General features: G+C 33.1%; 1 protein-coding gene and 1 pseudogene across 2 annotated transcripts; both read right to left on the bottom strand.

Annotated features, from left to right (window-relative positions):
* Positions 1 to 13,541: 13,541 nt before the first annotated feature.
* On the bottom strand, positions 13,542 to 13,660 carry LOC118614142 (annotated as a pseudogene).
* An 8,421-nt stretch (positions 13,661 to 22,081) lies between these two features.
* On the bottom strand, positions 22,082 to 58,747 carry DCN (decorin). Of its 2 annotated transcripts, none has more exons than XM_016160515.2 (8): positions 58,546 to 58,747; positions 54,407 to 54,632; positions 42,353 to 42,465; positions 36,220 to 36,433; positions 35,352 to 35,465; positions 30,859 to 30,952; positions 27,479 to 27,617; positions 22,082 to 22,828 (listed from the first exon to the last, which is right to left on the bottom strand). In XM_016160515.2, exons 2-8 carry the CDS (start codon positions 54,597 to 54,599, stop codon positions 22,634 to 22,636), a joined length of 1,062 nt encoding a protein of 353 aa, XP_016016001.1. In that variant the 5' UTR covers positions 54,600 to 54,632; positions 58,546 to 58,747; the 3' UTR covers positions 22,082 to 22,633. The 2 variants fall into 2 exon arrangements, with proteins under 2 accessions (XP_016016001.1, XP_016016000.1); XM_016160514.2 differs by lacking the exon at positions 58,546 to 58,747 and adding an exon at positions 55,417 to 55,593.
* Positions 58,748 to 72,089: the final 13,342 nt, after the last annotated feature.

Raw genomic sequence — 72,089 nt, 5'->3', positions numbered from 1 at the left:
TAATATCATTTTGTCAATGAACATTATTAGGGTCCTTATCAATGCTGATTCCCATTCTCCCCCCTTTTTTGCCTACTTCCCAATTATATTTTCTTTTATCATTCCTTCGATCACCGTCCTTTAATCGCTTTGTGATAAATGTAAACACCTGTTATTTTTCTATGTACAAGTGTTTAGTACGATGTTGTCCACACAGATAGTGACTGAAAAGAATAAGGAAGTAAACAAAGGAAAGCAGTGTCATGTTACTTTTAGATTCCCTACTTCAAGTTTATCAGCCATTATACAAGGTTCTTACTTATATCCACTACGACATAAAGAATACCTAATAGTATACATATTTGGGGAACATTCCCTAGAAAAAGAAAAAAAAACAACAAAGTAAGTATTCCTTAAATGTAGTTAACATATGGTTTCATTTGAGCCCTCTGCCTCCCTCAAGTTCAAATATCGCTTTCTGTCTAAGAATATTTCAAAATGTGGAAAGGAAAATGTAATACTGGGAAAAGAGAAGGATTCAACCATAAATGAAATTTCCAGGTTTTCCTTTCCCACAATACACAAATCTTTCTCACTGAAGTGGTGAAAGATGTCTGAGATACTGTTATATGTTAAAAGTCTGTGAGTCTAATGTATCAGGTCTAATCGAATTTCTTTAAACATGTCTCATTTTATAAGCAGAGCTCAATCAGCAGTTAATTTTAATGTCTTATTTCTTAAGAAGGTCTTTCATGGCAATGATAGCTAGAAATTCACCAAATTACCATTCCTGACAAAGGCAATACTGATCATTAACATTTTAATGATTTATAATAGAGAAGCTCTTTCATGTACATTTTTTTCCTGATCCTTATTAAATCCCAGTGAAATATAAATTAATAAGCCTGTGTCAAAGATGAAGAAAATCAGGCCTCATAAACGAGACATCTCCCTCCAAATTTCATGATTTCTCAGCTCTAAAATAGGTGGCATCGTCTCTCATATTTTCCATATCCCTTTGGGTACTAGTTTCTTCACCAACCCTTTCCACCACCCACAAACTCAACTCAGATTCCTCTATCTTAGTAGTAGTACCTTTAAGCCTTTGGACTTTGCTCTCAGCATGTCGCCTACCAGTCCCGGTTACTCTTTTGTTTCTGTCATAACACCTATTACAATTTGCTTCTTATTTATTTTTCTGTTACATGTGTGCATGTGTGTGCACAATATATCTCTCTCAACAGAATCAGATCTTACTTGCTTTTTATGTTGTTGTTTTCACTGTAATGCTTCCAGCATCTATCACAATATTCTGCACACAGTAGGAGTTCACATATTTGTTGAATGAATATACACATTAATAAAGATTGTGGCTTAATCTACTCATACCTAAAATATTATATATACCAAAGGGCTTCAGATTCTATTAGGAGTATCTTATATATCTTATAAAAAGTAACCCATAATGGAGGTAGTCTAGGTATTATGTGAGGTCTTGCAAAAATTTGGGAGATCTCAGAATTTTCCAATATTTCTCAAACCATATCATGAAAGCATTTAAGTTTGGTCCTTTTACATCACAGTAGTCTCTTAAAACTTCTACTTCTTAACCGATTTGTGTTTCAAAAATATTTATGCTCTGAATCGCACAGATTTAACAGCCTCTTATGGGCAATTTAACACATACTATTAACACTTATGTTACATGTGCACAATAAAAAGAATATAGGACCCTAAGGCAGGTGGTAGTATTAGTTCTTTCACCAATTTGTTATTTGTTTTCTTTTTTCTTCGGGGCAGTCATTTAATTTCTTTGGGCTTTACAATCATTATCATATAATAAAGTTTGATAAGTTTAACTAGGTAAAAACATACCAACAAAAATAATAATGGTAAACAGAAAAAGAAGTTACCATTTTGAACCTGTAAAAAAGACACTAAGAAACATTTTTTTAATTGGCAAAATGTACTGATATGTTCATAGCTTTTAATCCAGTAATCCCCATATCTAGATATCGAAATATTAAGTAAATTATAACCAGGGTAATACTTTTTCCAACACTGTATAATAGGAAGTTGGAAGAAATTCTAAATACAGGAGTAAGAGCATAAGTGAATGTGATAAATTCACATAACAAAATTTAATGCAATATTAAATTTATACCCATAATATGTAATGAAATGGAAACTTTTCTATTCAAATAAATCAGTAAAAGTATAATACAAAAGTACATAATTTTTATTTGTGTTAATATAACAGTGTGCAGTTATATACACATATCAGTATATATAATTACAATAAAGCAAATTTGAGTGAAATAATTAAAATAATTATCTCCTTGAACTAAAGGTTCTTTTGAGCTTTAGTATCATAACTTTGCATAGCTTAGTATCAAAATAATTGTCATAGATATAACAATTCCTAATTCCAAATAATAAATAATTCCTAAATCCTTATGCAAGATTCATTAATTCTTTTTTTGTAATTATGCCCTAATTCTCTATCTTATTTTATGTATTCTTACCCTAACCAAAAATAAATTGAAGAATTTGCTCATTAAACTTATGTGAGCATTTTGGGTACAACCCAGAATTTTCATACTGTAGCAATTATGGTAGTTTTAGAAGATTAAATTATACTTTCTGATTCAAATTTTAGAAAAGATATAATAAAAATTAAAATGTTATATTCTAGAAGTTCCATTACTTTTCCAAATAATGGGATAAATATAAAATATATTTTTAAGAACCTCTCTTCATTTTTATGTTTAGATTTATTTTGAAAAAAAAAAAAAAACTTTGGGCACTCAGAAATTATTACCTCACCTCAAAAAAAAAAACAAAACAAAACTTTTTTCCAAAAGTCGTACCATCTGATATAACCAAATAGGACTTTTCAGACATTATGCCTAGTATAAACGTAGGCAGACCTCAAACAAACCCTGGCTCGGCTTGTGAAAAGGAATTTTTTAGGTAACTATTTTTAAACTTCATTAACTCTAATTTTCCATTTTACCAGTAACATTACTTTACAGTTTCTGAAGACTGTTCCCTAAGGTATCTAACTCACCAATATTTACAGAACCCAGTACTACAGATGTGATTTTCCCTTATTTGCTTGCTAAAAATAATGTGGTGTTTTACCACAACAGCAGTTTTTTGGGTTCAGAATCCAATCCAGAGAATTTCATTTGGTTTTCTAATTTGGTCCAGCTGTTGAAATGGAACAATATTTTTTTCTTTCTTTCTTTCTTTCTTTCTTCCTTCCTTCCTTCCTTCCTTCCTTCTTTCTTTCTTTCTTTCTTTCTTTCTTTCTTTCTTTCTTTCTTTCTTTCTTTCTTTCTTTCTTTCTCTCTCTCTCTCTCTCTTTCTCTCTCTCTCTCTCTCTCCCTCCCTCCCTCCCTCCCTCCCTCCCTTCCTTCCTTCCTTCCTTTCTTTCTTCTTTCTTTCATTCATAGCAAAATGGAAGTAACCATGTTGAAAAGAGTAAATTTTCAGTATCAGAAATGCTATTAGCACACACTCATTTAATAATACAGATATACGTTGGTATTTACAAGAATGATGAAGACTTTACAAAATGTATTTAAATTGTATTACCTTGAACTAACTCTTTTTCCCCTTCTGGGATCCAGATTACTCTCTCAGAGTCCTCTGACAGAACACAAGTTACAAATTGTCTCTATTAACTAGACTTTTCCTTCAAATACTCCAAATTAAGAAAAATTAGATAAATAAAAGCAGATAGTTTGCACAGTTTTGATAATTATTCAAAACCTTAGTAGTTAGTTGTAGGGTGAGTATAGAGACTAATCAACAAGTCTTCTTTGTTCGGATATTTATTCATTTTTAATCATTCATTCATTCAATCAAGATAGATAGAATGCCAATTATGTGTCCAGAATTATCCTGTGTTCTTGGGATATAGCAACAAACAAGACAGACAAGTTCTCTCTTCTTCAGGAGCTTATCTATTTGCTGGGGGGAGAGGGGCAATAAACAATAAAATAAAATAATCTTAAAAAATAGCTTAAGTACTACGAAAAATAAAACAAGATAAAAGGATGAAAAATGATGGAAATATATGTGGTTTTTATAAATGATGGTTATAGAAATGGCACTGGTGCAAAGATCAAATTGTCCTAGATGGAGGGAAGAGCACGTATAAATGTCCTGTTATGAGACAAGCTCGGCATGTTATTGTTGAATGCTGGACCAGGAATTGTACGCGTATAGCCTTATAGATTATGTTAGTGCAGATATGGGGTTGTATAGAAGTGGAGTAGAGAAAGCAAGAAAATGGAAGCAGAACTGTCGCTCAGTATGTGGTACAACCCAGGAGAAATATGATGGTGTTAAATTGGTTGCAGACAATGAAAAGGGGGCAGATTGAGGATCGTATGCTTTGGATATTATGCTAGTAGTACTTGCTGATGAATTATCAAAAATACTTCCCAGATTTTGGATGAACAAATTGATGACTGTATTGTATACTGACAAGAAACAACCTTTGTTCATTTCAATAACATGAAGGCAATGAAAAATCATATGATGCTCTTGTAGACAACAAAAGGGTAAGAATATTAATAATGATTATCAGTAAGTAGTTTGAAAAGCAAGTATATTAATTACTACTTAATGAGTAAAATTCATACTCCTTGCTTAAAATTCAGTGGGCTCATTACCAGTACATTATTCTGTTCCTGAGTAATTTTAAAAGGCTTTCTCTACTCATGTTTATTTTTTCTTAATTTAATTAACAATTATTTATTAACTACCTACTAAAACCCAGGTCTTAGGGAAATAACATAAATGAGTGCATATGCATAGTCACATTTTTTGTCAAAATTCAGACAATTTTGTTTCATTTTCTTTTGAAGTTTAATGCTATAGAGAAGTACGAGACAAGTATAATCATTTTCCTTCTGTAGATAGACTCTTTTATATGTTGTGTGTGTCACATTATGCTCATGTGATTTTTTTTTGTGTGTGTGGCTAGTATAATATTCATTTTTGAAATCCAAGTACTTTACTAGGTTTCATTAAGATTTTTTTTTCCATTCATTTTTGATACTTCATGAGCCCTCTTTTAAGCGGCAGATTCAAATCTTCAAAACACTCAGAAAATGTTTCTCTTGTTCTGCCTTTGATTATTCATTCTATACTGTTTGAATTAGTTTCTTTAAAAAACAAAACAAACAAAACAGCATCACCCATGGAATGGTTTCTAGTGAGGGCCCTCTCCCAGGTTACCGATGGTCGACTTTTCATGGTATCTATCTTCTTCATGTTGTGGAGAGCAGAGCAAAACAAGATCTCCGGAGACTCTTATAAGGGCACTAATTCTACTCAGGAAGACTCCATTCTCATGAACTCTAATGGTAATTACCTCCCCAAATCCTCATCTCTTAATGCCATCACATTGTGGGGGATAGGGTTTCAACATATGAATTTTTGGGTATCACAAACATTCAGCCCATAACAAGGATGGAATAGATAAATGAAAAAATAAAGGAGTTAAAAAGTGAAGAGAGGATACCAATAAAAATCTGGAGCAGGAAAAGAGACCTTTTTCTTTCTCAACTCTTGTTAGCAACTCAATTCCTTATCTGTTAGCTAATGGGTTAAGTTTATGTTTAATCTTATTTGTCTATCAAAGCCCTTTTAAATTACTTATTTTTTGTCTCTATCTTTTTTTTTATTTGAATATGAATCGGTTGCACTTAGTTGTAAAATAGCAAGGAGATCGTATTAGTGAGTATACTTGTCAACCAAAATCTGCCACATCAAAGTAAACTAGCATTGCTATCGTTATTATTACTGTTACTGAAAAAAAAATCTAGATAATGAATATAACTTGTAAATGTCAACTGAACTTATTGTGAACATCATTTGTATTTATACTTATATATATATATAAACACATACACATATATATCACACAAAATTATTATGTTGTGCACATTAAATTTATATGTTATATGTCAATTATATACCAATAAAAAATAAATATTTTCCTATTTGAAACAATGACTTCAAATCAGTTTGCTATTTTCAAAAGTAAGAAAGTACTAAACTTAATGAGTTTTAGCAACCAACAAAAAGACTATTTACATTATTACATTATTTTCAATGTTTGCCAACTAGGGTCTAAGACGTTGTTTCTGAGAAAGGAGTTAAAAAGTGGACACTGGGTATCAGGAGAAAATGTAGGTTTTGTGAATATGACAACTTTTAAACCTGGACTACATTTGTATAGCTCACTAACAAGTAATTGAAGTTTTTCAAACTAACTTTCCTTTTTAGAAATCTACTCGTTTCATTGTCATTCACGTTAGGAAAATTGATCTCTAATATATTTAACAATGAGAGTTTTGCCGCTAAGAATAAATACCTTAAAAAAGGATCTTAACTACAATAACAGCATGCAGAAACATCTGGTCCCATAGGCTTTGTTTATCATTTGCTAGACCTAAGTAAAAGCTTTGTGATTTGTAGGTGGCCTGGTATTTCTTACAATGTTCCAGATGTTTTTCCTAAAGTCAAAGATAGCCACAGGAAATTTGTCTAACATTATAATTTTTAATAATGAATGAGTACACAGTACTTTTGACTTTCATTTCCTCTCAGAACCTCCTCAGATATTATCTTTTTTTATTCAATTTTAAAGTATATCGAAATAATACCTCATTTTCACATCCTACAGTTTTTACTAAAAAAAGAAAATATGTATTTTTTTGTTTTACTTTTCTCCAGATCTAGCACAGTTCCTGTGATATTCTAAGTCCTCAACAAATGTGTAAATTAAAGAAATAAATTAATTAATAATTAAATTAATTAAAATTTATTTTGTCTCTTATGAGCATGTTAATATTGCAAGAGGACAATGATCCCCGCCCCCACAGACATGCATAACTGCTTTTATGAAAAGATGGGAAAAAGTAAATTATTTCAAAAAAGATATTTTATATTTTTCACATATTAATGCCAGATAAAGTGACCATATAGAGTTTTTATAAATTACTGATCAATGCATGTTATTACAGAATTGTCTATACTAGGATCCCATGAAATAATAACCTTAGCTATGGAATTTATACATATTTCTGTGGTTTTCTAGTTAAATGTTCTGGTACTATGCGTGACGCCCACTGAGACCTCCTACAGTTTTAGGAATATGCCTCCTTTATTATACAAGACTGCCTATTCATAACTGTCAAACCACCAGCAAGTTAGCAACCTACATTAAGGCAAGCTCCACTTTTGTTAATGTGAGCTCTTGTGGGAAACAGAAACTAGACTGTTTATATATAATTCTAAACTTGTAAGAGAAAACACAAGGATTTTTCAAAAACAATAAAATCCTTTCTCCTAAAGAAGGTTTTCTTTCTCAGTGTTGTTCAAGTAAGGACTGTTTTGGAAATGCTGACAGAATCTTAGCAAAGGAAACCAGTGGGAAACATGTAATATGTTTATTTACCTTAGAAACCACAAGAACATTGCAAAAGGCCCGAATTGGCCCTGTAAAATGTGTTGCTAACATGTGTGGTATGTGATTGTTTAGTTTGAATAAAGTCAGGTCATTTCTGCACTGATAAAAAAGGACAATCTATATTTTGGCATCTTCCAAATTCACATCTACAACCCAACCCTCTCCCATGAGCTCTAGACTCCTAGATCCAAAGCCTCTTTGATACATCCCTATGGAAAATGAATAAACATCTCAAAAAGAATACATTCAAAAATAAACCTTTGATTTCCATCCTCTACTTCAGCATCCTCACAGTCCTTCCCATCTCAGTTAGTGGTGACTTCATACTCTTAGTAATTAAGGCCAACATTTTTGGAAGACAAAATTCTGTCTTTACTGTTTTTCTCTCAGATCCCATTTGATCTCTCAGCCATTGTTGCCCTCTTTAGCTTCAAAAACTTTCATACTGTGACCTCTTCTCACCACCTTCTCTATTACAATCCAAGTAAAAACCATCATCATCTCTTGCTTGACTATTGCAGTGACATCCTAAATACCCTTCCTAGGTCATTCTTGCTCCTCTATAGTCTGTGCAGCCAGAAGAATCCTTTCACAAAGTTGAATTAAGTCATTCCTCTGCCAAGAACCATTCAGTAGCTTCCTCTCTTATTCAGAGGAAAAAGTAGTCTTTAAAATGGCCTGAAAAGTCTTGTAAGATTTGGGTCCCCACTACCTCTCTTACCACATGTCATATTTTCCCGCTACTTCCTCACTTTATTCATATTTGCTTGCTCTTTCTGTTGTTACTAGAATGTGCAGTTTCTAATTTAGGGCTCTTTCTTTTTACCTTGCTTCCTTCCCTACCTAACATCTCTGCTCAAATGTCCCTTTATCTGAAGGTCTTTCTCTGACCATCCTATATAAAATAGCAGGTCCCACTCTCTCACATTCCTTACTTCCCTGTCCTACTTTACTTTCCTCTATTTTATTCGTCATGTCTCGGAATGTCTCCTCCACTGTAACATCTGCTGCATGAGGGCAGCACATTGTTCATTGGTCTGTCTCAGCCTCTAGAATGGTATGAAGCACGCAGGTCTTTAATAAATGTATATTGAATAAACAAAATAATTCGTACTAGTAGATACATCAGGCCTGGGCAGAAGGGTTATATTATTTTGTTAGTTTGAGTATATTTTTAAATTGATTTATGTCTCCATGCTTGCTCAAGAAAGATCAGAAACATTACTTTATTCCTCACAGTCCCCATTAAAATAAGGCACATGAGGAGAAAGTCTCCTAATCAATGGCTAACACATTGCTGGGAGTTATCTACTTAAGTGACATCTTGCCCAGTCTTTTTTTAATTATCTTACATTGGGGGGACAAATAGAATTTGTCTTACTTGAAAACAGTTTAACTTCATTTTCAGATTGTTTTACATTCCGAATGTTAATATTTGTATTTGATTTTAATAAGTTTAGCGTTTTTCCTCTCTTGATTTTTCTTTGTTTTCCACTGTTATACTTTGTAGTGTGAAATTGATAGTCTGTCACAGACCTGTGACTCGAAGTAACTGTGTCAGATAGTTGGCTAGAATATGTAAACAGATCCACTAAAAAGTATTCTTTAACAATGAGTGTGAGAATTAAAAATGAGCAGCAAAGTCAAGAGTGAAATGGCTATATCAATTCAGCACCATATAATACTGTACTAAGGGAGAGCAAAATCTGAAGGGCAACGAAGTCTTGTGAAGAGTTCTGTATATATTAAAATGCAGTCCCGGATCAGGCTTTTCTGGGAACTTTGGATGACTGAGACACTGTTGTATATAACGATAGATTAGGTGTTTTTTGTTTGCATGGAAGATAGGCAGTGAAATTTTGCACCTGCAGCTATAATAAAATATGTAATGAAGGAATTTCTTGGAATACTATTATAAAGAAGGAGGAAGGAAAAAGATAAGAAAGATAATAGTAATGACTTGGTAAAATGAGTGAACCAGAAGGAAAGTGAAGATCCACATTACACTTGATTCATATGATGGAATTATGTAGCAGTTTTCATTGCCAGGTCAAAGTCATTGGAGAGAAATGCAGTAAAAGAACATAAATACTGTGTTCTGGAACATTTGGGTCACTTGAATATGGTAAGATTACTGCCCTTAAGACAGAAAGGAATAAAGCCTAGCTTAGCATGAATGTGTGAAGAAAGCTTATTCAACCATAAAGCATCACGGACAAATTTGCACTTTCCAAACCTCTCATGCAAACTATACACAATTAAATGAAAGTGTTAATAAAAATAAGAACAAAAAATAAACAACAATTTTTATTAAAGATAGAAAGTGAGCACTAATGGTTGAATTGTGTTCCCCTAAAAGATATGCTGAAGTTCTAACCCCTATATCTGTGATCAGGTTAAGACGAGGTCATACTGAATTGGGGTGGGGCCTAATCCAGTATAACTGGTATACTTGTAAGAAGAGAACAGACACAGGCACAAAAAAAAAACAAGAAAAGAGAAGGCCATGTAGAGATGGAGGCAGAGATTAGAATGATGCTAAGAACACCTGGAACTATGCAGACGCCACAAGAAGCAAGGAGGCATTCTTTCCTAGAAACTTCAGAGGGATCATGGTCTTGCCAACATCCTAATTTTGAATTTCATTTCCCTAGAACTGTGAAAGAATAAACTTCTGTCATTTTAAGCCACTCAGCTTGTGACATTTTGTTACAATAGTCCTAGGAATCTAAAATATTGGTGGTTTATCACAGGGACCAACCAGCGCAAGACGAGACAGACAAGGTATAATCGGAAATGAGAGGACTCTATTGCTTAGTTCTTGAAAGCATGAACCAAGGAGTAGCAACAGTCCTGGGAGCTTGTTTGAAATGCACAATCTCAGTTCTGATCAAGATGGGGAAGTAGGTAAATGTTGAGCCTGCCTCCTCCTTGACCACATTAAAATTACAACTAAATTATGGAACAATCAACCTCAAGAACCACTTTAGTACTAACTGAACAGAACTTCTATAACTAAAGATATAAAGAAGAGGCTACATTGAGAATTGCAGGAGGGGTGGAGACTTGAAATAAGCAGGCTCCACACCCAAATATGGCAGTTGAGCATTGAAAGGGATATCTCAGCTGTGGAGGTCTCCCCAGAAAAGCAATGGGCCCTAGCCCCACACTGAGACTCCCCAGCCCAGGGTTCCAGTGCCAGAAAGAGGAGCCCCCACAAGATGTAGCTGCAAAAATCAACAGGGATTTCGAACACCTGAGTGAGACAGAAGGCTGCTGAAAACCCAGACATTACTCTTAAAAGGCCTGAGCACAGATTCACTAACTTGCAGACACTCAGCCTAGGCTCCGGCAAAGGGACAGCAGCTCAGGAAGCTCCAGAGACATATAGGAAAAGACTAAGTTGTGCGGCTTCAGCCTTTATTTCTGTGTTGAGCCCTACCCCCACACAGTCAAATCTGAATTTGCATTGCACTGGTAAGATCTGCTCACTACACCCCTGTGACTCCCTGAAACCCCACCCCGCCCAAGGGCATAAATTGCTGGAGGCATTCCCATGGGTTGGCGACCAGCTCTGCCCTGTGTGCCACAGGAGGCTTCTTCAGCAATCAACAGGCCTTGGCTCACAAGCCTCTGGAGACACTTTTGGTGGTAGGCAGTCAACCTCAGACTGAGCTTCAATATTTCTTGAATGATTCTCAAGAGTCTGCAAACCCAAAACAGTCGGCAGCTGGCCTAGGTGTGATCTCAGATTTTTGCAAGTGGCTTAGCACCAATTCTGAATATATACTGATCTGGTAAAATCTACTTGTTCTACACTGGGGACTTCCTCAAACCTTGCTTCACTCAACTTGCATATCACAGAGGTTCTTTCAGCTGCTGAGCCTTACGGGCAACCAGCAGGGGCTGTGGGCCTTTGGCTGAGCTGTCCCAGTCCTTGTACTTGTGGTAGCTGTCCTTGGTTCACAGCATGACTTCTCCCATGTACCCCCAGGTCCAGCACAAGCAGCGACTAACTGTGGATAGATTTGCAGCTTTTACCTGGTAGCCAGTCACAGGCAGCAGCTGACCTTGGTCTGCACAGGAGTCCCAGCCAAGCAGCCTCAAAACCAACACACTTGGAGGCTGGCACCAGACCACAGGAGAGCACCACATGATTAGTCCCACAAATGGCACTCCCAAAGGATGGTTTCAACAGGCACACAAGCCCACTGTGAAGAATCCTACTCCATGGGGTCATTCTCTACCCAGCAGCCTATACATTGTGGGCATGGCCAATCCTCATAGCCAGTCAGACTGAAAGTCAGTTTCACACATTGGTGTGCCCAAAACAATAAAAACTCAACTACAACAGGAAGGCACACACAATCCACACAAGAGACAGTTCTGAAACACTCAGCCCAGGTGATAGGGAAACTGCACCCCTGGGCCACACAGGGTACCTACTACATAAAGCCATTTCACCAATACTGGGATATGTAGCAGATCTACCTAATACATAGAAACAAATACAGAGAGGCAACTAAAATGAGAAAACAAATAAACATGTCTAAAATGAAAGAACAGGGAAAACTTCAGGCAAAAAAAAAATCTAAATGAAATAGTGGCAAGCAACCTACCAGTCAAGAGTTCAAAACACTGGTTATAATGATGTTCAGTGAACTTAGGGAAAGAATAGATGATCTCAGTGAGAACTTTAACAAAGAGATAGTAAGCATTAAAAAAAGGCATAGAAATCATAAAAAGAACCACTGAAAAATGAAGAATATAATAACTGAAATAAAGAATACACTAGAAGGAATCAAGAGTAGATTAGATTAAGCAGAGGATCAAATCAGCAATTTAGAAGACAAGGTAGCAGAAAACACACAATCAGAAAAGGAAAAAGAAAAAATAATTTAAAAAATGAGGATAGTTTAAGGGACCTCTGGGACAACATCAGGCATATCAACATTCACATCATAGAAGTACCAGAAGGAGAAGAAAGAGAGCAAGAAATGGACAACCTATTTGAAAAATTATGACTGAAAACTTCCCTAACTTGGAGAAGAAAATAGACATGTAAGTCAGAGAAGCGCAGAGAGTTCCAAACAAGATATATCCAAACAGACCCACACCAAGACACATCATAATTAAAATTGCAAAGTTTAAAGATAAAGAGGGAATCTTAAAAGTGGCAAGATAAAGGCAGCTAGTTATTTACCAGAGAGCTCTCTTAAGACCGTTAGCTGATTTCTCAACAGAAGCCCTGCAGGCCAGAAAGGATTGGCACAAAATATTCCAAATGATGAAAAATGAGGACCTTCAATGAAGATTACTCTATGCAGCAAGGCTATCAAGTTAAATTGAAGGTGAGGTAAAGAGCTTCCCACATAGAAGAAGCTAAAGAAATGCACGACCACTAAGAAGCTAATATTATAAAAAATGTTAAAGGAACTTTTTTAAAAAGAAGGAGTTGGGGGAGAAAAAAGAACATAAATATAAATAATAAAATAGCAATAACTATGTACTTATCAATAATCACTTTATATGTACATGGATTAAATGCTCCCATTAAAATGTATGGGGTAGCTGAATGGATCAGAAAACAGGATCCATACATAAGCTGTCTACGAGAGACTCAATTCAGATGGAAAGATACACAAACTGAGAGTAAAGAAATAAAAAAAGGTATTTTATGCAAATAGAATGAAAAAAAAGCTGTGGTGACAGTACTTATATTAGACTAAATAGACTTTTTAAAAAAGCAATAATAAGGGAAAAAGGACATTATGTAATGACAAATGGATCAATTCAATAAGAGACAATAAACCTAGTAATGTTTACCTAGTAAACATTTATCGACCCGATGTAAGAGAACCCAAATATAAACTAAACACTAATCAACATAAAGGGAGAGATCAACAGTAGTGCAATTATAGTAGGGGACTTTAACACCCCATTGGTACCAATGGACAGATCTTCCAGACAGAAAATTATATTTTTATTTTTTAGGTGAGGCAACCCTTGATTGACCTTACAGATTGCAAGGACCTTGTAAGCTTACAATCTCCTATTTTTTTACTTTTTATACCCACAGCACCTCATCTTCCTAGGTCGTCTCTCATTCGAGTACTAACCAGGTCCAACCCTGCTTAGCTTCCAAGATCAGATGGGATCGGGCTTCTTCAGGGTGGCATGGCCATAGAACCAGACAGAAAATTATCAAGGAAACAGTGGCCTTAAATGGCAGACTAGACCAGATGGGTTTAATTGATTATTTAGAACATTTTACCCCAAAGCAGCAGAATATTCATTCTTCACAAGTGCACATGGAACATTTTCCAAGATGGACCACATGTTAGGTCACTTAACAAGTCTCAGTAAATTTAAGAATATTGAAATCATATCAAGCATATTCTCCAACCACAATGGTATGAAACTAGAAATCAATTACAAGAAAAAAAAACAAACTGGAAAACATGCAAACACCTTGAGGCTAAATAGCACGTTACTAACAATAAATGAACTAACAATAAGATCGAAGAAGAAATCAAAAGATAAGTTGAGAGAAATTAAAATAAAATACAATAACTCAAAATCCATAAGACACAGAGAAAAAAGTCCTACGAGGGAGTTTTGTAGCAATATAGGCCCATCTCAAGAAACAAGAAAAATCTCAAATAAACTATTTAACCTTACACTGAAAGAAACTAGAAAAAGAACAGCAAAACAAAGCACAAAGTGAATAAAGAAATAATAAAAATCATAGAGAAATCCTGGAACAGGATGGCTTCACATGTTAATTTTACTAAACGTTCAAAGAATAATTAACACCTATTTTTCTTAAACTATTCCAAAAAATTCAAGAGGATGGAAGGTTCCCAATCTCATCTTATGAAATCACCATTACCCTGATTTCAAAACTAGACAACAATGATACACACACACACACACACACACACACACATACATATATATGTGTGTGTGTGTATCAATATCTATGATGAACATAGATACAAAAATTCTCAAGAAAATATTAGCACTCAAATTCAGCAAGACATTAAAAAGATTATACAGTACGATCAAATTGGATTTATTCCTGGGATGCCACGTTGGTTCAATACCACACATCAATTAATGTGATATACCACATTAACAAACTGAAAGATTAAAATCTTATGATCATATCAATAGATGCAGAAAAAGCATCCATGCAGAAAAACTCTCAGCAAAGTAAGGATAGAGGGAACATACCTCAACATAATAAAGGTCACATGTGACAAACCCAGGGGAGGAAAGCTAAAAGTATTTCCCCTAAGATCAGGAACAAGACAAAAATGTCTACTTTCACCACTTTTATTCAACTTAGTGTTGGAAGTCCTAATCACAGCTATCAAGAAAAAGAAATAGAAGTCATCCAAATTGGAAAAGAAGTAAAATTGTCATTATTTGCAGGTGACATGATATTATATAGAGAGAACCCTAAAGATTTTACCAAAAAGCTGTTAAAACTGATAAATAAATTCAGTAAAGTAGCAGGATACGAAATTAATATTCATAAATCAGTTAAATTTTATACACCAGTAATAAATGATCAGAAAGAGAAATTAAACAACTCCATTTAAAATTGCATCGAAAAATATCTAGGAATAAATTTAACCATGGAGGTAAAAAATCTGTACTCAAAAGATCGTAAGACATTGAAGAAGATACAAATAAATGGAAGCATATATCATGCTCATGAATAGAAAAAATTAACATCATTAAAATGTCCATACTACCCAAAGCAATCTATAGATACAATGCAATCTCTATGTAAAAGCAATGACATTTTTTACAGAAGTGGGGCAAAGAATTCTACAATTTATATGGAACCATAAAAGACCCTAAATAGTCATAGCAATCTTGAGAAAGAAGAGAGTTGCAGGTATAATGCTACCTGATATGAAACTATACTACAAGGTTATAATAATCAAAACAGTATGGTACTGGCATAAAAACAGACATATAGTTCAATGGAAGAGAATAGAGAACTGAGAAATGAATCCACGCCTATGAAAAAGAAGGCAAGAATATACAATGGGGTAAAGACAGGCTATTCAATAAATGATGCTGGGAAAACTGGATGAATATATGCAAAAAAAAAAAAAATGAAACTGGACCACCTTCTTACACCATATACAAGAATAAACCCCAAATGGATTAAATACTTAACTTTAAGACCTGGAAACATAAAACCCTTAGAAAAAAAAACAGGTAGTAAACTCTGCGATGTTGCTCTTGGTAATATTTTTTCTGATATATCTCCTCGGCCAAGGGAAACAAACAAATAAAAATAAAGAAATGGGACTGCATCAAACTAAAATGTTTTGTGCAGCAAAGGAAACCATCAACAAAATGATAAGACCACTTCCTGAAAGGGAGAAGATATTTGCCAATAATACGTCTGATAAGGGGTTAACATCCAAAATTTGTAGACAACTCATACAATTCAACACCAAAAAAACACAAACAATCCAATGAAAAAATAGGCAGAGGATCTGAATAGGCATTTCTCCAAAGAGGATATACAGATGGCCAATAGAAATATAAAAACATACTCAACATCATTAATCATCAATGAAATGCAAATTAAAACCATAATGAGATATGTCCTGTCAAAATGACTATCATCAATAAATCAACAAACAACAAGTGTTCGTGAGGACGTGGAGAAAAAAAGAACCCTCATACGCTGTTGATGGGATTGCAAATTGTTGTAGGGTTATGGAAAACAGTTTGGCAGTTTCTCATAAAGTTAAAAATAGAATTACCATGTGACACAGCAATAACACTTCTGAGTATTTATCTGAAGAAGTCTAAAACATTAATTCAAAAAGACATATGCACCCCCATGTTTATTGCAGCATTATTTACAATAGACAAGATATGGAAGCAATCTAAGTGCCCATCAATAGATGATTGAATAAACAAGAAGCGGTACATATATACAATAAAACATTACTTGCCCATAAAAATAAAATGAAATCTTACCATTTGTGACACCATGGATGGATCTAGAGTGTATTATACCAAGTAAAATAAGTCAGACAGAGAGACAACAAATACTATATGAGTTTACTTATATGTGGAATCTAAAAAACAAAATAAAAAACAAAATGGAAACAGACACATAGATACAGAGAACAAATTGATAATTACCAGATAGAAGGGTGTTGGGGGGGTTGGGTGAAAAAGGTAAAGGGATCAAGAAGTATAAATTGATAGTTACAAATTAGTCACAGTGATGTGAGATACAGCAATAATATTGTAATAACTACATATAGTGCCAGGTGGATAGTAGACTAATCAGGGGGGTCACTTTGTAAATTATATAAATATCTAACCACTATGCTGTACACCTGAATCTAACATAAAATAATAGTGAAACTAATAGAAAATTAAAAACTAAAAAAAAAAAAAAATTCCACAATCTCAGACCCCACGTTAGTCTTCAGACCTAATATCCATTTAGAGGATTATTTCCCAAACTATGTGTTCTGGGAAATAACTACAACAGCACCAACATATTTGAGCCATTTTTATGTGCTGGGCTCTGATCTAAGAGTCACACTATATGTTAACCTACTTAATATACTTATCAATTTATAAAGGGTCTCCTATTATTATTTCCATTGTATGGACAAGAAAATGAGTCACAGAAAGGTGAAGTAACTCTCCTGTCATGCAAATAGCAAATGATGTCAAAGAAATGAGTCACCTTGTGAGCACCTAGCTGATCAAGAAGGGAGGTTTTGATGGTGAGACGCCCAGTTGGAAGAACACACAAAAGGCTGACATGAGAATTAAATGCAGGCACAAACTTTATTGTGGAGAGTTCTATTGAAGGAAGTGCAATCCAAAGCAGAGCTCCTGGTGGAGTCTGCTGAGATGGGAGACATACCAAGTCCCTATGTAGAGGGTCAGACTCCCATCCTTCAGGATGCCTAGTACACAGATGGCTCGTACCATAGAAAATGTAGTAAAATGATAGGGGCTATGGTTGATGCGGGCACAAGCACAGGTTTCCATGTCACAATGTCCCTGGTATGCTGAGCAGCACTCAGAGAAATGGCAGGTAAAGAATACCCCGTGGGTGATGCCCTGCGGGGCTAAGCCACTCCAAGAATGGCAAGTGGATTGTAGGCCCAAGGCAGCACCCTCCAGGCCAGATCCTGCACTGTGACCCTGTAGGAATAAAATGTGAGTGCCAGGCCTGGCTGAATCCAAGGTCTGGCTGGTCCAAGGTCTAGCCGTGATCCAGGCCCGTGGCTAGGAATAGGATCCCAGATTCAGAATATTACATTAGTGTAACATTTAGGGTGCCTGCACCTAAAATATGTAAACATAATTCAGCTTATTGTATCATGCATCTGTGGCTGAATGCCACTATTGTATGTACTCTGATATATGTGGAGCCATGTGATCCCCTGGAGAGCAGAAGGGGAGCACAAGAAAGAGAGCAGGAGAAGTGTGTGCAATACCGAGTGCATCTCCAATCCCCCACCCCGCAATAACTGCACTTCCCAACAGAAGTGTGCTCTGCACAATAAATTCGGTGCCTGCCATTTCATTCTCATGTCTGCCTTTTGTGTATTCTTTCAACTGGGCGTCTCACTATCGAACCTTCCCTTCTCGATCAGCTTGGTGCTGACACACCTGTATCTTCATTTCAAAGAAAAGTTATAAAAGAAAAGAAGTTGAGTTGATACTTGAGAGGGGGTCTGAAAGGTCAGGCCTCTCCCTCCTCTTGATTCTGAACAAAATTAGAAGTAGTTTTACTGCTGGAAAAGGCATGTTTAAGGATATGCCTTGCAGATAAATATCTAAAATTATCTTCCCATTATATCTCCACCTATCTCTAATTGAGTTGTAGGTTAAGCGGTGTAGTAACTGCAAGCTTTTCCCTACAAGAGGAAGGATACGATAGACAGGAGTCAGGACTAGAGAGGAGGGTGCAGCATTTAAGGCTCAGCTTAGGAAAAAAGTAATGGCATGAACCTTAAATACCTGAATATCTTCCTCTAGAAACTACCTTTTCACTGTAGCTGTGAATGCGGGTTCTTTTGGGAGGTGCAAGAGAAAAGAAAAAGAAAGACATTTCCTCCCTCTTATTGAACATTCTAGAAAATTGATATTTTGTGACCCAGAAATACAATGGAAAGGGAAAAAATGGGTGACTTCCTCTAATGCTATCCTTAGCTCTGTGTATATCAAATGTAAATGTAAATTGCCTCTGCCTCAGAGGAAAAAGCAGCCAAGTAAGACCTTCTTTATACCAGTCTTTCAGAGAAGATGTTCCTAGGCACATCCTTTAGTCTTTGATATTACTCTCTGCCTTGAAGAGCCCCTTCCCTTAATTCTCTTTGTTGAACTCATCCATTCATCAAAACCCACCTCAACCATTACCTCCTCAATGAGGTCATTCAATATTTTCCTGTGCTTATTCTGCTACCCTTGGCAGAACTGATCACCCTTCCTCCGAGCCACTGCTGTAACTTGCATGTATTTTTATGATAAAATTTATCCTTTTGTTTGCACAATTGTGTCCTTTGTTAAATTATGATCACTTTAAAGTCAAGGATAGAATCTTATTCATTCTTCCATCCCCATTGTCTAGAAAAGGTCTAGTAAACAGTTTTGCATGAATAGAAATTCACTCTCTATGATGGAAATCATATTTAAATTCATTGGAAGTATTTAGAATATAATATCCAATATGATATCAAGTAGTTACATATGGCTATTAACTTTAAATTCATTAAAATTAAAATTTTAAATTGTTTTTTAGTTTTATCACATTTCTACTGCTTTATAGCCATATGTTGCTAGTGGTTACTATACTGGACTGTTGATATAGCTCATTTTCAAAATTGAACAATGTTGTAGAATATTTTCAATTTTTTATGATTAAATTTATCCTTTTCAAAATGTACTAATAATTTCTACTGGTGAGATTAACCATCTTTTTATGGCCCTATCCCTGCACAATATTTCAAAGAAGATGAAAGATACTGTGGATGTTCAATGATTCTTCATCATTGGACACAAATGAATTTATTTTTCTAAAGTAGCAGAACGCAACCCATTGAAGTAATGAAAAGTTTATCTTTCTTACTTACGAGCTGTGTGTCCTTGGAAAATTACTTGACCTCTATGGGGCTTCATTTGCTCATTTGTCAAAAGAGTATTAAATAATTATACGTGGTCTATAAGACTATTGTAAGAATTAAATGAGATACTGTATGCACAATTAAGACAAGGTATTCAATAAAAGACAGTTATTATCTTTATGGCACCTGAAGCTGTTTATAATAATGCAGAGAAACTGCTGAGAACCATGAAGAGATTCCCTTTTTAGTGTTTAAGACTACCACCATTGGTTTTGACAATGCTGTAAATTGTTTAAACTATTACAAAAGCAAAGGGCAACCCTAACTAGTTCAGCACACTTCAGGGTTACAATGCTGACTCTGCATTTCCTATCTTTCTCAATTTCATCATCTGTGAAATGAGAACAGTATATTCTTAAGGGATTTCATGATAAGTAAAGACATGGTCCTAAAGACCCTAGTGCAGAAGCTGGCTATTTTTATGCACTGAATAAACTCCAGAAACAAATACCTATTGTTGTTATTGTCATTTTCATTTTTCTACCAGGAGTTATCTCATGTCTACAATAAATTTTCTAGTTTATTAAATGAATAAATGAATGAATGAAGAAATAAATGAATCGAGTAGGCTAAATCAATAAATAGCCTCTTCCAGTTATTGCCTGGTACAAGACTATGAATAAATGTCACTAACATGATCACTTCATGAAAGTTCAGCATATAAACAGCTTATACAAAGCTTCGCATATTTCAGGAGCATAGAGCTCTACATTTTGAGTTTCATGATTCTCATAATTATCCAAATATTTTTTGTTTTCTGCCAAATTTATATATAATACGTAAGTGACTGACCTTAATATTGACAGTATGTTTTTTGTTTATACTTTGATTTTTAACACTAACCATATTTGTTTAAATAAGTAAACTCTACTTTAATCAAAGCATTATAAAAGTAGCCTAGTGTTTAATAATGGAAAATCAGGTTCGTCTAATCATTTGAAGAAGTTTCAACAAATATATATTTTTATTTATTAGCACCTCTGATCAATGCAAAAAAAAAGTCTAAAATAATTTTGCCTCAGAAGAAGTGCCTGGGATAACATACGATGTGAATGTAATGTTTATCTGAGGGTGGTAGAGTTTGTTCAATAATCCTGCAATTATAATTAGAGTGCCTAGGGTAGTTATTCTCCAAGTACCTTGGCCAGATCCATTTTCTTCTCTTCTCCATCCTGAACCAGAGGAAGCCTTTATTTCTCTGGATTTTTTGATAGTTATCTTCCCTTTAGATTTGAATAGTAGGAGGATCGATATTAAAAGAATTAGTACCTCAGCTCTAGCAGAAGTTGTATTCCTTCAGGAACATGGCTCTCTGGGCATAGAAATCCTCCACAGTTGTCTTCTCACTTGGTTTCAGAAACTCAGTTTCTTCCTCTGTTCATTTAGCCATGTGGGTGGGCATGGCTTCCCCATTGCCAATTTCTGGGTGCCTCACCATCCTTGTTTGATGCAGGAATCTCTGTGCACACCTTATAGTAGTCCCTTTGCTGAGTTATCTTAATGTGAACTCTCTGAATGTAAACTCTGTTTTCTATTAGACCCTGCCTTGTGCAATAAATAAATAAATAAATAAAAAGCTCTATTGCCAGGTATTTACCAGCTTTTTGGCTATAGGAAACTAATTTAATTTCTCCTAGCTTCAGTTTACTTTTCTACAGACTGGGAATAACAATAGTATTTACACATTTACTCTGTAAGTTTGTGAAGTTGGTATATAATAATTAGAAAGTATATCATGACTTTTCCTGGAAATATTGTGCTAATATTCTTTTGTGTTTTGAATGGGGTAAATAATGAGGGAGATGCCCATTTTGCGATCATAAGGGAAGCCAGCCTGAAAATTCAACGAAGGAAGGCAGAGCTGAAAGAACTGCAAAGATACTTAGCTAAAACTTTGATCAAACGACAGTTAAAGACTTACCTAATAGCTGGACTATTTTGTATTTCCCTTTATAGTTTAAACCAGTTTTGATTTTTTTTTTTTTGATAAATATTTACTCTTGGTAAATCAGCCCTTTCTCCAGGCTTGTTGAATGGTAGGCTTTGATAGTTGTTTCTAAATTCTGCAGAAAAAAAAATCTGAATGCAATAAATATTTCTAATACATTTAGTAATTGTAGAAATATTTATGTAAGAAGCCTAATTATAACATGATAGTTTTAAAATTGATTTAGTATCTTAATAACTGAAAATATCAATTTTCTAGACCAATCGGAAAAAGTCAGCTTTGTGCTTCATCATCTTAACATTGAGTATAGAAAATGTAAGCTACAATAAATGAATGTTAAAAGATGGGGTAGAAGAAATACCTAAGAACTTAAAAAAATGTTCTGTGTATTTCAAGAAAGCAACATCTACTATTTTCAGAAAATTAAATTTAGGGAAGATTTACAATTACACTTGCATACAATAGTAATTTCAAATGTGAATTTGTGAATTTATTTATTTTTTTTTCAAAATAATGACATTAGCAAAAACTTTACATAGCCTGTATTGAATTTGCACGTTCAAATGAGGCTTTTCCAGTAATAATGGGGATTAATACAGAGCTAGTGTCTGACGTTTAACTTTATGTCAAAGGCACTATTTACTCTATGGTTACAGAAGATCGATATTTTTAAAATTTGATTTCTTCTGCAAATTAAAAAAGAAAAGCTTTACTAAATAGTTAACATACACATTTACTCCGAATTTTACATTTAGTGAAATAAGAATATCTACAATAGCTTAGTTAACATCAACGGAAAGCTTCAAAAAAGGATTCTGAAAATGGCAGGCAAAACATTTTTTTTTTTATTGTAGGCAATTATTTAAACTGCATTTTGGCTTTATGCATAACAAGTCATGTGGGAAAAATATCCACATTGCAGTTAGGTTTCCAGTATCTAGTTTTCATTTTCTTTTTTTTCCCTAACAACAACATTAACGAGATTTCGCCAGGTTATAAAAATGGGGGCTTTCTTGGGAGCTACTTGTAGTTTCCGAGCTGAATGGCAGAGCGGACATAGACACATCGGAAGGTGGATGGCTGGATCTCCCAGTACTGGACTGGGTTGCTGAACAGGCTTACGCCGGAATAAGAAGCCTTTTTGGTGTTGTATCCAGGTGGGCAAAAGTCGTTAGACCCAACTGCAGAGATATTGTTGTTATGAAGGTAGACAACCTGCAACATAACATAATGGAGAAAGATTTTTTCCTCTGGCTATATTAAGTCCCCTCACGTAAATACTTTTTTTTTTTCCAGTATATTCATCCTTCAGTTTTAATATCTTCTCAAACCAACCTTTTGATTTCCTTCTTCCTTCCTAAACTTGCTTTTCCCTTCATTAGTCTCCTCATCTCAGTATATGACATCTCAATCTTTTCAGATGTTCAAGCTAAAAACATTGGCATTATCCTTGATTCTTTCTTTCTCTTGTACTCTCTGACTAACTATCAACAAATCTTGCCAGCTCAACCTTGAAAATGTACATTTAATCCAGTGGTCCCCATTTCTACTCTTGAATTCTTTCCAAAAGCCGCCATTATCTTCTTCTGGACTATTGAAATTGCACTGATTGTATTTCCTGCTTCTTCTTTGCCTTCCTAAAATCTGTTCCTTTTTGTTGTCTGTCTATCTGTCTGTCTTCCTGTCTGTGTCTCTTTCTTTATTTCTTTCTTTCTCCATAAAGCGATTATTTTTAAAAATAAGGCAAGTTATTTTTTCTTTGCCTTAGCACTTCAGTGGTTTCCCATGTCATGTAGAATAAAATTCAAAATATTCACACTGGTTTCTTAATCCTACATGATTTACATCCTTCTGTTCTGATCTCATCTTTCCTTACTGTTCAGTCTAACTCTCCTGGCTTCCTTGCTTCTCCAGTATACAAAGAAAGCATAGTTCCTCTTCAAGTTGACACACATTGTTTCTTCCACCTGGAATAATCTTATCCAAGATGTCTTGCTAGGTTTATTGCTCATAAAATTAATTTTTTTCTTACCATAGAAGTCTTTCTTGACTATGTCATTCTGCCATCTTTCATCCCAATTATATTTCTTTATCTTTCTTTATAGCAATTATCACTATATAGCATATTATATATTTATTTGTTTTTTTTTTCTGTTTTCCTCCTCTAGAATAAAAGCTCCATGAGGAGAGAAACCTTTTCTATTTTGTTCATGACCATATCACCAATGTCCACTAGAATAGTGTTAAATAAATATATGTTGAATAAATAAATGAATGAATCATAGTTAATTCATAAATTGTATCTACATGAAATATTATGTTTCTAGGAAAAAGAAAACTGATAGACCTTTAATAGACCTTTTAATGAAATTATATAAAATGATGAAGTAATATATAGTAAAGAAAAAAGGCATACAACATTAAAATCTAAATGAAGTATCACGATTTCTAGAAAACACTTGAGTGTCAATGTTTGAAATAAATAAACCTAAGAAGTTTTAATAAAATTTATTCTATGTTACAAGTTCTACTCTATAAATATAATGCTATAGTTCATTAGAATTTTTTCTTGAAATATATTTTATGATTATGTTTATAATGTAATTTGTTCATAGATTTCCTTAGGGAAACTATCAGACTTACAAAAAGGACTTTAATTTTGTTTTTTTACTTTTATTATGTAGATGTGAATTCTAAAGAGAAAGAAATGACTTGATCACACGACCATACAACTAAGGCTAAAACATAATGCTAAAGCAGCAATTTATAAAGCAAGCTTTAAAATCTACAAAGTGGTCTCTTAAAATAATTTACTTGATATACAGTTCCACCTACCAGAAGCCTTGTTTAAAAGGGTTTAGAAGGAGAACAATAGATGTTATATAGAAACAGAAACAAGGAATATTAAAATCAAAACAATAATTGTATTTTTTCTTTTATGGTTCTCGAACTCTGAACATTATTTTATTGTCATGTGTCATTCTCTTTTTCCTAACAGAGATTAGCAAAAAAGAGGAGACTGTTAGGCTAGAGTTTATGGCTAATTTTGAAGGTGAGAGAAGAAAATATCAAAACATAAAGCAAGTATTACTCTGTGTAAAAATAAAGTTAGATTTCCAACTCATTCTATGAGGTTGATATTTTCTAATATTAAATCCATACAAAAATCATCACAAGAAAACTAAGGTCAAATATCTCATATAAATATAGATAAAAAATATCCAAAGGAATGTGCAAAAAACAACTGCAATTAAGAATTTCAGCACAATATTAAGATAGAAGAATGAGGCACAAAAATGAATTGAATTTCTATATTATAGCCAGAATTCAAAAATAAAATTGAGGCAATAATTTGTTCACAATAGCATGAAAAAACATTTAAAAATAGAAAAAATAAAAGAATTGTAACACTTGTACCCTAAAAATGACAAAATATTGCCACAATAACAATAACATAGAGAAATATTACATATTTGTTAATTTCCAACTCATTCTATGAGGCTGATATTTTCTAATATTAAAGCCATACAAAAATCATCACAAGAAAACTAAGGTCAAATATCTCATATAAATATAGATTAAAAATATCCAAAGGAATGTGCAAAAAACAACTGCAATTAAGAATTTCAGCACAATATTAAGATCTCAATGTTAAGATGAAAATTTCCCCTAGTTGATCTATAGATTCTACACAATCCCTATCAAAGATTTATCAGGCTATTCTAACTTATTCTAAAATTATATGGATTTGCAAAAGGAACAATAATAGCCAAAACAATTTTGAAAAATAACAACAGTTAGAAGACTTTCGATTTCAAAACATAATCAAAAGAGGTAGCACTAACAAACCAAAAGTGGTATAATCATGCAATGAAATGCTATTTATCAATAAACATGAATGAACATCTGATACATGTCTTGATGTAGATTACCTAAAATCATTTCAATAAATGAAAGAAGCCAGACACAAAAGCCAAACACTGCATGATTTCTTCTGTATAAAATGTCCAGAAAAGGGAAATCCATAGAGATAGATAAAAGATAAACGATTGACTGTGGCTGGGAATGAGATTGAGAACTGACTGAAAATCAATAAGAGGGATATTTTGAGAGTAATAGAAATGTTCTAAAACTAATTGTGGTGATGTTGAACAACTAGATAATTTTGCTAAAAATAATGTAAATATATACTTATAAAAAAAAGAAATAGAGTAGGTGAAACCCTTAGGTGCCTATAGGAAGCGAGGTAAAATGAGTATGAGGGTAGACAATTAGATATGGAACACCAAGAGCAAGGCCCTTCTGAATATGGAGTCCTGTGCGAATGCCCATGAGATTTGCTTATACTCGACAAAGACTTCAAAATAGCATGTTTTATATTTTTTATCTGTAACCCACAATACAAAAAATTACATTTAGAAGTTTAGTATATACAACTATTTTTAAACACTTACTAGTACAGTAATATCTTATTTTAAACTCAACATATTCTATTCTACCCCATCCCATCCCATTTCATAAATGAACCCATTAAACCGATTTTATGAACTCAATAATGTGTCCAGACTAACATTTGAAAAACAGAGATCAAGAAGATAAAAATGATTATTCTGAGATCTAGTAAGAAAAATGAAACAAAGAAAACAAAAACTAGAAGAACAAAAAAACAACAAAAAAGCCCATCAACAACTAAAATCTGAATAGTAACAACCTTAGCTATTTTTATTAGGTCTTCCAAGCGTCCTGATTCTACTTGTGGTTTCAAACTCTGCTAATGCACTACTCTACCATCACCAAATATCTACTGAAAAAAGAATCAATATGAAATAAAATATCTTAAAGTTTAATCTTCATACTTACAATTCAGACACTTTCTTGAAATCTAGCTAAAGTAAATTATGATATGTCAATTTAATTTGGAGTTTTTGTCACAACTCAGTAAAAAAAAAACAAAATCAGTAATTTACTGATACTGTTGAGAGCAGAGCAAAAGATAAACCTATCTTGAATCCCAAACAACAAAATTGAGATATGAGATTACCAAAAAACACTTATAAAATGATTTTATCTATAAGAGAGTATCAGTATCAGGTAGGGTTTTTGAATCACCATAATTGCACTAAGTGCCTATGTAAATTTCTGAAGAAAAAATTATACATGACCTTTAAAATAACTGAAAAATTAGATAAAATAAGCAAATATGTAAAATATATAGATAACCACCTTATTGATTTTTTTTAAATTATATAATTTGAATAACATGTTTGTTTTAGTTCTTCAAAGTAACAATGGAAGTCTATCATTATATATGAAATTATTATCACTATTTAAAATAATAATCATGCCTTGCTTTTATAGATTTACATACTGCAAAGCTCTGTTATCCCAGTGAACCACTAAACTGTATCTTCTTATCCTTTTGAAGGCACTAAACTTTATAATTTATATAAAGTTACTTTGGTCACACTGCTAGATAAACATTCTTGTTTTGATCTACATTTGCTGATGCATAAAGTTAAAGCTACTATTTTTTTCATACCTATCCATCATACATATCTATCATCTTTCCAACCAGTATGTAATCAGTCACAGTACTGATCTGTGACTTGAAATTACCCTGCATCATATAGAGTATTATATTCTGGAAGAAAGCATTGTAGAAAGTTCAGGACAATAGTCTTAATTTTTAAAAATTAATAATTTAAATCTATATATTTTTAAAAACCAGAATGACTTTATGAGGAGATATTAAAAATATCTCTCTGTGAAAAAAATTTCTAAGCAGAGCTTCCTGCCTCCTAGTATCCAAGTAGGAAGGCTTTCCTCCTTAGATATTACTCACACCAGTTAGTGGCATTGCATTACCTGGATGTACTTATGCTCTGCCAGCCCACCAGGCACTTTAAGAAGCTTGTTGTTATTCAAGTGAAGTTCCCTCAGATGAGGAGTGTTGGCTAGAGAGCCATTGTCAACGGAAGAGATACTGTTGAAACTCAGTCCCAACCTGCAAAAGAAAACAGAAATGAATGTATACACCGCACATGGGTGCCTTCTACAGGCATTGTGTGATTAACCAAGTCAATAGAAAAGGACTATTTTTTGTTTTTTCACTTAACGCTTCCTTCTGCCTACAGTGCTTTATCCAAACATTCTTAGCTTGAATAAAGCCCATTTGTTCTTAAGATTTCAGATTAGAGTTACCCTCTTTAAAACTCCTCTGACAGTGCCAGACTGGAAAGGTACCCTTAGTAAATGCTCACGTAGCATCCTTTGTCACCCTTTTTTTAAAATCAAAGGACAGTGTACTTGTGTGTCTTTCCTTGAGAAGAGTGACTGTCTTGTGGTACACCTAGTATGAACACAGAGCTTGGTATGATCTATCAATAATTGTTAAATTCATTTCTAAGTATAATGAATGTAGTGAATTGACGGGAGAAAAATAGAACACTTATTTTCGTCACTTTGGAAATCAAGCAAGTGTATATTTATCACGTAAATTTGTTGGAAATAAAAGGTACAAGGTCCTGATGAGTCAATACACTTACTTTCCAGAAGATTAACATAATTAGCATTTCTCATTAGTTTGCAAGAGTTCATCAATGACCAGCTGTTACTGTCAGAATTTGGTGCCAACAGTCCTGGTTTCTTATCTTGATCTCTGACCTAGATTTCTGTTTCTGGGTTCCTTTGTTATTTCTCATACAATTCCACTCAAGGTTTGGGGTTGTATTTTTTTTTTTTTTTTAAAAACTAAATATATAACAAGTGAGAGTTCTGCAGCTTTGAAGTCCTCTCATAATAAATGGGATTTAAAATCTTAAGAAGTTGACTTAGAGAGAATGGTGTATTTACATTCCAGGGATAAATCTGTCAAAACTAGGTGCTGTCAATCCAAAAGTACAGAGTGAGGATACCAGGGATGAGGCAACAAAGTATTGGAAGACAGCCAGAAATCTCCAGGGGAGAGAAAGAGAAAGAATCAATTGGGTTTTTTCAAATGCAGTGGAAGGGACTTGGGTACTTTTCATAGGATTATTTCTGCTTGCTTTTAGCTAGTTCTGATCTTTGAGCCCTTTGGGGATTTAGAGGTTGACTTAGGTAATTTAAAGTCTCCCAATTTTAATCATGATTTGGTATTTTAAATAATTGAGATTAAAGTGTATTGATTTTAGGTTATTAACAGCATAATTGGTTTATCTTAGCTATTGCTTTTTAACCTGGCATCTTGGCTCAGAATATTTTGGTTCTCCCTCAGTCTTAGGCATTCATCTCATTTCTGGCCTCTCTTTTATTTCAGAATCATGTCTTCTGTTTCTTATGACACTCCAAGTTCCATGTCCAGTTTGGGCTAACACATTTCTTAGAATATAATATTCCTAATAATTTATTCAATGAAACTTCAAATTTTAAATAATTTATTTATATATTCATGTGAGAACCTACTATGTATTATGCTAGGCTTATGACAGCAGACGACACATGGCTCAACATAAACAAAATTCTCTCCATCAAAAAATATTTCACCTAGTAAGGGAAATGATTATATACGTTTAATAATGAAAGGGAAGTTTGCCTGAAAACCATTTTATATTTTTTCAAAGGGACATACACTATTTTCTCCCCCACTTGTTCCTAATAACTAATTGGAATATCTGCATGCAACAATATTCTGAGATCAGTGGCTGCTTTTTTCTTCCTTTCACAGTTTTGATTTTTGGCATTTAAATACTTATCACATTTCAACATCAGTGAAGAGTAAAAACACAAGGATTTGGTAGTTTAATAGACAGATTTTTCTGGATTTGATTGCATAAAGAAATATATTTGATAAATTCAAGAGTTAGGAAAGTTTGTTTGCCCAATGAGGCAATCTGGTCTAATTTAGTGAATGAAATTTAAATCCATTTAAACAGACATCCTCACTTCTATTGACCTTTTCAAAGATTATTAGTTCTTTATGCTTTTATTTTATATAAAGTACATAACATTGATATTAAAGTGCAGAATCTCAAAATATTCATGTCATTTTCAGTACAGAATAAACTTTTTTTTCTAAAAAGGCACAAATATTATGATGGTTTACCACATTTAGAACATTAGACTATCATTAATCTTTATCCCTACTACTACTCCTACTAATAATCCAATAATATCAGCTGTCCTAAAGGCAGTCTCTGGAATAAGCAATGCAACTTATCTTCCTACATTTTTCTGTACCTAGAGGAACATAATCAACAAAGAAAGCTGTGATGCATAACATTATTTTGAAAAATATTTTCTACATTAGAAGTTGTAATTAAAATAACTTTAGATAAAGGATTTGAGATATGCCAGGGTAATATACTATGGTCACATGCATGTGCTCATCTTCAGCCGTCACCATCCACAGGATTATTGGGGAATAACCATAGAAATGAGAAAAATTGCCTTATATATCCATCTGGTCTTAGGCATTTCTCAGAGATAAATGCAATACTTTATATTTATCTATCTACCATGAAATTTATATACAAAAAGAAGGGTGAGACAAATTGGCATAAAACCATGCTTCTCTGTAAGAACATTCAGTAATACATGTGGATCAGGAAGAGAGTGTTCCCTGAAGACAACTAAAAAAATTTGCCAAAACTCTCTTTTTATTACTTAACCAGATTGCAAATATAGGAAGATTAAAGTTAGGTTAGAAAGCAAGATAGGCAATAATAATCATCTATAAGGAAAAAAAGTTAGGAAGGACCAGAATTTTTTTTAGACTACATTAAATGGCCGGAGGATTTTAAACTCTTAAGAGAATAGGAGTTAGAGAATTTCATCATGACTGTTCTAACTCTATAGTGTGGTGTGGGATGTCCAATATTCCCATATCCTGGTAGCTTTTATTTTAATGCATTTTAAAATTCTGGACACTGTGTCGTAATTTACTTAAACTCCTGTTTAATGCAACTAAGTTAGAACATATTGAATGAATATACTGATTAAATCGAGCTCTTTTAATAAGATATACCCTAATCTAAAAACAATCTAGTATTCATAAAATAGATTGATTTTGGTGGTTATAGTAAATATATTATTTCATTAGTTTTAATAAAATAATTGCAAAAACTGACGTTTGAGGTTGTTATAAACAACAGTGATAAAAAAAGTGGTGCAGTCAAAAATCAATCATGTTTCAAATTCTGAGCAAGTGGGCACTGATATACCTAGCCATTTTACTGATAAGATACCATAAAAAAATATATTATTACTTAGCCAAATTATTCAGTCCTTTCAGGCTAGCTGCATCAACTTTGGTGATTTTGTTGCCATCAAGATGTAATTCAGTAAGGGAAGGAGGAAGACCTAGAATATGGAAATACAAAATGTTGAATTATCAGGTAAACATAATTACAGAATGTACAAAGATGTAATGAGGACATATGCTATGAATTTTTTAAAAGATATACAGTTTCAAAGGATTTGCTTTTCATCATTTTTATCAGTTTTGCTCTTCATCATTTTCCTTCATCCTTTCTATAATAATATACGCTTTTGGGAGTAGTATAAGCCCTTTCTACTCTTCTCCAAGATCGAATTTAACAAATACATGATTGCACTTATCACATAGTAGACTTTGTTCTTAGGAATTGTTAGGATACAATTATAGAACTGAGGTGAAACCCTGAATTTCATTAGTTTCTTACACATTTGTTTATGCACTAATATTGCCATTGATAAAAGATAATAACTTTGAAATGAAGAGATGAGCATTTGAACTACATGAAGAGATTCTGTATCAGTTGAACTTATATACAGACTTAACCAGGTGTTTTGTTAATGAGCATTGTTATTAACTAACACTGATATAATATGTAGGCCTTATTCTTAATCAAATTTTTCATAAAAACATTAAGTGCCTTTGTAACATGGGTAGTAGAAAGAGCTAAAGCTTTCTTGGAAATTTTAAAATCAAGGCTGTTTCTTTACACAAGAAGAGTACAGGGGACTATAATCAAATGACCTGCCATGTGTAGAGCACCTGGGGAAATAATTTCAGATCCAAATATATCCACTAAACCTCTGGGTAATACTTCTTGAATTGCTATGATTTCTAAAAATTTGGTAGTATAAATATAAAAGTTTAAATATTTTATTTTCATTTCCTTCTGCCATCTGAGGAGGTATATTATGTTTATATACAACTTTTTAAACAGCATATTGTTCTACTTACAGCAACAAATACAAAAAACCCTGCAAATTGGTTACATGAAGAAGTTAACATCTGCTTAGCAGAAAGTGTTGGCTACTTGTACAAAAGAACAAAACTGAAAATTATAGGTTATGTTTGGTCTGAAGTTTTCACTGCATCTTGCTGAATTTTGTCAAAATTGTCATAATGTAAAAGTTTAGTTCATATTAGATTTGAAAATAACTATTAGTTTCTCTATGGTAGTATGTTTTGTGTGAGAGATGCTAAGGAAAGGAATTCTAGTTACTGAACGTCCGATATGTGCCAGACACTGAGATTGACATTTTTCCTAGCTTAGCTCATTTAATTTTTTTATTTAAATTATTTTTTATTAATCCCATTTCATAGATGAGGGAACAGAGATTCAAAGTTATAAATTTTGTAAGTTATCTAGGAAATATAATATGTTCCTAGATAGCCAAAGGGCATTAAAATAGCGTGTTCTTAACTGAAGGAAATGAAAACACAATTGCATTATTATCATGAATCAATATCAAAAAATCACAGTCACTCCTGGAATAAGGGATGTCAACTACTTGTGTCACCTTAGAATAAATACATGTAGATTTTTACAATACTCCTATAAGTAAAGCAAGTGAGTATGTAACAAAGCAACAAAGGCACATCCTTTCTTCCCTACCACCATGAAAAGAGTAAATGGTAGTGTCTCTAGAACAGTAACTATTCTTACATCTAACATTCTTATCTTGTTTCTAAGTGTCTCCTTTTTTGGGACATCAGTTTCCCAAAAAGAAAGTTATACCCAGGAAGAAGTTTGACTGTGGAAGAAAACTTTATATCGTATAGAGAGGTAAATTTATAAAGATCATTATTAGCCTTTGCCATTGTAGCATTTAGCCAAAGAACTTATACTGTAGTTATTTTTGTTGTTGTTCTCTTTTCCTTTTCCTTTTTAAGATAAAATATACTGACAGCTTATTTTGGGCCAAATACTATGTGTGTATTATAAGTCTTACTCACATCTATTAATCCTCACAAATATTTTAGAAGATAGGTGTCAGTAACAGATTCATTTTATAAATAACAAAGCTGAGGTTTTAGAAATGTGGAATAATTAGCCTAAAATCACAGAGCAACTAAATGGCTGAGTCAGACCTCTCACTCTGGTTGGTCTAACTTGAGTGAATTTATAATCTTTCAATTTTATTCCATTGGCTTTCTGTTTCTAGCAGTCATGGAAGACAATATGAGAAATTTAAGACTCCCCAAAGGTTGGTGATGTACAAGTAGAAGGGTCCCAGCCTCAGAAAGGTGGACCCATATATTAGATAGGTATAAGTATGCAGAGGGGGAAGAACTTAATATGGCAGGAGAGTAAAAAAGTCAAACACAGGAGCCCAGCGCAATCCCGCCTCTGCCACTTCCTAGCTCCAAAATTTTGATCACAATTTACTTCATCTCTTTAATACTCATTTTCTTCATTTATGAAACAAGTGTGATAGTACTTACAGAAGATTATTTTGAGATTTAATAACAAACCCATGAAAAACATTTGGTACAAGTGCTGAATAAAATTTAATTACTATAATTTTAATATTATCAAGTATTTGGTAAATAAAGGCAAGCTAGAGATGATGAGAAAAGAGCACCTAGGATAGGGAAACATTATAAGAAAATCAAGAAAAACAGATCTCTAAGTGACGAAATGCATTTTTGTGGGATATTTAGAAAGATGCATTAAGGACAGCAAAATCAAAGCTTGTGCTTAGTGCAAGCCATCTGGCAGTATGAAGTAGTGGAAAAGACCTGGACTTTAAATCCCAGCTACTTTACTTCACCACCTACAGCTCTAAGGCTTTAAGCAAAAAAAAAAAAAAAATATATATATATATAATATGCATATATAGAAAACTTTATATATATAAATGTATCATACAATATATAAAATATAAATAAAACTATATTAAATATATATAATACCTGCACTAGGGATAAAAAGATTATTTGCCACATGCGACAAGTCAGAGACTCAACATTAAAATGCTTTATGAACTATAAATCAATCTCCCTCCATCTATGTGCATCTATCTATTCATCAGTAGTTGCTATTATAGGTCAGAAACACTTATTCTCTATAGCAAAAAGACTGTGGAGAGGGCAAGGGGTAGTAAGAAACCATTCTATGAAATATGCATTCTAGAGTTCAACTTTCTGTGGAGTGCGATAAAGGATAATTGTTTTCTGTAGGCAAGTGGCTACATTTTGTACCTAGTCTAAGAACAAGATATCTAAATTGAAAAGGACCAGATTGAGAGGGAAATTTGAGAGTATAGAGAGGTTTTGTGAGATTGAGACTCTAAGGCAGGGAAAATGTGAAAATCAGAAGAATTTAGTTTTGGTTATTTGATGCCTTTTCTAACTCACAAAGATTGGCTTATGTGTCCACCCTGAGTAGCCCTTACTTAACACAATGAACTTATTTCCATGACTGTGATAATTTATGTTTATTTGTCTGCCTTTTCTCTAGGAAATAAGCTCCTGGAACTCAGATAATATATCCTATTAACCACCCCATCTCCCATGTTTAGTACTTTGCCTAAGCAAAATGAGTGTGCAAAAAATAATACATATCTACTATCTATCTACATTTCAGATACCTCTCTTGTTATTTATTTAATTTTAAAACAACCCAGAAAGGTGGATGTTAATATTACCCACCTCACAAATAAAGAAAATGAGGCACAGATTTTGAATAACTTGTACAAGGTCCTAGAGCCAATTAGTAACCTTTTGAACTCAAGCAAATGGACTCCAAAATCCACTCTTTACAACACGCAACTGCCTATATTAAATAAGAATGTGCCACTTTGGGTCCTCTCATTCAGAGTTATATTGAAATGTCCTAGGATGGAAAGAAATTCGCTAAGGGATTAGAGACTCAAAGCAAAAACTTGCTCAATTTCAGAGGTTCTTCCATGTGTCTCTGTCTCCTCCTCCTCCTCCTCCTCCTCCTCCTCCTCCTCCTCCTCCTCCTCCTCCTCCTCCTCCTCTTCCTCCTCTTCCTTCCCCTCCCTCTTCCCCTTCCCCTCTTCTTCTACTTCCCTTCTTCCTCCTATTCCTCCAGCTTCTTTTTCCCTTTTCCCTTCCTCTTCTCTCTCCTCTTTTTCTTCCCCTTTCCTTTCTCCTTCTCCTCCTCCTCCTTTTTTACAAAGTACTGCTAATGCACTCTATTTTTAAAATAATAATTGACTTTTTCCTTTGTGGAATCACTATTCTATAATATATTATATATTCTATATTATAGAATAGTGATTGAGTAGTAAGTTACATCTTAGAAGAGACTTTATAGGTAAAAGAGCCTAGCCATCTGCACAGTGAGCTGACCGGCCCAGGGATCACCCAGACTCAGTAGAAATACTTCTAGAGACAGAGAATTTACTATTTACAATTTAGTTGACCATTTGAGTAACCAGTCAAATTTCTAAAACAGTTTTTAAATGTCAAAGCTTTTGGAATTAGGTTTTTAAATTGCTTTGGAGAATTTTCTATTACCTTGAGGGATGGCGGTTATATCAGTGTCAGCAATGCGGATGTAGGAGAGTTTCTTCATTCCTTGGAAGGCTCCATTATCAATTCCCGAGTTCTTCAGAGGGTTCGTGCCCAGTTCTACAAATACAGTAAGTGCAGAGCTTTTAGAGGACAGTTTTAAGATATGGCAAGTCAGAGTAGTGTCTGTTTCAGCAAGAACTTTAACAGAAATTTGGTTTAATAATAACTTGAATGAAAAACAAAAGAAATTAAAAGACATGCTCCACAAAGGGATAGTCAAATGTGGTAAAAACCATTTAGTAAAAAGTATTATAGCAAAAATAATAACAACAAAATTATTTAAGGTGCATAAAAAGCTTGGCCCAGAAATCATTAAAAGCAAGTGTTTATAAATCAAACTTATTATGGGGCTATTATTTTCCTAAAATACATTAAAGTATTTTTAAATAATTTAAACCTAGCATTTTGTAAGCCAATTAAAAATTACAATTTTTTATGATAAATAGAATAAAACATTAGAACACATATTTTTAAAGCAAATAATTTATAGATGTTCAGAATAAAACAAACCCACACAAGAGAAAATTACCCCCAGATATTTCCAATCAAGCACTACTTAGTTCGATCTTTCATTTTGGGCTTGTTGTAGTCTAATTTCAGCTGTTGAGTTATCTCTACATCCTCAGATTTCCCAAGAACAAGGAATAAAAGCGTTGTAAGGCACAATTTCCAAATCCCATTTCTCCTGCCCTTCCTATGGGCTTAAGGCATGTAAGTTCTAACTAATTCACCTTCCTGCAGCTAAAGCTTACTTGAAATTTCTTAAGGTGAACTGTGAATCTTTGTCTTAGAGTTATAAGAATATCTGTACCTACGACGATCATCTGGTTTAGTCCATTGAACACAGATTTTCTCACTTTGGTGATCTCATTCTCATGAACACGCAGCTCCTGAAGAGTTTTGGGCATTTTTTCTGGTAGTTCCTTCAGCTGATTCTTGGACAGATAAAGTCGTTCCAATTTCTCCAAAGGTGCAAATGCTCCGGGGCTGATTTTGCTAATTTTGTTGTTGACAAGAATCAATGCCTATATATAGTGAACAAAAAACATTTATTAAAACCTTCCATATATACATGTAAAACTAGTGCATAGTCTATTTATTCTACTCAGAGGACTAGCAGAAAATCTACTAAGTTTCATAAAATCAGAAAGATTTAGTAGATGTGACTCCTTTAAGAAATGTATTAGTATCTGAACCTCAGAAATTAAACAGAGAGGAATGTTATAAAATATATGTAACATATTAAACAATATGTAATATTCATACAGATTAGATTACTAGAGCGACACAATATATCTAAAAAGGCATTTGTTCCCCAATCGATTTTTCGAATTAGAAGTTCATCTTCATTGACTATTGTCATAGATTCTACTACAAAAGGGTGACACCAATTTATACTATCATTAGCAGTGAAAGATAGTAAAATTCGTTGAGGCCTCATAAATTTAGATATGATCTGTTTCCAAAGTTTGTCGAATTAGTACATTATGTTGTAGCAATTCATTGCTTTACTTTGCATTTCCTTGTCACTTAAAAGCTTTAAAAACTTTCTGTTTATTTTGCTACCAAAATAAGGAAAGGGATTACTTGATCACAATACTTATTTTCATTAAATTTTAATATATTTTAATAAGAGGTTTAGAAAATAAAGATATAGTTAATATGATAGGCAGAGACAATATATTTTTCTTTTCTTTTGAACTTTTTATGTGTAAAGGTATGATGTGGTCAAATATATTAATATTTTTGACAATTTTTTTGTTTGTTTCTGAGCTCTTCTAGTATAGGAAATGACTTCTAACTTATTATTGCTATACTTATAGCTATCTCCAAACTCAATTCTGTACTATCTCATTCTCTTCCAATGATCTGTATGTCAACAGAATCACACTCTTTTTATTTACTTAAATCTCTTTATCAACTAACTCAAGTAACTTAGGATAATTTCATCAAGTTTTAAGAAATTTGCATTTGCAATTGTAGTACTCTTTTATGCATATATGAAAATGTAGAGGGACAAAAAGGGAATTAGAGTAAAGGAAAAGTGATAATTTTCAGTCTCAAAAATGCAAGAATATTTCCTTATAGTAACATCTGGTTAATTAACCTACGTGTTTCCTCATGTAGTTCATATTATTTGACTATATTACAAGTAATACAATTTTTTTTGTCTAATCCTACAATATACATTGGTTGATTAAAACAAAATCTTAAGAAATCTCAGTGAATATTATAGAAGTTCAAAACTCATGAAAGTTTAAGTCATAGGAAATTGACATTAACAAGCAAAATGTCCAGGAAATCAGTAAAAGCCAGAGCTAGCGAAGGATTGAGAGGATTTGTATAATTAAAGACACCCCCCAATGGTGGATGCTTAATTATAAATGCAAAGGAGATCCTCAATTGCCATCTATGGAATAAAATTATGAATGCATTAAATGTGGTTTGAAAATTTATTTTACATTAAGTGTTGAAACCTACAATAAAGAATCAGTTTGATGATGTATTAGATATTATTTCAGGTAATAAAATATCACTTTTTTGGCTATATACCAATTAGATAATTGCCTATACCTATGAATATGTTGTGAGAATTAAAAATGATAATGTATATACACTGCTTCTTTACAAAGCATTTTTAAAATATTATTGTTAGTTTTAAGTTTTAGTCCAGTGAAAAGCATCTCTGCCTTCAGTAAAAAATAAAATAAATTTGAAAAATAAATAGAACTATGCAAATTTTGCTCATAATGAGGTAAAATTTTAAGAGCTATATAAATTAGAACTTTGTATAAAACAGATCCATATATGAAAAAAGTCATTCATTTACATACAGTATTGCTAAAAGTAGTTAATGTTAGTTCCATACACAGGGATATGTATTTAAGAAGATCTATTTATACAATAATAGACAATGACAAGATGTTGAGATAAGAAAAAAATGACTAATGACAAAATACAACTACCAGAAAAAAAGTCATAGGTGAACCCCAGGTGTTCTTCAGGAGATTAGCTGATGAAAAGAAGAAAGACAAGCAGAAACGGATTATCATTTGCTAAGAGGCTGAGAGTAGTCAGTTATGAGAGAAATAGTTACCTAGGCGTCAGGAAGTGCCTTGAGCACCATTTAACCTAAAATGAAAGCACAGACTCAAAAATTGGGACAACCTACTTCTTTTGTAACTAAAGAAAAAAGTGATTTAGACTGGGAGGTAGGGGAGAGATGATGAAAAGATGATGGGCAATAGAAATAGGGTAGAAGTAGAAGTAAAAGCATTTTCACCACCTTCATCCAAGAACGTGGTTAAGAGGTACAAACTTTCATTTGTAAGATAAGTAAGTCCTGGGGATGTAGTGTCCAGCATGGTGACAGTAGTTAACACTGCTGTGTGGTATATTTAAAAACTGCTTAAAGAGTAAATCTTAAAATTTCTCATCATAAAAAGAATGTTTTTTAAATTTTGTATATCTACATGAGATGATGGATGTTAACTAAATTTACTGTGGTAATCATATATATATATATATATGTATACATATATCTATATAATTCATTATGCTATATACCTTAAACTTATACAGTGCCATATGTCAATTATATTTAATAAAACTGAAAGAAAAAATGTTTCGCCAAAGCCACTTATATATGGCTTACATTGTATGAGGTATTTTTTTTAAAATGATATTTTATTATTAGTTTCAATTACACAGTTTCAAGTATTGGTTAGACATTTATATAGTTTATAAAACGATCCCTCTAATTGATCTTTCTCTCTTCTGGCCCTCCACCTAGCCAACATATTAATGCTAACTGCATTCCCTATGCCATGCTCTCATCTCCATGACTGTCTATTAACTACTAATTTGTACTTCTTTAACCCATCACTGCTTTCTCCCAGCTCTCCCCCTTTCCTCTGACCATGGCCAGATTGTCCTCTATATTTGTGAGTCTGTTTTTGATTAGTTTGTTCTTTTTGTTCCTTAGTATGAGGTATTATTTAAAGGGATTTCATGGTTGCTATCATATTGGTAGGCAATTAGTGCACAGAATCAAGTCAGACTGTTCCTGAGTTTAGATCTCAAATTCTGGCTCTTATTTGCTATTTGACTATGAGCGAGTAACTTAATTTCTCTGTGTCCGAATGACTTCATCTAAAAAGGTTATCAAGAGTGTGTACCTCATAAGAATAGTTATAAGAAATAAATTAATGTGTATAAAGTACTAAGAACAGTGCCTAGTAATAGTAATTGCTAAACAAGTGTTTTATTATTATTATTATTATTCAGTCTTTGACAATTTTTAATTTAAAAAATTTATTAACTTGAATTTAAAGAAAATAAACTGAATGTTGATATTATAACACTTAATTTTTCATTATTTTATAGAATAATTATGTAGTTTTTCTCTCCTACATGTAAATATAAAACTACTCTTGCAACATGTACCATTCAGACTGAGCCACAGAATTGTAAACCGATAAAATTATTGAGAACAAAATATAACATTTTTCTGTTAAATCCTTCCTATTTTAATCCTTACTAAATTTTCATTTTAATCCTTCCTTCTCATTCAAGTGTGGCTTTCCTGGCTGAAATTATGATGTTTATTTACATAATAACAAGGATAGAAATGATCATGAATAAAAGAGTAAGAGAAAAATAGCTGTTTAACATCCTCTGAATGGTTGAAAGCTCTAATAAACTCTCTCTCCCTCTTGTTCAATGTATACTTTGAAATAAAAAGAGACTGTTGAGATGATAGTTTCCTAAAAACATACTTAGAAGTAGATGTGGAAAAGAAAGAACACATTATTACAAATGCCAGATTTAATGAGGACATCACAAAAACTACATGTCTCATTTAAGAATTTGAGGAGTTCAAATTATTCAGATTATAAACACACAGAAAGTAGCAATTAGAATCAGAGAATTTTCCTTACTTTAAAAAGAAACTTTAGAGTCAATTTATAAAAGTAAAATGAAGCTTCTAAATATTTTAGTTTATTGAAACTAATAATATTTAATTTTTATTATTACCTTTTTTTACCTTTTCCAATGATAGTTTAAATAGCATTGACAAACTTGTTGATATCACCATCTGCTCACTCTCAGTGAAACAATAACATGAAAGTAGAGAGAAGATCAATAGGGGCTCAGGCCCAGTCACCTATTAGTGGAGACAGATCCCACTAGCCCATGGTTCAGGAGCTCTAGATCAAGCCTTTTCCTTCACTGTTTTGGAGCTAGAATCTTTCACTCTACCCAGTTTCTATGTTTTCTTATCTGTTTCTTGTTTTCTTCTGCTTTTCCTTTCCTCTAGCACAGAAAATCCTCTTTAATTCTCTTTTTTTGCAAAATTCTGCTAATCCTCTAAGACCCCCTTTTCCATATTTTCTCAAAACACTAACTGGTAAACTCATGTAAAATGATGTCTGATTTTTCATTTATTTGATATCTATAACATTCACTACTTAAATTATATTATACTTATATTGTTGGGCACGTCGATAAATTGACTATACAACTTTCCATGTGCCATATACTTTAATTAACTGCTCCATGGAGAATCTTAAAATATTTAGGAAAAATGTATGCTTCCTTTTAAAATTCTAGTATATTTTCTCCTAATGGATAAATGTTTTCTGTTTTTCTCATCTTGACTGTCAGATAGTTGATAATTAAATCTTGTCTTCATTATATGAACGCTATAGCATATTATGATCAGGTTATTTTACTTTACATTACATTATTTCTTTAAATATATATTTCTTATTTTGATAGATAGCAGCCAGATGTATTTTTATGTTTGTATTTTACTGTGTATTATCTATTTTTATTGTATAACTCCTTAATCATTTTTTTAGAATAGCTAGAAGAAATAAATGGACATGGCATTATAATTTTCTGTTTATATTTTCAAAGTTAGTAATGTATTTTTATGATGTTTTCCATAAGAAGCACCAAAATTATCTTCCAGATAGGTAATTCATCATTAGATAATCCTCTATATTCATTGAAAATTTTAACCATTTACATTGTATTTTTAATAGCGAACAAAAATTTGCATCTCTGAAATACCACTTAATTATTAAGAGGACAATTCTGTCATCTTACAGTTGAAATAAACAAATTCAATTTCTGTTCTCCAACATGGCCCTTCACTTATGGCAATCAACTATGCCTGTATGATATGATTTCCAAATTCTTTATCCCTATGATGATCTTTCTTTGGATGCCTTTCTTAAAATGTTTTGCCAAGGACCAGACTCAATACTTCAAGAGCGTTCTACCAGAATAAAATACAGAGACAGTAAGACTTTTGGTATTTATTTAGACATTGAAATCTAGCTTATTCACATTAAATGTGCAACAGTATTTTGAGGGGGAGCCACATTATACACATCTCACAAGTAGAAAGCTAAACTCCATAACGAATTTTATAAGGATTCTGATGTCCTACATGAACAGACAATGCGTGTGTGTGTGTGTATTCAAAGATAAAATTATATTTACTAAATAAAATGTGAACAATTATTCCTTTTTCTCTTGGTACTAATCTTTTAACCTCTTCAAAGTTATTTGCATCTCCTAGAATATGGATAAAAGAAAACAAAAGAATACCAGTCTGTTTTTTGTTTTGTTTCACTACTGAAGTACAATCTAATTGGGAAGAAAAAGCCTTATATTTATGAAATATGAAAACGTAAAATATAAAGTATTTTTAAGAAGTAAATACTAAAGATATATGAGGTATATGTAAAAAATGGCTTAGTTTTTAGAAGTTAATGAATATGATGCTTTCCACCTCCATCCTAAGAACAGACTTTAATAAACATTTATGTGCTTATTTATTTCCTTATAATACTTTTGGCCTCACCTAAGTTTTGTTTTGAAAAACACTTTAAGTCAAATCTCATAACTCAAAACTTTAAAAAAAATCTTACATGAAGGTTCTTTAGGTTCTTAAAGTCTCCATCTTTGATTTCAGTTATTTTGTTGTTTTGCAGGTCTAGCAGTGTGGTGTCAGGAGGGAGATCTTTTGGTACTTTGTCCAGACCTAGTAGAATAAAAGTAATGTTCAGTCAGTAAAAAAGGACACATAATTGAGACAGAATCACAAAGGATGTGTTTACAAAGAAAGAAATGTTTCAGTGATATTTTTACTAGTACCATATTTTCTTCCTGGAATTATATTAATTGTGATTTAAAGTATCTGCTTTATTTTTTCCAACCAAATCAAAAGACTTTTTAAATTATAAACAAAACACATTATATTCCCCATGTAATCACTCTTCTGCATAAAAGAAGATTTGTATTTTGTAAAGGTGTGACTCAAATCATCACTGCACAGTATGTTTTATCTCAATGTTCTTGTTTTAGAAAGTCGATTCCTTGATAAGTCTTAATTGCAAATGATTTATAAATCTGTTTTTTCTACATAAATATCCTGTCAACAGAGAAGAACTTTAGACAAATCATTGTTAAAGATCCTCTTGATAAATCTCACACTGTCAGAGATCTACATTCAAAATTTTAAATTAAAATTATATAAACATGAAAACAAAATTGCTGTGTCAACAACTTAAAAATTTATCCAAACTTTTAGGAGAATAGTTCTTTTAGTTTTAATTAGAATGACAAAATAATATCAATTTTAGTTGATATTTTAGGACCAATAGATATGTCTTTAATTAGAATAATATAAACTAAATTTCTTAGTGTAACTTCTCTAAAATATATTATATAAAACATTACTTTTTGACTTTAAATTTTGGTTGAAAAAATGAGTTATTGTTTTTAGTTTATAAGTGTAAACACATCGAATAATCGAACACTCTGTGGAATTAAAAAATATTGTAGTAGTCATTCAACTGAATGTATATGTATGAACTGGTTTTATTCAAAAGTTGTGGCATTTTAAATAAACCATCATTATGAATGTTAATAAAGAAAAATATTAAATGATATAGCTATTTGCCTTTCTCTCTTCCATTACCTTAATGTCATATTGATGAAGGATGTTAAACAAAATTTTTATACTCTATTAACACAAATTCATGTGATAATTTATGTATTTTAAAATTACAAAACATAAATTAGAAATGTTTTTCAACCTCTCCATCATATCTAAAACTTGAAGTTCTGAAGATCATTCTTCCATTCATTCAACAAAGCTTTACTGAATACCTCCTAGATCATCAGATTATTAGACCTTGAGGATACAGCAGGAATAAGACAGAAATTGCCCACATCTTCATGGAAAATGTAATTTAATCTGCAGTTTTCAATTTAAAAAAATTGCAACATAACTGCTATGTTGAAAAGATATCCTTCCAGTTTTAAATCTTAGGTAAGTGCTTACAGGTAAATTATCATGAGAGCCATATTCTGTTTTCATATCCTCCTGGAAAATTACAAAAAAAGTATCTGAAATCAACTACCATCTAAGTTTTTCCAAATAACTTTTTGTTCCTATTATCATTGCTCTATTGATAATGGGGAAAATATCTAGTTTGCAATTCAACGATTAATTATCATTACAGTTGAATAACAAAATGCAGGTGATTCTAAAAATGCATAAATATATTCCAAGTACTCACTACAGAAAGAGTTCACAGAAAAATAAGAGTGACGTGTTTTCAATGACAAATGGCATACCACCAGAACAGCTACGTTGTAGGAGGATATTCAACTACATTATGCTGTCTGTGATCATTGACATTTTCAAAAATGTCAGTTTGTTAATTTCATGCAATTAGAAGTGATAGACTTCTGCCAAATCTTTGATAATTAGTGTTCTCCAACCAAGAAAAGGCACATTTCCTTTCATTTGGAAAAGCTACTGCCTACATTTCATTATTACTTCATGATTTTTTTGGTCACAGTCTTAATTTCCACTTATGTTAACTTTTATACATTATTAAATTTAAATTATGGTGGGTCTCTTAATATTTGTTCAATGCCAAAGTGCGGCTAAATTTCAGATGCGAGGGGAAAAAATTATATATCTGGATGGCTGACCATTTTGATTATGTTGTCATCCTAGAATCTTATAACAAAAGGAACTGTTTGGAGTCAAGTGAATTATATACTTTTTTTCTCATGAGGATTTAACATATAAAAATCTTCAGGCTTCTAATTTTTGCAGCTTAGTTCTTAGAAAGTCATTTTAATGATCCAACTCAAAATTCTACAATCTTTTCTGAATTACTAGCAAATTCATATCCATTTGGGGCTTTTGCATATCAATATTTTATTATTAAAACTTTATGGAGCTTTACAATTAAAATTAAAAATAAAATATTATTTTATTTACCTCACAAAAATCCAGTGAGATAGGCAAGGCAGTATGATTATTTCATTTTTCCAGATGATTTTTAGAAAAGTTTTAATGACAGGAACAATCTCACATAGCTAAGAGTGACAAAATACAGACTAGAAGACAATTCTCCCATCTTCCAACAGAATGCTATTTTTTTCTGCCTTATAGACATGTATCCCTAGGAAGAATTGTTCTGACAGCAGACTCAACAACATACTGTACATTTAAGGGCTAGGCAGAGCTAGACAGAGCTTGCTCAACAACTACAGGCAGAGTATAATGGGGGAAATTATCCCAGTTATGCATTCTAAGAATATCACAAAAGGAAAAACTATTAAATATCAACTAATCTATAGTTCCCAAATGCTGGTCAAGTAGACTCTACGATAAGGTTCTTATCAGTTTATATCAAATTCAGAAAAAAAGGGGGGGCTATTATTAACATAAATTTTCTCTCACACACACAGACACATACCACACATTTCCTCCATTTTAAATGTACCACCTTTAAAAAAAAAATGATTCTGATAGCAGATGGCTGGTTGTTGTGATGTTGCTAGATTTGGTTTTGACTTTAATAAATAGTTAACTTTTTAACATTCAAAAAGTTTACTTGTCCCAGTAATCAGAAAATTTCTAAACTAGTTCAACACTCTCATCTCATAGGTAAAGAAACAGAAACCCAATGAAATTAAATGGCTTATCCAAGATGCCTCATAGCTAAACTAAACCAAGACCAAAGTGGTATGAGTTCTTACTCTAGAACTACCTGACCAATGTGCTATTTTTACATGTAAATCTGTGTATGTTTTTAAAAGACGTTAATTTACACTGTCTCTTGAACATACTGTGCTTATTGCTAGCTACTCGTTTTTGTTCATATCATTTGTTTTATGTAATACTCTACTCATTCATTTCCTTCTATTTCATTCTAACAGTCCTCTAAAACATACTCGTTATTCCCTCTCCTCTATAATATTCATCGTAACCACCCCTGATAATGAAGACCCCCATCCTCCAAACTCCTTATGTTTAAGCTTCTGATGTATCACCCTGCAATTTAGATTTTTTTTTTTTTAGTAAGCTCTGGATAAGCAGGGACAAATGACTGTTTTTCATCAGAGCTTTGAACTTCCTGCTTTGCACACAGGAGGTAGCTTTTTGATTAGTTTTAAAGTCATAGTCTTCCCTGCTGCCCCATGGTGAAAAGTACAGGTCATGGCTTCAAGACCTTTTCTTCTATGTTTTGATAAAATTGTGTTTTCATCCTGCTTTCGGGAGACTTCTTATTTTTCCTCTGAAGTATTAAGATACAACTGGTTATAATAATAATAATCTTCTTTCTGATTCTTGGTTTTCCAGGAACATTTTAGAAATGAACACTACTATCGAACATGTCATCCCTAATAGCTGCTCCTGAAAATCACTTTCACTTTGTTATGTGTCTTTATATATTTGTAAGGAACCTTTTACCACTTATGCATCTCAAGAAGACTGACTTTTCTCTCCCACATGGTGACAGATCCATTGGTAACAGTTTCTTTGCACAACATATATTTTTCATATATTTCTCATGGAGAGGGGTTGATTATAAACCTTTGGAGGAAGAAACAGATCCTCAATTATGGATTAGTATTGTCAAAAACAAACAATTAGGCAAGTAAATAATTAATCCTGAATCTGATCAAGCCTCTAGATGTACCTCCCAATTTACAAGAAGTAGAGAGGCCAAAAGAACATGCTAAAGTCTACTAAAGAAAATAATTCAACAAAATCCCAGTTTCTTCAACAAATAATTTGAATGGGAAAATAAAGAAATGTTGGTGAAACTAGTTTAAAAGAGACATTGGAGTTATTCAAATAATTGCAATGTATGTACTTCATTGGATACCAATTCACACAAGAATAAAATGAAACATTTATAATATTCATAAGATGATTGGAAATATATATATCAAATGAATATTGGATGATATTAAGTAATTCTTTTTAATTTTAGATGTGATCTTATTATTATGATCATGTTATTTACAAGTTTTAATCCTTTACAGAAACATATTGATATATTATTGGATAAAATGATATGATGTCTGGAATTTGCTCCAAAATTATACAAAAGGAGGAGAGTGAATGGGGATGTATAGGAAACTACCGGTGTTAGTTGGTACTTGTTAAAGCTTGGTGATGGGTACACAACTATCTCTTATGCTATTTTGTAGATTTTGTATATTTTAAAATGTTTCTATAACATATTTTTATAAGATTGCTATTTGAAATTTAATTTTGGTTCATATTTTGATCCTTAAGATCAGTGGGCAAGTGTGTAAGCTCTCTACACCTCAATGTTCCTGCATCCTTCACAGAATTTTTGTGAGAATTCGATAAGCTATTTTATAAAAAAATCTCCTACCAGGGTGCATAACAGGGTCCCAATTATTAGTATCTGTAATTATTATCAATAAGGAGATGAGAGGGTGCAACTCTAATTATCTTGCTGATATATTGGTGTGTAAGTTTGTGACAAGAGATTGTTCTTTTTTTTTTTCCTTCTTTTTTTGCACAGTGCAATTATAATGCATATTATCCTGGAAGCTGAAATCTCTTATGCAGTATATTACACAGATTTTTCACCTAGGGCTCTTACTCCTGAGTGGGGTCATTTTGTGGTCTTCTTGCATTCATCATTCTTTTCATGAAGTTCAAGGGCTTTGCAGAACTTGTCTACCAAGCTCTACCTTTGGATAGTGACTCCTCAGTTTAGTAAATACCTAATCTCAACAAATAATTAGATCCCCTAAAAGCCGTTCATAGTCAATTAAACCCTATTTTAATGGTAGTAAATCTGATATTCTTATGCAGATTTGCAAGATATCACTCTTTGTTTAAGTAGGCTATTCTTTTATTTTCTTTCTCTCTCTTTTTTTGGGGGGGGGGTCAATAAATGTATGTAAAACTGAGTGTGTAGATAATTACATTTTTTGAAAATAACATTAATCATATCTCTTACTCATATGCTCTTATGCAATAGAAACTTGTCCAAATCCATCAAAAAATGGAGTAAAAATCCCCTCTCTTTGAATCTGACATGGCCTCAAAATACCTCTATGAACTAATGAATATGGAGGAAGGGACACAGCATGACTTTTGAGGTGAGGTTAAAAAAAGGTTGTACAACTGCTACCCAATTCTTCTGGTACATTGCTCTAGGAGCAGCCAGAGGCCATGTAAGAAAGAAGTCTGTCTATGCTGAGAATGCCATGCTAGAGAGGCCACCTGAGGCACTCCAGGTGACAGAGCAGCAGAACTCTCAGGCTACAGCAGCACCAACTGCCAGTCATGAGAGTGAGTTGTCTTTCTTGGGTGTCTATTCTAGGCTAACCTTTCCATGGCCATGGCTGTAGCCAACACCTGACTGCAAATGCAAGAGAGACCCCGAGTGTTAACAGCCTTTCTGAGCCCTGCTCAAGTTCCTTGTACCTTAAGTCATGAGCAAAATAAAATTATATTTTTAAATCACCAAATTTCGAGTTAATATTTAATTCAACAGTAGTAAGAAGAATAGAGTGGTTTCTTTAATTATTTTTCAATAAGCATACTTTAATATAATTCTAAATTTTTCTTTAAAATACAGTTATTTCTAAGGCTAGCCCAAATTATTTTTTTGCTTTCCTAAATTTTGTAAACAGAACTTTATCTCCTTAAAGATAGAGTTATTTATTAAAGTGAATAAAACTCTACTTAAGAGGTGAGCAGAAAATCACTTCTGAAATAAAGGCTAATATGAATTTTGCTTTTTTCCCCCCTAGTTGTTCCAGTGATGAATAGCATTGTTCAGCTAGCCAGTGTCAGCAATCTGGTAAACATTATGTTGGACAAAGACCAGGTTGTCCGAAAACATCATGCTTTTATTTTTTTCCTGCTCTGTAGCAGGGGTCCAGACTCGAAGATTAATTTGTATTGATTTTCAACAATATTTTTTTGTAATTCTGTCTTCGATTTAATAATTAGGATAATGTTGATACATTTCAGTTTTGGCCACGTGAACAAAACAATATTTAAAAGTCCCAGCTCCATTATAAAACCTGTTTTCCTCTTTTCCTCTTAAAAATGGCAATTTGACTGTAATGATAGTTGGATCACACTTAAAAAACAGAAGATTCCTCCTTTAATAAGATTGCCTTTCCAAATAAACTCAAGGAAGGCTTAAGCTTTTTGGTTCTGTGGTCATCCTCAAAGAGAATGAGAAAGGGCGAACCACGGCTCCACGACTTCTAATTCTCGGTCAGACATGTTCCCTCCTGTTTGCAGCTTAGTATATTCAAGAATGCTGTAGAATTCTGTGCTCATCCATGCATTAAGCCATGCATATGTTCATTTATTCATTTATCAAGAGTTTATTTATGTTTGAAACCTAACTGAGTGTAAGGCGTTTTGTTCCATAGACAATCTACAAAGATAAATTATTGCCATCCTTCCCTTTTGGTAGAGAAAGTGGGTGCTTAAATAGGTAACTAACAATATTGAATAATTATTATATATCATTAACTATCATAGACTAATAAAGGCAAATGTAGATTACAGTGAAAACACAGAAGTTGACAAGCTCAGAAGTTGCCTCAAAGCAATCTGCAGTTAAGAATTAATTGAAACTTGAGCATTATGATGTACATGCTACAAGGCTTCCTCCTTTTATTAAGACTGGATTGCAAACTGGTTTAATTCTCTTTTATCCTTATATTCAAGGGAATATATAATCTTCTTGCTACCCTTTTTGAAGGAGAAAAGTTAAGATTAAAGGGCCTTCTGCATTTCCTCTTTTTACTCAGGGAAATGAGATTCTGGCTAACCTATCCCCATCCTGTCCTCTGAAGCCAGGGATGATCTTTCAAAGGAGAATGTATCACAGCTGTCACAGCTGCAGTCTAACCAAATGCCTTGATCCCACACAGCTGCCTCACTCTCCCTCCTGGGACAGAGAAGGAACCCAGGGATGTGTCAGTTTTCAGTCAGGTCAAGGAGACCGAAGCTTCCTTTGGCCTTCTTTGATGCTTTTCTTTCTCCTGCCCACATTTAACCCTTTGAGTCGAGAGCCTTGGTTATCTGGGTCACTCCTGAGCATTATTCTTGCTTTGTCTGAAGATCTGTGGTACTCCACCCCTAACCAATACTAACTTAGGTGACCCACTGAGAATGCTCTGGGCAGTCTCATACAATATCTTGTAGGTGCTCTTCTGATGTATCTAAACTCCTAGTTAGGGCCACCCCACATCCCTGCTGCCAGACATAACCATGAAAGTAACTGAGCTTCCAGAATTCTTTCTGCCCCTCTGCAAAATATCCTTACTTTATTCTTCTGGGTTGATTTCATGAGAAAAGTCTAATAGTTTATTTAGCTCATATAGAAGATTTGCTTCTAGAAAACTAGTTTCCCCATACAAGAGAAAAGCTGTGTCATAGTATGTCCCAAGTGGTGACTACTAACACAATTTTCACCAGTTGAAGCAAAATGATAAAAAAGAGGAAAACTAACTTTATGAAATTTAAAGAGTTGTACTTTTTTTAAAACTGACTTTGATTTAAAATTAAAACATCCTTCGCAATATGAGGTACATTTTAGGAACTAGTAGTTATTTATAATGCTATTACATGGCAAAATAAAACATTCTATCTCCTGGCATCATTTCTACAGTATATGGATGCAATCACTTGTGATTGTAAAATAACAGTGTTTTATTGTTCTCTATTCCAAACCCATTTTTTTCCCCCAAAGGAATGGTGTTTGGAGAATGCCAAATTGTTTAGTAATTATACAGTTTTCTAACTTTGGTCTATTTACATTTGGAGGCGATGTAGCCATATTTAGAGCAGAAGGGAGAGAAGATGCTATTTTGTGTTCAGCTAGATAAGTCATATACTTATTGGAGAATCTCAATTTTAAAGAAAAAAAAATATATATATATATCAGAAATATCTTCTTGTTATTAGACAACTATGTCTGAAATGGTAAACTGAATATAACAGTTACCATGATAAACATTTTTAAAATGTTTTAAAAATATAGAGGATATATTCCCATTTATCAAATGAGGAAATGGATTTTATAAGTTTCAAAGTTACAGGTAATAAACGGTAAATCAGGGCTTGAGTTCGAGGTGTTAAAAGGTATAACCCAAGTCCTTTCCATTATAAAATAACTTTGAAAGGTATTTTCAATTCTTTTGAAACTTGTTTATAAGAACTGTATCAATAATTATTACTTTAATTTGGATAAATAGTTTAAAAACAATGCTTGTGCTTATTTTATCCATCAGGGCTGATCTTCCTTTTAGCAATAAGATGAAAGTCAGTACCAGTAATGCTATTTGGTAACTCCTGATCCAAAGATGAATGGCTGAACCAAAAAGCACTCAAGTAAAGGGAACCGTCTTCCTTCAAGATGCAAAGTACATAAAACAGAGCATCTAGTCACAGAATCCATATGAGGACATTTTTTAAAAATCTGACCAATATGAATTGCATTGTGAGCTTATTATTTTAAGGTAACACACAGATTTCTGAATTTGCCATTCTTACATTTATTTTTATACTGTTATTTTTTGTAAATACTACAATTAGGAGAACAGATAAAGAAAAAAGAAATGAGCCTTATAAAATTCCGGTTCAAATTACAAGCTAAATTACAACAATTTTAGTCAAACCAGTTTGACCAACACCTATGGAGAATTCATTATTTCCTTGGACGAGTTAAGATATGTTGCTTTCTCAATCCACCATTCTCCAGAAAAATACAATGTAATACTATTTTGCTAAGATTGAACTATGAACTAAAACAGTGTATCTTCCTGAAAGTCTCAAGTTTTCCTATGGAGTCATTACTCTGTTCTAGTTTCAGGTTTTACTTACCTTTGAAAGAACTGTTTAGAAATTTGATGTTTCACTTTGTCAGAAGTTTTAGTGTTAAAAATAGTAAAATATTTTAATAAAATTTTTTATATTAACCATTGTGTAGATAATATGTTAACAAAGGATTGTGTTCTTTAACACTGTAGTTCCTCTCTGCTAATTAGAAGATTTGCTGGGTTAATCCTTGAGAAAACATTAGTCTTTGATACAGATAAGCATTCACATCTTTTATCTCAAAGTGCACTTCATTTTTTTCTTTATTATAATAATGCAAGCTTCATGTTCCGATTACTAAAGACCATAAAACTAAAAATAAAATAAACTGCATTTCTCTTTTCTTGCTTTTTTTCCCCTAATTTTCTTTCATCTTTTACTCCATATAATCATCATAAAGAAAAAAAATGCTTCGAGCCTCTACTACGAGTCAGGTACCTACACATATAACAGGATTATCTAAAACTGATTGTGATTTTTCTGCAGATAAAGATATCAAGGTTCTGAACATCTTGCCCAAATCATAAAGTGAGCAGGTGTGTGCTAGGTAGTAGTTGAAAATGTGAATAGAGTGTTTTCTTTAAAAGGAAGTGGATTGCTCTTCCTTTTAAGCAATGTATTTTCTGTTTTAGAAACATCTGACCAAAATTCCTGACAGTGTATTTAAATACATATCTGTGATTTAATATAAAGACTTGACAGTAACTTGGATGAGCCCATTGCTCACTGTTACTTAGTTATCTTGGTTAAATATGGGTTTCTAAAACAAATCATTATTGCAACTTTAGGTACTTCTTCTTTATATGAATTGGTAAGCCTATGTGTAATAAAGGAATGATGTACACTCTGGGCTCTTAGAAATAAACAGAAAACATTCTCATCTAAAAACAACATAAAATAAACAAAACAATAACAACAACAAAACTCTCATGAGACACCCAAGTCCATGAACTTGATGTTTCTTTCCTAGCACTACACTCTTCTGTTTAGTTTTGATCAATAGGCTTAGGACTTTTTTATGAATAGATGATTGAAAAGCTGTCCAGTGCTTTTATCAAGGTTAAGCTTTAAGGGCCATATATCATGCATATATGGTAAAACTATATTGATGGAAAAATAAAACTTCAGTGAAGTGAATAGATAAGTCTTCCTTCCTTAAAAATACCAACTTTTTATTGTTGATAATATGTGGTGAGAGTAATCATGAATTCTTTTAATCTTGTTTAGCGGCAAAGTGACATTGAACTTGTATCATATTTCTTGGGAACTCAGACATTTTAGTAACGTCAGAAAAAGTTTAACACTAGTATATCCATCAAATAGCCATTCCTTTGTTCAGATATTTTTAACCCCATTGTTTTTCTGCCTAAACCAAATATTCAAGTAATCTCTAAATACTTATAAAATTTTTATTGAATTTGGTAGCAATCTAATCTTCCCTGTAACAAATATAGAATTCAAGAAAAAAGTAATCGCCACCAGTAGAATATTAGACTCACAAGAACAGGAACCATATTTGTCTTTTTCATTTCTTTCTCTCCAGAGCCTAGAACAGATATGACACTTTGTGGGCCTGCAATATATTTATTGAATGAATGAATGAATGAATGAATCCATCGGAATAGTCATTTTACAGCTTTTCTATACACTTCCATGACTTTCAAAAGGCTATGTTAATATATGTCAGTATTATTTGTTTTTCAGATGTTACTGAACATGTTTTATGCTTTCCTGGTTCCCTGTATATAGTTTGTTTCAACTGTAGAAGTTAGTGGCAATTTTTTCCTGCAAACTCCTGCTAGAAAGCTGTTTTGAATAAATATAGGGCTTCTAAAAAAATTGCCCTACTATACTATGGGATTTCTTCCTCAGGGAACTGCACCATGCTAGAATCATTCTGCAAGGATTTATTTCTTTTTGCTTTTTTATTTCCAATAAGAAAATACACTTAGAAAAGAAGAACGTGAATCAACTGTCGTGTAAACTAAATCTGTTCTCTTTTGATCCATCTGTGGGGACTTAAAACTTTCTGGAGATTTATCTTTTGAGTGTATTGCTCTAGGAATTCCCAGGCTAAATTATTCTTGAAAGATGATAAATCAAACTGTATTTACTGTTAAGCTAAAGATATATGCTCTATGATTATACTGAATATTTACACCACACCTTAGTTATAAAGATCTACTCTGAAACTTTCTAAGTAATATAAACAGCTAGATTACAAAATACCAGCAGTAAAGGCAAAACTAAGACCCAGAGATTAAGGGATACTTGAAAGATTAATTTTTTGTTCTCAAAATTTACTTGTTTTGCTTCTGATAACTCTTCATATTTTACAACTTAGTAATGTTCAAACTCTGTTATCTGGGCAAGCTAAGATTAGAGAGATTGCCCAGATTTTCTTAATATCTAACATTTCATGAAAACAAATCAGCAAATTAAAATAAACCATCACTTTGGAATCACAGAAGACATTGATTTGTTCAAAATTTTATTTTATAGAAGGGGAACCATGATGCTTAAAAAGATTAAAAATAAAAGTAACATTTCCAAGATTGCAAAGTGATGGAGCCATGACTTTAAAAAGAAAGAAAAAAGTCTCCTAATCTCAAAGCTACTTCCTTCTATCCTACTTTGTTTCCTCTACTCCTCATTAGGTGGCACTGTCTCTCATGTTTGGAATTACTGAGATCAAAACTGAGAATGCTAAACTTTCAAGGAAGCCATTCTCAGGAATAAAACAAACAAGATACATAAAGAGAGCCTGCACCCCACTCACCCAAATCAGAACACTGAACCACTCGAAGATGGCATTGGCAGCGGAAGGGACACACTGGTCCCACAGGCTCTAGTTCTTCCTCGCCTATCCCAGAAGCCTCATCTTCTAGCAGAAAGTCAAATAAGCCTCTCTGTTGAAACGGTCCAGCCCAGGAAACTTGAGCAAGCAAGAGGAAGATGATAGTTGCTTTCATGATTTATTTCATGTATTTTCACAATGAAGGAACCTAGGAAACAAACAAAAGGTTTAGAAGAGTACCATTGCCTAGTTTATAATGCTTCCACATTAGAGAGAGCATTAGGAAAAGTAAAAAATAAATAAATAAATAAATAATAATAATATTTTGTTTATTGTCAGGAAGCAGAGCATTAGAATTATAGTTAAAAGATGATGAAGTATATTAAAGGATAATTTGCATAGCTATTAGCATATGAAAAATTGAATATTATTTAAATCTAGTTGTTTCGAATTTTGGATCTGAATTAAGACCACATACTATATATTCACATTATTTGCAAAATTGTTATGGATAAATTATGTTGAAATTTTCAATGCTCACTCAACACAAGCCATGTCACAGTCAAATAAAGTTTTGTTTATATGCATGATAGATCTCTAATTCCTGATTCAGAAATATCTCTGAAGCCAATCTTGTTCCTCTACCCTACTGCATTTATCTTGGTCTAGGCCCTTCTCATTACTCCTGTAAGTATAGTAAGAGTTTCCAACTTTTCTGCGATTTGAATATTTCCACTATTCCAGGCCATCTTCCACACTGCTGCCTGCCATCTTCTAAAAATTAAACTGAGTTATATTAATCTTCTACTGCAAACCCTTCGCTGACTTCCCACGGCTTTTCAATAAGGTCCACATCCTCTGGGGTACGTGTAAGACTATTCATAACTTGGTACCAACTAATAATCTAGCTACCTTCCTCTCCATTTTCTCTCCACTCCTAGTCACCAACTTAACCCTGACATTCAAAGCTAATTGCCATTTAAAATACCTACCTTGTGAGAATGTAGTAAAGATTAAATGAGATAACGAGCTTCCCCTGTGTATTCCCTGGCTCATCCAGGCAGGATGCTGCTTTCTCCCTCTTCTGTGTTCCCAAAGCACGTTGCTCTTACCTCTTTTAAAGAACTTATCACATTATATTGTAATTTGTTTTGCATGCTTGGTCTGCCCCCCAACCCCCACTAGAAGATGTACTCCTTCAGGGCGTGTCTTATTATGCTTTGTTTTGTACCCAGGGTTGCACAATATTTTGCACATAAATGACTCAATTGACCATCAATTTATTAACATAATTTATTCAATTTTTTTCTAAGAGATCAGTGTGATTTTTAAACAGAAAATTATCTTTTTCTTCACTATCACATTGCTAGCATAGAAAAAATACTGAAAATCTCAACTTGGTATAAGCAAGATTCACTTTTAAAAATAATTCTATTGGCTATTTTCTCAAACTGATCATTTTTAATAAACCAAAAAACACATATGGAAAACCATAACTGATTCTTATATGACTTACATATTATTTAGTTTTATCTATAGGGTTATTTTGTAAACAAACAAAAAAGTACAGTTTCAACAAATCCACACAAAATCCTTTCATTCAACAAGCACTTACAGATATAAACATCTGTGTTGTTGAGTTGGGTGTTCAGTTGGCTGAAGTGAACTAAATAAAAATGACTAAATCTTAATAAATGTGAATAACTAAAAGTACTCTACCATGTAGAATACAAGCAGTTAATTTTTGAGTAGATACATTTTAAAACCCCATTCTCAAAACATATTGTAGATATTATTATTTTTAGTCTCATCATCTCTACTTTGAATTGTACACCTATAAGAATCCAAATTAAAGCTGAGCATTCATAACTAGAATTAAAAAAATTATTTGGAGTTATTATCTAGCTATAGCATATGTAAAAAAAGAAGAAAAAAAAAAAACTTTGAATACCCTAACCCTATGGTATCTTCTGGAAATTTTTGTCTAGATCCACTAGAGAGGAAACAAATAGTTTTTGTTTCTTATACTTCTGTTCTTAGTTTATAGTTATTACTGAAGTATGTCGAAGGTAGCTCATACAATATGGGTCTGTGGCTTTCGATTTAAAATTACTATGAAGATTATTATTCACGCTGCTCCTTTAAGTTCAGTATCAGGTTTTCCCTGGGAACCCATTCCCACCCAGTTACTATATTGCTTTTTAACGGAGACCCTATTGTTTTGGCAGTGTTCCCTTGGATTGTATCTAAGGGAGGGGTTTCCTATCTGTTTCATATTAAAATGCAAAGTTTATGGTTTACCACAAGTTTGCTAGCCTTGCATATTTAATGTCTCACAATTTTGGAAGAAAAATGAAGCAAAATAATTGCAGATTTATTAAATAGCAACTAGAATTAATGCAGATGTCACTTCTTGATCTTTTCTCCAGAGCAGAAAGTGCTTGGTTGTTTCATTAATCCACAAAAGGAAATGTTGACCATTAGCTCAAGGGACTATCATCATTTATATTTGTTTACTCTTATTAAAATAGTGCAAATTGTCTACACAAAATTATTTTTAGTTGAAGCTGAATGCAAACAGGCAGCTTAGAACTGCTATTGCTTCTTTCTCTCTTTCTCTCTCCCTCTCTCTCTCTCTCTGTGTGTGTGTGTGTGTGTGTGTGTGTGTGTGTGTGTGTGTGTGTGCATTTTAACCCTGAATGTCCTGGGGAATAATAATAACATGTGTAGGAACTTTATAGAAATCCGTCCATAAAATAACTTCTCTTAAATTTGTGCATGATGCTTGAAAACTCAGCATCTCGAAACAATGAATGTGGTCAGTAAATACTGATTTCTTTAGTAATTTCCTTCTCTCCTTAACAAATCAGAAAAATAACAAAAACAGCAGTTGCCCATGTAGAAACTAAGGATACTATTATTGAGATGATAAACTTTTAAAATTTCATTAAACTATATTGTGTTCTCGAAATAGATGACTCTTTTTTAGATGCAAATTGCTAAGAATGTCACTACTTCACTAAAGCTCGTGCCATAGTTTATAAGTTTTTCATCAAAAATAACAATCTCTGGTTTCTTAAACTACTTCAGCCCATTAAATTCACTATATGGTTCAGATCAACATTCTTACGATGTCATTTATGCCTTGGTGTGACTTTCAAAGTCAAAATTTAACCCTCAGGAGATAAGTGAAGTTATAAATGCAAGTAAACTTAAAATTCCCTAGCACTAGGTGAATTAAAAACCTCAATAATAATGTAAATGATTTAAAAATAAACAATGAAACCACATTTATCCACAAATAAAGGCGAGCGACTATAGGAGGCATTTGGGTCTTTTTCTGGTCAAAACAGCAATTACAAGAAAAAAACCACAGGTATTTTCATTACTAGGAGGCCACTTAACTAGTGGTCATCATGTTACCCTGTTTTGAAATTAGAAAGAAAAATAACCTACACCTTTATTTCACGGTGAATGTATCTTATAATAAAACTTCATTTGCATTGAAAATACTGACAGTGTCTCTTTAAGTTTAAAGTATTATGTAGCTGTCAGATTATTTTATTTAGGTCTTTAATAATCATAAATGTTTTCGATGCTTATTTTCATCTATCTTGTGACAATTTCTATTCTTTTCTGGGTTGCAGAAATGTACATTAGACTTGCACAACCAGTGACCAGAGTTCACTTTTCTGAGGTTTTAAAAGTTCTTAAAATATCAAAAATTCAGGAGGGAAATGAATCCTTAAATATATAATACAAGTACAAACACTATGCTAGTCTAGAATACTTTTCTATAAATACTTTCTAAAGAGCTAAACATTTCATTAGTACGAATGCAAAATATATCAATACAGTCATGTTGTTTGGTTATAGGTTTTTAATGAATACCCTTTTTTTACAAAAACAGAGAAAGAACTAAAACAATGCGTTTAACTATTATACCAAATATTTAACTTCTGTTTCCAAGCAATACTTTTTTTCAAATGCTGCATAAAGATTATTAAAAGTTTAGCACAATTTTTTTTTCTTTTTCTCAGCAAATAATGTCTATTTCTCTCAACTTGATCAAAGTTTTATTCGTCTGTAGCAGAGTTCAGGACAATTATTGAAAATCATACCTTTCAATCCGGGAATTTGCCACAGGAGCCCTCAAAGCTGAGATGTAATTACACTAAATATTCGGCCCAAGCAAAAGAGTTTGCAGGTGTGGAAAGGAGGAGGGGGTAGGTGCTGCTCTGTGCCTGTCACTACGTTGAAAACCTCCTGCTTCTACTCCATAGCACAGTTAAAAAATAAGGTTTCCCTCAATGAACACTACCCGGCTGACACCCACATTAGATCATATGGTAATGATATGTCTCTTGTATTGTAGCCAGAAACTTTATCGGCCTCTTTTTCTCCCCATTTGCTTTATTCCTTTTACATCTGCTTAAGATTCTAAACTGCTTATGTAGTATAGTGGAGCAATTTGATTTGAAATTTGGTTTATTGTGTGGATTCATTTCCCTAAAATAGTGTAACTAAAGGCTTTGTTACCCCACCCCCAACCCTACTCCACTATCCTCCCTTTCTAGTCTTGTTTTAAGGAATATTTATTATGCTTCTGAAAGGACAGTTTGTGTGCTTTCAGGATGTGTTGAGTTCGGCAAATGGGATGAAATGAATCTTGTAGTTATTTTCAATGTGGTCTGTGAAAACAAATGAGTAACCTTATGTGAAAATACTCATTTGGATTCTTACTTGCCTTGGGCTTTTTGTGCAAATTTAAGTACTATGCCATAGAGGATTTCTATATATTTTGAATGTATTTCTAAAGGGTCCTGGATGAAAGCCATGGTTTTATATAAAAAGCATGTCATTTATTACTTCTGTTACTCATAGTTTAAAATCTCTGTTGTTGTCTATCAGTTTATTTTTTTAATAAAACATGCAGATATTAGAAGTTGGTTACCATTTAATTTAGCCTCTAAATGAAAACTTTTATTTTCATAGACTACCGTTTTATTTAATCCAGAACTTTGAAGAGCCCATAGAGTCTGTGGCTCTTTCCAAATTTTGGTAAATAAAAACAAGAAAGTACAAGTACAAAGAAAGTTATTTATCTAGCTACTGGAAAGCTTTTGTCAGTTTTCATAATTCCCTTGCTGGATGCTGTTAGTTCTCTCTGTGTGTGTCTCTCTGTTTTGACTTGTATCTTTATGCTCTGGCCCCTAGGCTGTTACCAGGTGGAAACTTGAAATCAACATCTGTGAAACATGAGAGATTACTCGTCCATCCTCCACCCTCCCTCTTTTCCTCCTCTAGACATCTAAGTGTACAATTCTACAGTAAATACTCATTTGCCTTGATGAAATGCAAATGAATTAAATTCTTGAGTGAGTAACAAAAGAGGGGGAAGAGTATTATCAAATTATATTTCACCTTATTTTTCAAGCCCTGACTCCCTAATTTTAACATGTTACCCCATTCCTCTTTTTCTTAACATTTGATAACTACAAATCCAGTAATTCTGATAGTTTAGAAAGACAAGTATAATTTTCTCTGGACATTGGTGCAAGTGATCCCCTTACCTGGATTAATTAATTTAATTTCTTCCTCTGATATCTTCTTATATGGCATATATCTCTTAAAGACATACAGTCATGTCTTCATATTATAGTTGTTTATGTACATTTCTTATCCTAAGGGAAACACATCATCTTCATATTTGTGGAGTCTCTGCACCCAGCAAAATCATGGTATATAGTAAATTCTCAAAAAACGCTTGAATGATTTCATAAAAACAGTGAGATCATTGGTTATGGATCACATCATGATTATTATTTTGTTCTGCCCTGGTTTGTTTCTCATCAAAACTCCACCCTACTGAAGCATATCCAACAAATAACAGTAATGATTGTTGAGAAAAAAAAAAAAGAAAGAGAGAGAATGAAAGAAGGAAGGAAGAAAAGAGAGGAATAAAGGTATTCAAAATAAAAGTAGGACAGGAGGAGAAGACATGCTATCTAGATCATCTTTTTTATATAGCAGAACGATTTGGGTTAAGGCTCTCATTTGGGTCCTTTCCTCTGATAGTAAGCTGTGTGAACTGAGACAACTTACTTAACCTTTCTTGGAGTCTTGGTTTCCATGTCTATAAAATAGATAAAGATTATTACCTAATTCATAATATTGGAGTGAAAATAAAATGAGGCAATATACATAAAACACGTTAACTCAGAGCACAACCCCGGTAAATTGAGCTCTTTTTAAATGAGCAAGAGAAATCATATTTATTACTTCCATTTTACAGATAAGAAAACTGAACTCCAGTGATCTACCCAAGCTCAAAGAGCTGGTAAGATGCACAATAGAAACTAATTAGGTGACAGATCTTCTGTCACCTAATTTAGTTTTCCATCACTATACAGCATTTTAAGAAAGATCAAACTCCTAAGACATGGAAATTTAACTATCAAAATTCTTGGGTAACATATCTTTGCAGACTGTTTTAAAGACTGTGACCAAGTTATAATTCTTTTCAAACTCTATATTTGTGCAGGAACAATGTTTCCATTTTTAAAACTTTGGTGAGAGTCTCACCTCCAAAACCCCAAGAATTTTACCTAACATCATTTTATTTAAAATCTGTAACTTTAATTAGATGTTGAGTTACAAATATTGTCACATCCACTTTTAGACAGAAGAAACTAAGTCACAACAGTTATATACAGTTAAGTCACGAAAAAAAACATGAGGCTGTCATCAGAATCCAGATCTCTTGCAATCTAATGGAAATGGAACACTTTTGAAGCTAGAGCAGCGCTTGTGCAGAGAATGCTGAAACTTATCCTAGTTTGGAATGTGTAGGGGTAGGGTTCACAGAAACCTTGGCTGCCGTATAGATATTTGAAATATTCAGATTCAGAACACATACCACATCTGCTGTGAAAACCACTTAAACTGTGATTTCTACTGACAGCCCACTACTTAACAGAGTAACTACATTCTGCATGCTGTCAAAGTTCATTTTAAGGCTAGTCACTCTTTCTCATTGACATCAAATACAAGTGATTTAAATTGTACCTGCATATTAAGAATGTGAAGAGTGCCAGAGCTTAGAAAAGTCTCCTTATGACACCCTTTTATTTTCCAAGAGGTCTAAAACAAGTGATTATCTTCACAAACCTGATGTGACTGTTTTATTCTTAGACTTACTTCAAACTCAGATCAAGGGCTGCAGTGAGTTGTCTGATTCTTGCTTTTGCTAATCTAGATATATTTTCTCCTTTAGCCAAGAATCAAGACTATGGTGGAATTAAGGGTGGACTTGAATGTAGGATGGCTTGAAACAAAATGTGGTAGCAGAAAACCATTACGTTGGCCATCTTCTTTTTTTCCTACATGACTTCACTCTCCTGCTCCTCCCCTAATGTGTTCAGTGTCCTTGTGACTTGCATAAGTAATTTAACCTCTCTGTTCTTCAGTTTTTAATCTATAACATAGGGATAACCATAGAACTATCTGCCTCACAGGTTTGTGGTGAGGTTTTAAAAAGGTTAATACATGAAACATTTAGAGCTGTGAGTGACAAATCTCAAACAATACATAAGTGTGTCCCTTTTCCTGCTGCTACTCCTGTGGTGGTTATTGGTAAAACCTCTCTTTGAACATGCCGGTCCAATAACCAGACTGTATCGCTTTCCCAGCCCAAGTTGTTTCTGCCGAGCAATGTGAGAAATCTCCTAAACAATGAATAATATAATTGGAAAAACAAAGATTTCTTAGTTAGATAAGTGTGAGTTTAAGCCTGTACTTTGTTCTTGTTCAATAACTGCCTGGCTTTCGTCATGCATAACGTTTTACTGGGTTCCAAGTAAACCCTGATGAAATCTGTTCATAGACTTTAGAAGGATTCAGAGACTCCAAAGTAAAGAGTCTCTTCTCTGGGCAATGAAGCAGCAATAGCAATAGAAACAAAGACAAGATAAGTTATAAATTAAGAGTGGGAAAAGATATGGAAATTTTTAATTCTCTTTAACTGAAGTACATATTGAATTCCTTAATTCTTTGACTCTTGAATGTTCAGGAGCATCTCTTTTGTCAATTATAGTCAGGGAATTTATTATTCTTTCTGTAATATTGACTAATCAGTTTGTACTGGGAAACAAGCCAACATTTATTGAATATCTAGTAGTGTGTGTAAGGCATATACCTCTCTGTTAAATATAAGAAAATTTCCAGTAACCTAACAATCAATCAATCAATCAATCGGCCAGCAAATATTAACTGAAGAATCACTCTGGGAGAAAAAGTTAATACTAAGTCCTGTGTAAGATACCCAGAAACAAAAAGTGTAAAGTGAAAGGCATGACCTCAAAGGACTTAAATAGTAGTAAAGAAATAGGGTATAAGCAGTATACGTAGACATTTTAGAGTTATACCAGAAAGCTTATAGTGTACTATGTAATTATAATTCCTGGCCAAAGTAAAGTATGATGTAAGTAAAAACACTTATCTTAGCAAATTGGAGAAGAGATGGCAGAGAGATTACACAGTGTAGTTAGGTAAGTGTTAACAGAGAACAAGGTACAATTTGAGCTGAATTCTGAGGGATAAAAAAAAATGTGAAAGAAGAAAGACAGCTTTTTAGGTGGTGAAACAACTCTATCAAAACCTTGGCAACGGGAAAGCGAGGGACAATAAATAAATCAATGCAGCTTAAGTGAACGCTTTCTTTCAAAGAAGCCATGAGCTCTTTTATCATCCTTGATTATTCAACAACTGTCATGGTGTCTGACATGTTGAAGTCACACAATAAATGAAGTTCTATGTCTATGCTAATAACTAAAGGGTGATAAGGAAAGAAATGAGGGTAGAGTCTGACTCTGGAAGGACTTGAAAGTCTCTCATGGAACACTTATTTATTCATTCATTTGTTCAGCAAATATGGTGATTAACATGTGCCAATTACTGTGCTAGTAGCTGGATGTTATCAAAAGTACTTGAATGATGTAATACTTTGATAAAAGTTTTATTTTAGCAAATAAAATCTAGCAAATATATGCAGGATGATAAAACTAGAATCAAGGAAACTAATTAGTAGTTATCACTTTCATGTTGGTGTTTTAATATTTTAATAACAAGAAGATGAACATGACAAAAAAATGGCCACTGCTCAGAAAGCTGATGTGATATATTAAAGATAAATAATTGGAGGACCTATTCTGTGCCAGGCACTGTGGTATGTTCTTTAAGTGCATAATCTCAGCTAAGACTCAGGGTACACTATCAGTTAGGCACTATCATAATCACTTTAAAAGCACAGAGTTAATACTTGAAGAAGTCATGCACTCCACACTCTGTTCTCTTTGCCACTTCAACCAGCTGTTTTTGTTGTGCAATCAGTGACTGGGAAAGAGTCAGACTTTTTGCTTGCATCTTTATCTCCAAGGAGAACATTCTTTGAATGGAAAAGAGCAACAAACAACAAATAATTAAGTTAACAAAAGTTCTTAATCTATGAAAAAAGCCTAAGAAATTAACCATTTTCTGTGAGTTCATTTTTTAGGGTACTAAAATAATTTGGGGTCTTCATAGAGACTGTAGTGTAATTATGAAGAAATCATGCAATCTGAATTATGGAATAAAAAAAGGAAGGAAGAATTAACATTGAATCTTTCTCTATGAATTCTCACATGGAAAAGACTTTGTGTTTAAATGAAAACTTACCATACAGTGATGGAAAGAAGGTTGACATTTTACAGATGGGACCAGTTTTCGAGATGTACTTATTGCAAGTGAGAGGAAACTACAGAAGAGAGATAAAAGCCAGACACTACCTGAAAGACCAATTCCTGGCTGTGCTCCTGTCTGTTTACTTATTAGCTGGCTAGGACTGCTGAAGATAAGGCCTGTTATTATAAACTTATCGAAGTAGACTCCTTTGGAAGCACTATTTCCTTCCTTTTCAAACAAAGAAACCCCCTGCCCCCCCCCCCGACCAAAAAAAAAAAAAAAAAGTTGTGGCTAAGCACAAGAGAGAATAATGTGCAAAATGCCTGAACTGTAGAGAGCAAAGAAGGCCCCGTATTTGTAATTTTTTGCAACAAAGTTTGCTTCTCTTCACTAGCTTTTCAAAAAGGTAGCACAGTATGATAGCTGAGCTCATAGACCCTGAAGCCAGACTGCTCAGGTTTGATTCTTGGCTCTGCCTTTAGTTAATTAGGTCTGTGACTTTAGGCAGTTTCTCTATTGATAACACCTTATTACAGAGGAGGATAAAGTGAGTTTGTATTTGTAAAGGGTATAGAACCTGTCACATAAGATAAACTGTGTAAATTTGTGTCAAGTAACAAAAATTTCAGAATGAACTGAAGATTTTAAGAGATGGTTTTCTTCTTCATCTTGCCTTTAGTTCATACTCGAGCCTGAAAGTTATGTCCTGTTTAGTTTGGAGCATTCGAATGCAAGTCACGTCGGTGCAGTGTGTATTTACTGCATGGCAGCTACTTGGTCTGCAAATATTGTCCTTTCTGTTTATCTTGTATCCTAGGAAAAGTAAATGCACTACAGAATATAGCCATCCAGAGTTTAAGTAGGCAAATGAAAAGTTTTATCCTAATATCCAAACCATAAAATAACGACTTGGTTCAGGAACTTTTTCTGAGATAGTTATGACCCCTTGAGAACTATTTGATTTGATTCAAGTTGTCCTTTCAATAGCAATAATTCATCCCTTGTAATTGGCCTTGTTGAGGTTACTTCTTTAATAACTCATGAGATGAATTTTTTGATACAGATATCTATTAACATGAGAACAAAGTAGAAAATGCTTTCTCATTTAAATTATGTGAGTGTTTTCATATTTGGAAACAATCTGTATTTTTAATATACTTCAAATGCTTGAGGAAATATTACTTACTGTTTAGAAATTGTTTTTGTGGCCATTTTTATTTGATGATATCTGAGCAAGTCATTTATAAAAATGTTAAATCACCAAATATGTGAGCTTACTGTGTAATTATCAGTCTGTGGAGACAACAAAAGAAAACTGAGGAATGATCACATTTGGTTTCAGGTTTAAATCTCTTTGGAGCTTTCTTCATCAAAAGGTTGGCTTCTCATGAAACATCTTCATTCCTGGAGGCCAGTTTCAATAATTTTTCTAGCATTACTCATCGTCTAAGACAATATAAAACCCAACTAGAAGCAAAGTATTTAATTCTTCCCACAGGCCAAGAACCATAGAAGTCTGTGCTATCGAAACAGCTCTTTAAAATAGGTGATCTGTTATCCCAAATGATAAGAACTTTATTTGCCTAAGGAGAGTAAAATCGCCTAGTGAAAACTGCTAATGGTTGCCGGCTGGCAATTAAAACGTGGTGGCACAAACATTACATTAATAAAAGTACTTAATGATGCCATCACAAATCTAGTGGTTTCGAGGACTTTTTTTTTTATTGTGGTTCAAATATATGTAACAAATTGTACCACTTTACATTTTAACTGCTCGATTTAACATTAAGTATGCTTACCATGTTTGCAATCATAACTACTATTTCCAGAACTTTTTCATCATCCTAAACAAAATTTCTGTACTCATTAAGCAATAACTACACATTTCCTTCTTTCCTCAGTCGCCAATAATCTCTGTTTTACTGTCTCCAGGAATTTGCCTCTTCTAGATACCTTGTATAAGCGGAATCATACAACAAATTTTTTAATTTAGGAGGATTAAAAGGCATTTTTGTTGTTATTCTGGCTTTATTTATTTATTTTTTTATGAGAGAAAGTGGAATGGGAGGAAACCATCAGAGGCAATGAAGTAGCCGAACCACGTTCTTCAAAGGGAAAGATTCTTCTAGGAGGACAATCCTATCTTCAGTCAATAGCCCTGATGGATGGACCTGGGAGCTTGCTATAGTATGTCAAAGATGTAGCTTGAAGACACCTAACATTCTTTATCAAAATCAGTACCAAATAAAAACATATCAATTAAAATGTATGGATTTTTTGTAGAAAGCAATTTACCAAGGAAGCTTTATTATCACCAACTGTTTGTTTATAAAGGGTTAGGATGTAATTTGAAGACTAGCATTTGAAATGATAACACTGAGTACTTTTAGTACGCATGTATTTTTAGATCTTTGCTCAGTATTGGTAACTGAGCTTCAGTAAAGTATCTGTTCCTTATCACAGCAATTCTGTGAAACAAGGAACATAAGGGTATGTTTTGTAAGTATAAAGTACACAACACTTAAATTAACTTGGCATAGTCGATAAACTTTTAATCTTGGTCTTACTAGAAATATTTCCTATACTAACTAGCTATTTTTATGAAAGTAGTAAAGGTAACATCTTCCTGAAAAAAAAATCACATATGTTTCTGTGAAGTGCTTTTAAATTTTCTTTTTAAATATTGAGTATGTTGAAATTAAAAACAAAATTCAGTCAGTTGATTACCACTTAAATGTTTAATTTCAAATGATAGAAATAATTCAAATGTCGTGTAATGATTTCTAGGAAAAAAAAAATCAGTACCAGGCAAAATCTACCTTAGAAGTGAAGTTACTTTCATTCATAATTTAAAAACCATAGTTCAATTCACTTTAAACTTAGTTAATACTAAGTCATCCCAGATATGATTATTAAAATGAATAATCCATCAAAGCAGGGATATCTGTGTCTTTTGTTCACTGCTGTATCTCTTGTGCTTAAAATAGGCATGACACATAGTGGGCCAAGGTAAGTTGTTATTGAATATTAGCCTTGTAGGACCTAAGATTCCACAAACACCAAGGAATAAACATTCAATTATTCCATGTTATTTCCCCTTAAACACCTAGAAGAATCTGTCTTTACTGACAAGACCTCTTGGACTGGCACAGGATGAAGTCCAAGTTCTACCTAACCTCAATATGGTGACCTTTGAGATCTCAGTCCTTTCAGCCTTCCTTGTCATGTTCCAGAGTTGAGACTTCACCATATTTATTTACTTTCTAAAGCACCATCATGATCCTCAGCCACTCACACACAGGATTGCAAAACCTCATCTGTCTGAACTTCATTATGCATCGTGTGTCTCTTTGCTTCCATTTTCATATCCAAGTTATTTCTATGCTGCACCTTTTCCATCACAAATATAATGTATGCCAAGCTCAGTGAGCCTCAAAATTTAATCAGTTGATTACCATCATAACTTTTTATCATCTTCTCTATTTTACTTGATTATTAATTAATTACTTAACAATAATTGCTCTAAATAATACTAAAGTTTACAAAATCACATCATTGTATGGTAGTTATAGTTTCATTATATCCTTAAATAAATATATAAATATTTTTATAAAACTATTCATCGATGTATTATGTAAAATTACATTGCTTACTACAATGGTAGAGGTTTTATTTTTGAGAAAATATTTAATAATCCTTAAAGCAATGCTCTTAAAACCAAATTCTACTAGTTTATGTTTAACTTAATGCTAGTAATAATTAACTCATAACAGATGTCAGGAATACAAATATTTGGAGTCTTTACACATAAGACCCCTTTTGTTTGTTGGGATCAGGTCAGAAACATATCTCTGGTTTGTTTTGTTTTTTTAAGTTATTCAAAACTCTTTTTCAAATGTCAGAGAGAGTCCCAATAACAGCAATCTAAAACTAAACTAATCATATTTCCTATGTGTTTAAACCTACTCTGTATGGATCCTGAGATGATTAACCACAATATTTTCATTGGGTGAGGTTACCTGAAGCAATAGTGTCTAGACCAACCTCATGTATCTTCTAATGCCTTGTAAATTCTGCATAAAATCTTCCCTAATAGATTCCCTTAGTTAAAGCCTCATTCTACTCCCAGACTGATTCTTGGCACTTAGCACTCTTACATGCATATATAATCAGAGATGTCTTAGGTCAGGTTCGCCAAAAAGCAGATCCCAAGATAAAGCTTTCTTGTAGAAGGTCAGAGAAAGCTCTTAGAAACAATTCTTGTATGGGAGAGAGAGGAGCAGTATGAGACAAAAGAAGAAGTGGAATTGTGTTGCAGTCACAACATCAGCCTCAGCAGATCCAGTGAGAATCTCTGGAGCTGAGAGGACTTCAGACTTGACTCATTTAGCAAGCTGAGTGAACTTCTATGGCCCAACAGTGACCTGTGTGAGCTGCCCTTGAGAGAAGGGTCTTAACCTTGGCCAAGGTAATTCCCTTCATCAATGGGACCAAACTGTGAACTGCCCATTGTCAAAAATTGTGGCAGCTAGAAAAAAAAAAGTGCCTGAGTACTAAAGAGGTCTGAGCAATAATCCACAATATCTGCAAGAACTTTCTATCTTATAAGATAGAAAAAAAAATATTTCATATGATTAAAGTTCATAGTATTGTTCCATTATTTTGAAAATGTCTTTGTAATTGTTTATCTCACTAAACTATGAGATGGTTGAATACAGGGGTCATGTTTTTCCAACTTTATAATTCCTGACATCTGGCATATAAGTATATAGTTGCTCAATAATTGTTTGTTAAATCACCAAAACTAAAAAACTGGATGCTTGACACAATTCTATAAATGATCAAATTATAATGAATTAATAGTATATAAAAATCATAAACTTGGCTAACAGACTTATACATGACTGTTTATATATTGTTGGCAGGTTACAAATGCCAAATGGACTATATTATAACATTTTGTTATAAAGTGTGATGAGTTATTGTCTAATCCAGGGGGTTTTCAAATATGATACCACTTGAGGTTTGAAGAAAGAGGTAGTTGATTCTAAACCTCCCATGCAACCAGAACAATACTGACATTTTTTGTTCACATTATCTCATCACCAAGAAAAATGTTTCTAAAAATTGAATCCTCCTCAACAGTCATTTCATACTATGTCTATGACGAAAACACTGTGTCTTAGTCTGTTTGAGTTGTCATAACAAAATACTGAGACAAGGTGGCTTATAAACAACGGACATTTATTTCTCATAGTTCTGGAGCCTGGAAAGTCCAAGATGCAGGCACAGATGGATTCGGTAGCTGGTGAGAGCCTACTTCCTGGTTTATAGACAGTTGTCTTGTTCCTATAACCTCACTTGACAGGAAGGGTGAGAAAACACAGGGGCCTCTTTTATAAGAGATATCTCTGTCATGAGGGTTCCACCCTCATGGCCTAATCACTTCCCAAAGGCCTCACTTCCAAATACCATCTCATTAGGGATTAGATTTAAATATATGAAATTGGGGAGGGGGCGGTATACAAACTTTGAGTTCATAACACTGAACTATAACTTCTCATATTTACAAACAGCTCTAAAGCGAGATAATCAAGAATATAAAACTTAACTGTACTACGTCATTTAAAAATGTTATCAGATCAAAATTATTTTAAATTTTGCCTAGTTTTCTAAGATGAAGTTGAAGCTATTGACTTGAGATCTTTCTGCTTTTGTAATATATGCACTTAACACCATAAATTCCCTCTTACCACTGCTTTTTACTGCATCCCACAAATTATAATAAGTAGACTTTTCAGTTTCATTTATTTCAAATATTTAAAAAATTATCTTCTTTGACCTAATCTTTAATCTAAAAGTTATTTAGAAGTCAATTGTCTAATTTTGGATATTTAGGAATTTGCCAGCTATCTTTATGATCGATTTATATTTTCATTCCATTGTGTCTGAGAGTACACTTTTTATGTTTCCTATTCTATTGAATTTGTTAAGGTGTATTTTATGTCCCCAAATGTGGTCAGTCTTGGTGAACGTTTTGTTTGAATTTGAGAAGGATGTATACTCTACTGTGGTAGCCTGAAGTATCCATAAATATCAATTAGAACAAGTTGATTCTGATTCTAAATATATTCTAATTTTCTGCCTGATGATGTGTTAAAAGCTTCAACTATAGTAGCAAATTTGTCTATTTCTCTTTTCAGTTTTGTTATTTTTTGCCTCGATTTTTTTTGATACTTTGCTTTTAGGTACACACCCATTTAAGATAAATAATTAAAATTGAGTTTTTTATCATTATGTAATGCCCTTCTTATCCATAAAATTTTCCTTGTTCTGAAGTATGTTTTGCTTAAAATTAACATAACTACTTTAGTTTTCTTTTGATTATTGTTAACATAATACATATTGCTTCATATCTTTTAACCAATCTGAGATTTAACTTTAAAGTTGACTTCTGTTAGACAGCATAAAGTTGTGTCCTGTTTTTTTCCAGCCGTATTGAAATATAATAGACATTTAGTTGCTCATGCTTACATTGTACAATTGAGTTTTTTTTTTCAGTTATAGTTGGCATACAATAATATATTAGTTTCAGTTCTACAGCATAGTGATCAGAGATCTATATAACTCTCAAAGTGATCACTCCACTAAATCTAGCATCCTTCTTCCCCCTTACATATTTATTACAACATTGTTAACTATTTTCCTTATGCTACATTTTGTATCTCTGTGTCTATGGTACCCTCCCATCTAGTAGCCCTCAAAATATTCTCTGTATCTATGTGATTGTTTCTGTTTTTGTTGTTTATTTTGTTCTTTAGATGCCACATGTACATGAAATCATGTGGTATTTGTCTTTATCAGACTAACTTTATTCAGGGCAATACCCTCTAGGTCCATCAAGGCAATGTCTTTTTCCATCTCCTTCCTTTTAGTCTGTGTGTGTCTTTTAATCTGAAGTGAGTTTCTTGTAGGCATCATATGCAGGGGTCTTGTTTTCTTCCCAATTCAGAAACTCTATCTTTTGGTCAGAGCATCCTTTTCCATTTGAGGTACTTGTTGATAGGTATTTAGTTATTACCATTTTTTATTCATGTTTTTGATATATATTTTTTCTTCTTAAAGAAGTCCCTTCAACATTTCCTGTAATACTGGGTTGGTATTGAGAAATCTCTTTAGCTTATTTTTGTCTGGAAAGCTCTTTATCTGTCCCTCCACTCTAAGTGATAGCTCTGGTGTTCAAGATTTGTTTCTCCACTGGTTTTGAGCTTCCCTAAGAATACTTCCTCAGAGAGAGTTTGTGCCTTATAGCTCTTTCAGCTATAATTCCTTTTTATTGTACTGGAGCCATCTTGTGTGATGGTAAGGAATGGGAGAGAGAAAGCATTTTATAATCTTATGATTAAATCTTAGTATTTTGGTGTGCTTGTGTGTCTGGGTTGCGACCTTTATGACTTTCTCTCTTCTGGTATAGCTTACCCGAAACTTGCTTTGGTTAAACAGAAAGTTAAAGGAGCCGGTGCGGCAGAAAACTCTTTCCTTCAACTTGGATAAACCTCTGGTGAAGTCTTTTCCCCCGGAGAGTAGATCTTTGTTACAGAGAACATGCTGGGTACATTACGCAACAATTGCTCATCTCCTCCTCATTCCAGAGCCTTGAGGGTACCTTCCTCCGATCTTCAGTTTTAGGAACCAGGTAGGGTTTCTAGAGGTTAAACCCATCAAGTGAGGAATTCCCCTAAGACTGCAGAACTCTAGGTTTTCTCATTTTCACGCTAGTCCACATTCAATCTTCAGCGATTAAACAAAATTACCGTTCGATCTTGACATCAGTCCTATGCTTTATGATTTTCTATTTCTCTGTAATGTTTCTATTTCTCTCAGTCTATGTCTGCAGCAGTTTCTGCTCCAGGTAAGCAGATCTCAGCTATGGCTCTCTGAATTC

The sequence above is a fragment of the Rousettus aegyptiacus genome, unplaced genomic scaffold, assembly GCF_014176215.1.
Source record: "Rousettus aegyptiacus isolate mRouAeg1 unplaced genomic scaffold, mRouAeg1.p scaffold_m13_p_2, whole genome shotgun sequence".
Taxonomy (NCBI): Eukaryota; Metazoa; Chordata; class Mammalia; order Chiroptera; family Pteropodidae; genus Rousettus; species Rousettus aegyptiacus.
The sequence above is the reverse complement of the archived record's forward strand: the minus strand, read 5'-3'. Positions and strand labels throughout refer to the sequence as shown.

Excerpts from the sequence above, each read along its gene's own strand:
- DCN (XM_016160515.2), bottom strand. The coding sequence starts at position 54,599 with ATGAAAGCAACTATCATCTTCCTCTTGCTTGCTCAAGTTTCCTGGGCT. Across the intron at positions 35,466-36,219 it reads AAACCAGATGATCGTCGTAG|AACTGGGCACGAACCCTCTG; the intron begins GTACAGATATTC and ends CTGTATTTGTAG. Across the intron at positions 22,829-27,478 it reads CAGAGCATAAGTACATCCAG|GTTGTCTACCTTCATAACAA; the intron begins GTAATGCAATGC and ends GTTATGTTGCAG.